This window comes from Mangifera indica, chromosome 10, assembly GCF_011075055.1.
Source record: "Mangifera indica cultivar Alphonso chromosome 10, CATAS_Mindica_2.1, whole genome shotgun sequence".
NCBI lineage: Eukaryota > Viridiplantae > Streptophyta > Magnoliopsida > Sapindales > Anacardiaceae > Mangifera > Mangifera indica.
In genome coordinates, this window is record NC_058146.1 from 8,460,471 (window position 1) to 8,532,559 (window position 72,089).

General features: G+C 31.0%; 2 protein-coding genes across 3 annotated transcripts; one reads left to right on the forward strand and one right to left on the reverse strand.

The window, feature by feature from the left end:
- Positions 1-9,964: 9,964 nt before the first annotated feature.
- LOC123226996 (UBP1-associated protein 2A-like) lies at positions 9,965-13,425 on the forward strand. 2 transcript variants are annotated; one of them, XM_044651598.1, is made up of 7 exons: positions 9,967-10,174; positions 11,151-11,271; positions 11,525-11,668; positions 12,063-12,256; positions 12,375-12,450; positions 12,627-12,989; positions 13,110-13,425. In XM_044651598.1, exons 1-6 carry the CDS (start codon positions 10,029-10,031, stop codon positions 12,966-12,968), a joined length of 1,023 nt encoding a protein of 340 aa, XP_044507533.1. In that variant the 5' UTR covers positions 9,967-10,028; the 3' UTR covers positions 12,969-12,989; positions 13,110-13,425. The 2 variants fall into 2 exon arrangements, with proteins under 2 accessions (XP_044507532.1, XP_044507533.1); XM_044651597.1 differs by having other exon boundaries at positions 9,965-10,174; positions 12,627-13,425.
- Positions 13,426-39,821: 26,396 nt separating this feature from the next.
- Positions 39,822-40,741, reverse strand: LOC123227895. The gene is made up of 2 exons (XM_044653024.1): positions 40,469-40,741; positions 39,822-40,400 (listed from the first exon to the last, which is right to left on the reverse strand). Exons 1-2 carry the CDS (start codon positions 40,739-40,741, stop codon positions 39,822-39,824), a joined length of 852 nt encoding a protein of 283 aa, XP_044508959.1.
- Positions 40,742-72,089: the final 31,348 nt, after the last annotated feature.

Sequence of the window (72,089 nt, forward strand, 5' to 3'; positions counted from 1 at the left end):
TATTTGTTAAATTTCACTTATATAAATAATTAAAAATTATAAATAAAATAATATTTAATTATATAATAACACATTATTATAAACTTATACATAATAATAAAGTATAACTAGATAAAATTTTTATTTAATTATAAAAATAAAATTATTATTTTATTAATAACATTATAAAATTTTATGTTATTTTTTATAATAATTTTATAAAATCGTAATTTCTTTGTGTCCCAATTTAAAAAGTTGCAATTTTCACTAATGGGTTTTTTCCTTTTTTTCATTCCTCCTCTTACTACATTCTCCGGTGCTCTCTCCGAACTTCGGACGAAAATGAATTGATTGACTGATGAAGATCGGTTGACGCACAGTCGGTATAGATAAGCAACAGAAACTGGTAGAAATCACATCATACTGCCCTTTGCAAACCCAGGATGCCGCCCATCAGCGGCAGCCGCCATTTCATTAACCTTCAAAATCAATCACATCACACTGCAACGTAATATCAATGTTGTATAAATGTTTTTATCTCCATCTACATATAAATATTTACCAGTCACTTCAATAAGGCGCAGTGGAGGTGGCTGACAGAGATGACTGAAATTAGAGTAGTGGGGTAGCCGTCGGCTGCTGTTAATCTTTGCTCCGGGTTCTGCTCCAAACATCTGTTTTGCAACTCTCCAAGCATTTTAGGCACATTGCTAAGCCCACAGGAGTGTCCCACGCCCCAGACGTCGACCTTTACTTTCTGAAAGTTTTTAACAGAAGCTGATGTTTGTCGCACATATCTATACTGATTATGCGTCTGTCGATATTGACCGGTTCGTTCTTGCCCGGAAGCTGGGAGAGAGTGCTGGTACGAGGGATTAGTCAGAAAATAGTCACTAGAATACGAAGGAATAAGAAAAAAAGTTAGGAGAAAAAATATAATTTTTTTAAATTAAAAAATAAATTTTTAAAATAAAAATAAAACTTTATTTCTTTAAATTTAATTAATGAAAGGATAGATTTATTTTTATGATTAACAAAAGAAATTTTAATAAAGATTAGATAATAAATAAATATTTAAGCTTTTAAAATTTAATAGGTAAAAATTTGTCAAAAACTTAAACTTCACCGAAGAATAACTATTAGGGGGTGTTTGGTTAGATAACATTAAAGATTATTTTAATAATCTATTTTTTATTATATATATTATTTTGTTTGGTTTTGCTAAACACTCTCGTAATGGCTAATGTGAACCTAAAAGAGGTGAATAAGTTCTTAACGAAAAATTGAATGATACAATATAACAAATTTTAGAGCAAGCTTTACAAACTATACAATCAAAACACCAACAATAAATATAATAGTAATAAACTTTAAAACATAAATAAACAACAGCAACAGCAGAAAAAAATAAGTGTAGTAGCAATAAATAACAATATTAACAACCACAACAATAACAGTAATAATAAATAATATTTAAGGAATTTGAGTTGTAGAAATACTCATTTAGAGTGGTTCAAAGTTTTCTCTTACAAGTCTCATATATCCACTTCTCCAAGTAAACCGCCTTGAAGTTTCATTATCTCTTGAAGAATTTTCTATTCGAGATTTCGTCCACTATACTAGTTGATATAGGATTGTGCCCACAATATTTAATTACAAGATATGAAAGTATTAATGCCTCTATAAGGCTGTAAATACGAGTTTAACTGCACAAAACTCTCAATTAGTAAAAGTTTGAAGTTAAACGAGAGTTACAGAGAAATCAAAGTAACAATATTTTTTTTGGCTTCGTTATATTTTTCTTCTCTTTTTTTTTTTTTAATCTCATTTGCTCTTCAATTTGAAATTAATTTATAGAGCTAGATGATTTCCATTGGGTTGAGTTGTCGTCAACAGTCATCTGAAAAAATTTGGTGAAAAAAAAAAGACCTCAATAAGAGTTGCAATTGATAACTTTAAATGTTTCAACGGATAACTTTCAGCATAGGTAGTAGAATTGTGTCATGGGCGGCTCGCTTTATTTTTTTGTTTAAAAAACAATCCAAAAGCTTGAACGGGTATATGCCGACTTACGCATGGTTGAAGTACCGGTTTGATTTTAAGAAAGGTACAGTTGAAAGGTTTTTAAAAACTGCACGGGAGGGACGAACTTTACATGTGTCACACTTGTACTGGATTTTGTGTCATGATTGAGATAATTTTCAGTATGGATCGATTGAGACAATAAATATTTTGACATATGGCAGTGATGCATTGGACAACTTGGAGATGACATCTGATAACAATCCAGATGAAAGAGTGTCACGACTGAAAAGTTTTTCAAATGTTCCAGCTAAAACAGTAATAATAAATAATATTTAAGGAATTTGAGTTGTAGAAATACTCATTTAGAGTGGTTCAAAGTTTTCTCTTACAAGTCTCCTATATCCACTTCTCCAAGTAAACTGCCTTGAAGTTTCATTATCTCTTGAAGAATTTTCTATTCGAGATTTCGTCCACTATACTAGTTGATATAGGATTGTGCCCACAATATTTAATTACAAGATATGAAAGTATTAATGCCTCTATAAGGCTGTAAATACGAGTTTAACTGCACAAAACTCTCAATGAGTAAAAGTTTGAAGTTAAACGAGAGTTATAGAGAAATCAAAGTAACAATATTTTTTTTGGCTTCGTTAGATTTTTCTTCTCTCTTTTTTTTTTTTTTATCTCATTTGCTCTTCAATTTGAAATTAATTTATAGAGCTAGATGATTTCCATTGGGTTGAGTTGTCGTCAACAGTCATCTGAAAAAATTTGGTGAAAAAAAAAAGACCTCAATAAGAGTTGCAATTGATAACTTTAAATGTTTTAACGGATAACTTTCAGCATAGGTAGTAGAATTGTGTCATGGGCGGCTCGCTTTATTTTTTTGTTTAAAAAACAATCCAAAAGCTTGAACGGGTATATGCCGACTTACGCATGGTTGAAGTACCGGTTTGATTTTAAGAAAGGTACAGTTGAAAGGTTTTTAAAAACTGCACGGGAGGGACGAACTTTACATGTGTCACACTTGTACTGGATTTTGTGTCATGATTGGGATAATTTTCAGTATGGATCGATTGAGACAATAAATATTTTGACATATGGCAGTGGTGCATTGGACAACTTGGAGATGACATATGATAACAACCCAGATGAAAGAGTGTCACGACTGAAAAGTTTTTCAAATGTTCCAGCTAAAACATTTAATGGAATTAGACACATCGCAATAAACAATGGATTTGACACTTCCTTGGACACATGACGACAAGACATTGATTGAAAGTGACACTTGACGACAATTTGAGAGTAGAAATGTCATGGATAGGACAATTTTCTTACTTCAAATTTATCTATAAATTTTATATTTTGCCTATCTTGTAATACATTCCAACATTCTTTAGACATATTAGTAAATTAAACTTAGATTTCATCATCAAAATATTAAGATTCAATAGGGTTTTTTTTAGGTGCCAACCAACGGTTTAGGATAGAGAATGGAGGTCATTGACGTCAAAAATGGTGGCTAGAAAGGAAAATAAAAAAACCCTAAGATTTGAAAGGGAGAAAATATTACTTTTCAAAGTTAGAAAACTTTAGGTATGGGGGACATGTTAGTTTTTAAAACTTAAGAGGGAAAATATAATGAATTTTATATTTTTTTTAATATTATTAATAAAATAATAATTTTACCTTTGCTTCTAACAAAAAATTTTAACCCTAATTGGTCAATAGATGAGACTTTGGGTTTTTTAAATCTTGCTAGTGTGATTTTGAGAATGCAATTAAACTAAGGTGAGAAATAGTCCTTTGGCCTATTCCAAATGACTAATCACTTAATTCAACTGTAAAAATTAGGTGGTGGGAGAGCTAATTATATTTATTTTGCACTCTATTTATAAAAAAAAAAAGATATTAATTAAAATAGACGCAAAAATTTTCAGCTAAACTTTTTTAGAAAAATTTTTAATAAATTTCCCTTTTTAAGTAAATTTAATTTTTATTTCAATAATACCCCTCTCTGCTAATTACATTTTTTCAGTATGGTTTTTTATCGATAACCTTTTCTTCTAAAGCATACTCCTACATCATCACATTAATAGTAGGTTCGATAACTTATGAATCAAACATTCATAAATATATTTGAAAATAGATCAATTTTTGTGTGATTATTAATATATATAGATCATAATGAAAAGATAAACAGAAATACGAAAAGTGTGTGCACGATGCAAAAAGTGCAAGAGAGAAAATAGTGGTGCAAAAAGTGCGAGAGAAGTTACATTACAAAAATTAAATGAAACGGTTGCATAAAAACACTTGTCATTCTTATATAAATATAAAGATAAATATATTTTTATATATTTATATTAGAACAGAAGTGTGTAAACGGCAAATCTCGGGCAAAAAAAGGGCTTCCAACTAGCTGCGGGCCGGCAAAGGGTCCTTCGGTGAAAAGTTCCCTTTCCTTTTCTATTTCTGAAGAAAAGAAAGATTTGTGTTTAAAATCCTTAAACAAAAATACTAAATGAATGACAAAATGAAAATACTTCTTACTACCCATTTCTGCCAATCGGTATCTTGCATTGGACTTTTACGGGTGGTCCTTGGTCTTGGAAGTGTAGAGAGATTAGAAAATATATTTATATTTATATTTATATATAAAAAATATAAATATTTTTATATAAATATATTTATATACTCATATTTTTCACACTTATGTTTTAATATAAATATATAAAAATATATTTACATTTATATAAGTATGACAAATGTTTTCATGTAACAGTTTTATTCAATTTTTTAATGTATAAATTTATACAATTTTCGCAATGCAACTTCTCTCACACTTTTTGTACTATTGTTTTATCTCTTGTACTTTTCACATTGCACATGCACTCGCACTTTTGGCATTAATGTTCATTTTTTCATTTCAATTTGTACATATCAATAGTCACATCGAAAATTGATCTATTTTCAAATAAGTTTATAAATATTCGATTCATAAATTATCAAAATTATCATCAATGTAATGATGTAGGAGTATACTCTGAAAGAAAAGGTTGTCAACGAAAACCTATACTAAAAAAGAGATAATTAACAGAGAAGAGTATTATTTAAATGAAAATTAAATTTGCTTAAAGAGATAAATTCATTTAAAGTTTGTTTAAAAAAGTTTAATTAAAAATATTTATGTCTATTTTAATTAATATCCTTATGAAGAATGTAGAACAAATCTTGATGATTGGTTAATAGAAATTGAAATTAGGAAACTTAATTTTTTTAAAAAGTAATCTTACATAGATTTTCTTGAACCAATAAAGCAAAGTTCATACATAAATTTGAACTTTAAAGACTTACCAGGTAAAAGTTTGTGAAAACATTAAACCTTAAAGAGAAATAACTAACAAGTCTCTTAGCCTTCCTTAACCGATTGGTTGTTGAAAGAGTGTAAATGAAACTTATTTTTATTGTTATTTACAAAAAAAAAAATCATACATAAACAATTTGTAATATTATATTTCACTAATAAAATTATGTTAAATTATGAATATTAATTTAAATACAATAATAATGTGTAACTTATTATATTATATTTCCATTCAATAATGTAAAGCATCACTATCGGTATGGCCAAAAGACTTATATATCCATTAAATTTTCATCTGTTAAATTTTAACAATTTAAATATTTATTTATTAATGATTAAAATTAACAAAATCTCTTAATTTTAAAAATATAATTGTTATTTAATAAATAATATTAAACATTTTAATTTTAAAAATTAATAATTTTCACCCAACTTATTTTTTTAAAGCTTATCTTTTGTCTTATAAGATTTCATTTCTTTTTCCCCTGACTGACCGCAATCTTCGCGTATTTACTCAAGTTTGTTGACGAAAATTCCGTTGCTGAAGTTATCTTCTTGTCTGAGCATTGCCTTCCCCTTTCAGAGAGTTCCATCTCCACTATTGCTAGCAGAAGCCTTACTAGCCCGTGGTATCTTTCTATTGCCACCCAAGTTGCTCCTTAGGTCTCATGATTAGCAAGGAATAGTTTGATATCTGAGCAACCAACAAATTACTGTTGCACACTAATTCGATACCCAAAAATGAAAATGATTGCCAATGCTGTAAAAATAATAAGACTGAGAAATGAGCTCCTCCGAGTTAAAAGCTAGCCTCAATCGTCTAAAATAAACTCAAAGCCAATTCCACAAATCTAAAATGTTTTAGCATTACCATACTGAGTTTGAAAACACCTGCTCTCAAATGAAGATGGGTCTGGAAAGTTAGCAGCTTTCCGGCAGAGCGCTTGTAAGCTAACATTTTGATGGAACGGTAAGGGAAGTCACGGTCAGAGAGGACGGAGAGGAATGTTAGCAAAACATTATTTCACAGCACAATTACATAATCACAAACGCTATTGATTTTGCTCTAATTCATTTAAAAACACAATAGACTATAACATACTTTAGTTTATTTAATTAGGGATTTAGACATACTTATTTGTATCATTCTAATATAAAAAATTAGAGAAGAAAGGATGGATTATTAATCATTGAGCAAGTCTTTTTTTCCTAGTTTCAAAAGCGATAAACATGAGGGGTACTAAAATCAATATCATGCGTATTGGAAAGGAACCTAACCCTTTTTTTTATTTTCATATTAAAAGGTTAATTAAACTCTCTTATCAAAAGTTATATTTATAACCCAAATTAGTAACTACAATATGAAATGTATCAGTCTGCTTCTGAACAATCACATGAAACCTATAACACAAATTCTTTTTAGAGTACATATTTACTCAATTTTATATTAAATGATTTAAAATTTAATTAATGTATGTCCATACTATTCCAACAAATAAATCTTGGCCGACAAAGCTAGTGACACCAACTACGGCCAATGAGGTGGCCGAGTCATTGAGGGCCATGCAGACTTTTGGGTTTGGATAAGGTGGGGAACTTAGAGAGGAAGTGGGTTTGAGCTTAATGAGAGGTGAAAGTTGTGGCGATCATGGAAGGAAGATGCTTCAAAGAGAGATGGTGGAGGCGACCGTGACTGACTAATAATGAAAAGGGGTTTGTTTGTTTTTGGAAAATTGGTAGGAGAATAATAAAACCTTATATGGATGAGGGGGGAAAAAAAAGTAAGTTTTTAAAATTACATTAAAGAAAAATTATAAATTTTCAAGGTTAAGGTGAAAAAAGAAGATAAAATTTTAATTTTTTTTAAAATAATAATAATGGTTAAATGATGTTTTTATCTTTATAATAAACAACAAATTTTAATAAAAATTTAACGATGAATAAATATTTAAAGTATAAAAATAATAATATGTTTTTGGTGAGTATTATGGTGAGGGGTGATTTTTCAGTAACATAGTAAGTCGGTCATAATTCAAATTGTTAAATTAATACTGTTATTGATATGAAATATTATTTACGCATATAATGAGTATAGATGTGAATATACAATTTAATATACTTAATTTTACGATTAATTTAAAATAATTCAATATAATAAATCGTTATTGAATCTAAATTAATATTCATGTTAATATATTATTATATGATTTAATATTATTAAACATTTAATTTAAAATCATCTAATAATTATATTTTATTTTTAATATTTAAATTTGAATTATAATTAATTTCACCTGGTTTTATTGAAAGGGAAATGTAATATTACAAATTGAATGAGGATGTACACTTGTTCTTTACCTGTGACAATTTTGGAATAGCATAGGTTTTTTCAAGCTTATAATTTAAAACCTGACCATGTAACACATAGTAAGATAAAAGGCCAAAGGACTTATTCACACCCAAGGTTTACTCTTTTGACAAATTTTTACTCACTAATATTCACAAACTCAAATACCTATCTGTTAGTTGTTAAAGTTAATAGAATATGTTAGTTTTAAAATTTTATCTCTTATTTCACCCTAAACTCTAAAAGCTAACCATTCTCCCCTCTCAAACCTTATTTTTTTTAGGTTTGAAAACCTATAATTCCCCCGTTCCCCCCACTCCCCTCCCCCCCCTTAGTGTTTATGGTTTCCTATTTATAGTTTTACAATTTAACAGCTGACCCCCTCTTCTTTTTTCTTCTTCTGTTGCCCCTTAGCCTTCTGAAATTTTTAGTTTCCCCCTAATCTAATTCAGTCCCCCCCATCTGATTCAGTTTCCCCCTGATTTGATTCAGTTTCTTGTTCGTTTTCTGAAGACTTTCTTCCTCCATCTCTAATGTCTTTTTTTACTTAAGACTAACCCAATGTTAGTGCCTTTACTTAAGGGGAAATGCGATTTTTCAAAACTTAATTTTTAAAAAAATTGTTAGTCTTTTATATCAATGGGAAAAATGAAATAAAATTTTATTATTTTTAATATATTATTAATTAAATGATAATTTTCTTTTGAAAGCCCCCAAACAAGAGTTTGGGTTTTTTAAATACATATATATAATTATATTTGATAGATTCTTTTATATTTAATTTGTTATTTTTTACATATATATTGTATATATATTTCATATTTATATTATATTTTTGAAATTTATAATTCAATTAATTTTATTAAATAATATATATTTAAAAATAAATAATTTTAATATATTCAAACTATAATCTACTCCACAGCAAAGTATTTTTTTTAATTATTTGGGTTTGATTTAAAATTTTTTTTAAATCATACTAAACAGAGCATGCACAACCCCAAAGAATTATGCATTCCAAAAAAATAGTTATTTACTTATGACATGAAAGTTTTAACTTCCAGGAAGCTTGGTTTAGATAATGTTTTATTATCAAAATTAAAATATTATTTTAAAGATATATTACTTTGAGAATTATTAGATATAAATTATTAATATATTTGATAAAATTATATAATATAAATAATTATTGTGTTTGGTTAAAGGTAACAAAATAATACTAAAATATTATTTTATTTAAATATCTTTGGGTGTAATTTTTTTAAAATATATGTCATATTACTTATTATATTAATTAAAAATAAGAGTATTTTTGTCCTAAAAAATTAACAAATAAAAATAAAATTATAATAAAATTAAAATTACTTTAATAATATTTAAATATTTAAGGTAAAAGATTGACATTATTGAATATTTAATAACTTGAGTATTTTTGCCACAGGTTATTCAATATTTAATAACAAGTTATTTAATATTTAACAATTATTGAATATTTAAGGTAACAAGTTATTGAGTATTTTTGCCACAAAACTCATTATTGAATATTTAAGGTAAATATGATGATCAGATTATCACCTATATTATTATTATAAATATAAGATTGTTGTAATATTTTATTACTTAAAAATTAAATAAAATTATATAAGTAATAAAAAATATAAAACTAAAGTAATATTTATACAAGAGGACCCAATTGATCCCTTTAGAGGGTGTTTAGTTTGAAAAATATTTTATTATTAAAATTAGAAGATTATCTTAAAAATAAATTATCTTGAGGATTATTAGGTGTAAATTATTACTATATTTGATAAAATTTAATAAACTGGATAAGTATAAATAATTATTGCATTTGGTTAGGAGTAGTAAAAAAATATTAATATATTATTTTACTTAAATATACTTAAGTATAATTATTCTAAAATATTTTCTTATATTATTTGTTATATTAATTAAAAATGAGATTATTTTTGCTTTAAAAAAATTAATAAATAATGATATAGTTATAATAAAATAAAAATTATCTTGAGAATCTTTTAATACCTCTTATATTACCTACCATATCACTATTGATAATAAAATTTTACCAGAATGTTTTACTACTTGTTAATTAAATAAATTAATATAAGTAATAAAAAATAAATTATCATAATATTCTTTAATGCAATAACCAAACACACCTTCAACATATTCTCGCCTCGACAAATCTCTAAACCTGTAACCAAACACCTCCGAGGAAAATAACTGTCACTGTACATGATGCCATCTCTACCACAATTGGGTAAAAAAAGGTCGCAAAACTCATTGTAGACGATGGAACACACGAAGAAGAGGAAGATGGAAGAGACGAGAAACGGCCTACAACTTGCCATGTCATCATCTTCTTCTTCACAGGAACTCTTACGTTCTTTACTTGAACCTCTCTCTAAACCTCAGCTCGTCGAACTTCTCTCTAGAGTGTACGTTCTCACTCTCTTATGTTTCTTTTCTTGTTTTCACTTTGTGGATATTTAAAAGTAGGGTATTTTGTATCTGATTTTGTCTGGGATTGGTGAGATTTTGTCCGGTTGGGTTTTAATTTGACAAATTAGGGTTTTTGTTCTGTGCTTGAAAATTAGCCCCAAGTTTTGAACATTTTTTGTGTTTTAATTTAGATAAATTGGGGCTCTTCTGGGTTATCAGAAGCTCAAATTAGTTTTCTTTTAATTGATTCAATTAAAATATATTGCAGTATTTGATTCGGTTAAATTCTTTGGGTGGAGTGTTCTTAAAATTTTAAATTAGTTCTTGGGTAATTTTATTAATTTCCTAGGTTTATTTTAATTTAGAGGAAGTTTTAAATAAATTATTGAACTCTTAAATAGAAATTTATAAAAATTTCTGTTGAATTTAATTTTAAAGTCTCCAAATGCATAGCAAAGAATTCCAGGGTGTAAGTATTAAGTAATAACTTTTACAGTTTACTCGTGCAGAATTGTGAATCATTATGTATTACAGGAGTGAGAGTAAAAAGTTCATGGCTTGAGTTATTTTTCTTTTGTAAATTTTAGGGAGAGTTTTTACTTTCCTATTGATGTTGCCGCAAAATGTATGAAGTTTCACAGTTATTAAAATACTGAATTAAAGCAATGGTATTAAAAAATTAACAATAATTTGATGAGTGTGTTGCTATACTTGTGTATGGGTGTATTTATAAGTGAATATGTACTAGGCTACTGGTGAGTTGTTTACTTGAGGCGTATATTGTGAGGCAAGTTGCAGTGTGGCATGTTTTGTTGTCTTCTTTTGTTCGTTTGTACCTGTCTCTTTGGGTCATTTTGCTTGGGTTTATGTGCTTGTGTTAAGCGAATGGATAGTGTGTGAGTGTTACCCCAATTTGTATGCTGTGTGATTGACATTGCACGTGTGTGTTTGTTTGCATGTTGATGCCCAAAGAGGGTCCCAATATCCTTCAATTGCAGAAGAAATTAAAAGTATTGCCAGTGCACATCCTGCTCATCGAAAGCTTTTTGTTCGTGGCTTGACTTGGAATACTACTTCAGAAACCTTGTGTGCTGTGAGTGATTGCTGATTGTGTTTTGTGTGCTATGGTGGTGATTGTCCCATGTAATATGAGTTCGCAGAGAAAAGAAATTTAGAAAATTAATCATATGGAGAATCTGTCCGTTAAATGCTCGCTCTGTTTGTCATTTTTTTTAAATTGTTGTTGATCATTTAACATCTTGCTTCCATTACCTTTTTTAAGGATTTCACGGGCATCTGAATACTGCAATTTGGACTAAATGTTTTATTGGTGTGTTTTCATTTAGGCATTCCAAGTGCATGGTGAAATAGAAGAAGGGGCTGTGATCTATGATAAAGCAACAGGAAAATCGCGTGGCTATGGTTTCATCACATATAAACAAATGGAGTCAACTAAGAATGCTCTGAAAGCACCAAGCAAATTAATTGATGTAAGCATCTTGTATCTTCTTTATCATTTGCATGCTGGTGTCTCCCTTTATAAGTGAATGGACCCGCTATTGTCTTCTAATTCTGTTCATTTTGATGCACATCATTGGTAGCTATCAGCTTGTTCAGTTGCTAAAGTTTCTTGTCTTCAAACAATAGGTCCATCTTGGGAGATGGCCACCTCCTCATGTGAAGCACATAAGAAAGAGAGGCCTCTTGTTTATCATCTTTTTAGATCAGTTGAATTTCTTTTGCTACCCATTCATAGATTATATCTTGTTTAGAAACCTGTTAAAATATTAGAACTCTAAACTTGCTTGTCTTGTGTTCAACATTTGTGACTTTCTTCAGTAGATCTTTGGAAGGTTCTTATTTTGTTTATATATTTATTATCAGGGTCGGATTACTGTCTGCAATTTAGCCTCTGAGGGATTAACTGGGGCAAGCACTCCTGATCTAGCTCAGAGAAAGCTTTACATTGGGGGCTTGTCACCAGAGGTCACAACAGAGATGCTGCTTAACTTTTTCGGAAGGCATGGAGAGATTGAAGAAGGTTCAGTTGCATATGACAAGGATACAAATGATTCACGGTACATTACCATAATTGCATATGCTTGTGAAATTCCCTTTTAATCATAAATTCTTCAAATGCTTTCGCTGTCACCTTTATGTGGGAAATAAATCATCGGATTTTACTTTTGTAAATAGTGGATTTGGCTTTGTGACATACAAAACAGTTGAGGCCGCTAAGAAAGCAATAGAAGATACACAAAAGCTTCTTGGGGTGAGTGATTATAATGAGTCCTCTATTCATTATATCTTACTTCATGCACGATTGTTTCGGGGATAGTTTGTTAAATAAATCTTTGTACCTTGAAAAATCTTCATCTTGGACATCAAGCACCGACCAAAGATGAAGAGTTATAGAGCCTTGTAATGATGTTTGTTATTTGGGTGCAGGGGAGAAGTGTTACTGTGAAGCTTGCGGATACTCACAAGGATAAAACAGTGCAGATGCAAATATCTCCCGCAATGATTAATTTAGCTGGCATACCTTTAGCAACTGGATACCCACAGCCTGGAAAAGTGCATGCCAACACTCTCCCCATTGGTTACAATTACCCTCAAAATGTAGCATCATACCTTAATTTTTCATATGCAAGCCCTCCTGCAGCAGCTGCACAATATCCAACACAGCCTTCTATGTCTTATCCACCACTCTCTGTAAAGGACCCTATCGGAATTTCACCAAGTACACCTGTGGGAATGGGCAAGTACCCGTTTTACCTCGGTAAACAATAAACCAATTTCCATACTTAAATGGTAAATATCCTAGATCCATCTCTTCTTCCTACTAACACTAGTTAGTTATTTATTTCAACTCAATGAATAACTTATGTTTTCTGCCTTCTGCAATTGAATTATGGCTTTGTGGATGCGAAGAGACGGTTAAATGAAAGAAAGGATAAAATCTGATTAGCAATTTGAGTGATGAAGAAGTAGAAGTTTTGATAATGGCAAGGCTGTTGTTGAAGATGTTTAGCTGTAGTATTTTATTGCAAGGATTCTTTGTAATATTAGCCATTTATAGTATTTTATTGGTGGTAGTTGACACAGTACTTGGAGATATATTGTTTAGCCAATCATGTACTTATTGGTAAGAAGTTGCTCCTTTCCAAATTTGTGTGTTCAAGTTCTAACCTTTTCAATGTGCTATGTCTTGAAATTTTTATCCTGGAATACAAAATTCTTTTCTTTTGGTTGTGGCTTGTATTTTCCTTAGAATAATTAGGATGTATTTGCATCTAAAAATATTATTATCTTAATTTTATGAGGTTTCGAATTATTTGCTAAATATCTTTTCATTTATATTTATCAGTCACAACCTTCAAGGAGAATTTTAATTATTTAAGGTGCATTTGGTTTGGTAATGAAAAATTACTGCAATGATTTATATTTTATTATTTGGTTTAATATTTTATTATTAAGTTGACATGTTAATTAATATAGAGGTTATTAGATTATCTTTTATTTTATGATGGTTCATTTTTTACTATTCTTGATCAACGGATAATGGTTTTTGCTCAAGCCCCTAACTTTTGATTTATTAAACTTTTCCAGTATCATTTCTTCTATAATGTTACAATATTAATTGTATTGTTCTAATTTAGACTCAACTTTAGTAATTACAATTCGCTCTAATATAGACTCAATTTTAGTGATTACAATTGATTCTAATTTAGACTCAAAGTTAGTGATTACAGTTAGCTCTAATTTAGGTTCTAATTTAGTAATTATAATTAGCTCTAATTTAGACTCAAATTTAGAATATTAATTTAATTTCTTATTGTGTATATTTTTTGCAGACTATAAATATTGGTCTAAATACGCAACACAAAACATACAATTTCTTTTTATTTAATTTCTGTTATCAAAGTTTTCATGATATCTAAGCTTGTGTAAAACTACTTTGACCAAAGTTATTTAATTCCCTTTTCTTAGTACCGCACAACGTGAAAAGTACCGTTATTCAACAACTTGCTCTTTTTTCTTCTAACACTCTTTTTCCTTATCTTTGATATTCTTTGGAATTATAAAAATTATGTCACTTGGTCTCAAGCTATGTCTAGTTTTCTAAAACGCTGAAAATTGTGGAGAATTTTTATTGGAGATAGTAGAGCCTCCTACTCAAGGTACTAAAGAAATTGATATTATGTGGTATTCTTCTCTAGATGCATATCTCTACCCATATCTGAAATAGGTACCTGAAAAGATGTATTAAATTGAAACTTCCTCACTTAGATTCCTAGTAGAGATAACAAATATGCATGATAAATAGTTTTCTCCCGCAATCCCAAAATGTAATTAAACATAATAATTATAATACTAATCTTAATGTCTGAAATCCAAAATCATAAAATAGAATGCATGAATACCATGAATAAACTTAATTACATAATTACAATCCATCATGAAAAATGACTAGAATGCCCCTACTTCATGCACTGCCTCGAGCTAACTTGCTAACTCCCTGTTGTTGTCCTACTGCTTCACAATCCTATCTACAAAACTATAAAGAAAGACAGTGAGTAAAACACACTCAATAAGAAGGTGACCTTACAATATCCAATAAATGTATACGTATCACAATTAATTCAATCTCGTATGTGTGGTTTTATTTAATTTCCCTATGGTATCATTAATGTTTCTTTATATCCTAGATGCCCATCCGAATCGTCTTAGCACCTAGCGTCCAATCCTCAATGATAGTGTCATCTCGAATGACTTTGTACCAAACGATGTACGTCGACATCTCAGACATTTGGTGAAAGCATGCAACATCCTAGGTGTATCCTATATACATGCCAACCGGACTTTAGGCTATGGATACCATATCATAAGGGAACAGACCTTGGGCCTTTCCCAAAATTGCATAAATATCCCAGATGTTTAGACATCTAGCATTAGTGTGTGTACGAGCATCTCAGATGCTAAAACTCCTTACGCTAGTGCATAGTCATTCAAAGGTATTAAAGTCACATAAACTAGCCCTGTTGTTTTCATGATCGCACTATACATAACTCGATGACACGATAACAGTGCACATAGCTTGGTGATATGTTACACCACACACAAATCGATGACAAGTCACAATATCACAGTACATCATTTTCAATTTTTAATTTGGAATCACTCTAGTAGAGATCTGTACCATCGTCCACACAGTCTGGCAAACCCAAATTTTCCTTTATGCCATCTTCCACATAGTCATATACACTTATCCAATATTAACCTTATATTGCCTTCATTAGGGCCTTTATCCATATTTTCCTCTCATTTATCCCTTATAGGGGTCAATTAGTCATTTCCATAATCATACCAAAACATTACCCACTTACACTAATTTATTCTCATTTTTCCCAATTATACATAGGGGTGTATCTTCCATACATAGAGGTGTACCATTGAATTTTTCTGACATAAATATCACACATACATGGGCATGCAATTTGGGTAAGATGCATGGTCCTGTGTCCCATACCGCATTGACGTGTATCTACCCACAAATCCATACACCCATAGATTTAATTTAACACAGGGATTGTTTTGCCTAAATATACACAATTTTATGTTGAGAGGCATATGAGCGTGTAGCGTTTTGTTTCAACATTTTGTTTTGTATCTCTTCATCAATCTTCGACCACAAAAAACCAGATACTTGTACTTTTGATGACACACAAACCATCTATGCATTAAAACTAACATATACCAACATGTGTTCATAAACCAATTACATAACATCATGATTTATTAATCTTTAACTTCAAGAACTCAATTAACACGCTTCATGCTTTTAATCTTTAACCGCGATATTTAATTTACATTCCACCCAAACAAAACTATGTTACCACACATTATGCACTGGAAGATCGACTGATGTTCAACACAGATCATTATAGAAGCCTAATCTATAAACAAACATCCTCATTTTCAAATCATTCACAAGAATACAATCCTATTAATATATTTGATAATGGACACACACATACACCCCTCTCCTCTGTACTTCAAAGGCAAGCCTTTTTGTGGCTTTTGGTGATCTTTGGCTATCCTTCATACCTTAAGCTCCAAGGGCACTTAAACTCTCTTATATTTCACTGTATTATCTATAAAAAAGGTGACCAACCCTAGCCAAATGCATTTGAGTCATTTTTATTTTTAACTGAAAGGCACGATACACGGGTGTGCGCTGTTCATATAAGGGCATGCATACCGTTACCTAATAATGATAGTTTCCAAAATCACTACAAAATTACTCCTTATCCAGAATTTAAATGCACTAACCGTATAAGGGCGTGTATGTCATATATACTTATCCAATTTTCATGCATCACATGGGAAAAGATTGTTTCAACCTTGCCATCACATATACGGGTGTGTGGCCTTCCCACATGGCCGTGCATCTCTAATTCCACAGACACATAATTTATTAAGTATGATCAATCATAAGCAAAACCAAAAGATCAAAATAACCTTGGATGAATTTATGGGTATTACATGTTAATTATAAGGAATGTCTTGAAGATTGGGATTGCAAAAACCATCAAATCATTACTTAGTTTTGAAATACATCAATTCTCGTAATTTATTGTGAATTTGCAAAGAAAATTTGGGACATGTTGAAAAAGCGTTATGTAATAAATGATTTGACATTTCGATATCATATTTGAAGTGTTCTACACCACATGACTCAAAAGCCAAATCAATCCATCCAAGATTTTGATGCTCAATTGCATTCTATTTTGGATCAAATTGCTATGTCAGAACTTGTTTGAGACACCACTGAAGATGCATAAAAAATTTAGAAATACAAGAATGAAAACTGATTGATTCAATTTTTAACGACTTTATGAGATGAATTTAAGCATACACAAGACTCTTTGTTGCACATGGTACCCTTACCAACCCTTGATCAAACAATTACTCAAATAGTTTAATAAGAAACTCATCTTGGATCTCTACACTCCTGATGTGATGACTCAATTACGGTATTTTATGATGTTCATTCTAATCTAGTAGTTGTTGCTACTGCATCTGTGCCTAGGATTGGATCTATTAGCTCTAATGAATGTTATTATTGTAAAAAGCCTAGGCATCACATTTTAGATTGTTAAAAGCTAGCTCTAAAACAATTTTCCAATTATACTACTTTTCAAGCTAGATCTCGATAGTTTTGAAGTACTCCACGTTCTACTATTTCTACTACTAATGTTGCTAATTTTGATGCTCCTGTTGTATCTACTACTATTACTGATTCCTCACCATTTTACATGTCAATTTTCTATGCATGACTTTCAAGCCTTTCTAAATCACCATTCTTCCTTTTCTAGTAACCATTTATCTTTTACTATGTTTGTTATAACAGGTAAATCTTCTTGGTTTGTTGATACTGCATGTTGTATTCATATGACATTTGATCCTACCTTGTTTACATATAAAGTCTCTGTATCTCATATTTCTGACATTCATGCTACTGATGGTTCATCCATGTCAATAACCCATGTTGGTCTCCTAAACTATCTATTGCTAACACCTATCTTGTTCTTAAAGTTTGTTTTAACTTGTTATCAGTTGGTCAATTGTGTGACATGGGTCTTGATGTTCACTTTTCTTCTTCTAGTTGTATTGTTTAGGATCTATAAACAAAACAAACTATTTGGACAGGGTGTAAAGTTGGACAATTTTTTGAGCTCTTTTCTCTTCAAGCTAATTCTTTATTAGTAGTTCTTGCTTCATTTACCTCAATTCATTTAAATGCTTGACATTCTCGATTAGGTTATGTTTCTTTTAGACATTTACATTCTTTAGTTTCCAGTAGAAAATTGGGTCTTGTTAAAGATGAACATATGGATTATGAGTCATGTCAACTTACAAAACAAGTGCATTTTCCATTTCCTATTAGTGATTCCATCTCTTTGGAACCATTTGACTTAGTTCATTTTGACATTTGAGAACCAACCCTTATCGCTAATTTTAGTAGTTCTCATTATTTGTTATCTTTGTTGATGATCTTTTTGGATTTACATGGATTTTTCTAATACATAGTCATTCTAAATTACTTGAGTTATACTTTACCTTTGCACACATGGTTCAAACCCAATTCTCATGCACCATTAAAGTACTTAGGATTGATAATTCCATGGAATACAAAAAACACAATCATTTACAGTTTCTTGAAGCATAAAGTACTATTTTACAACAGTCTAGTCTTGGCACCTCATAACAAAATGGTAAGGCTGAACAAAAGCATAGACATATTTTAGAGACTATTCATACCTTACTTATTTTCTTATCTTCTCCTGAACGCTTTTAAAGAGAAGCTTCTCTTATTATAGTCCACAATATAAATCATATTCCTTCTTCTATTATTAATAATCAATCTTTGTATGAATGTCTCTTTAGGTGCTATTCTAATTATAATTTGCTCAGAAATTTTGGTTATGCATGTTTTTGTAACACCCACAGGTATGTCTAAGGTTATTTTTGTCTTTTTTCCTATTAAATTATGTGGATTATATTGTGTTTGTGTGATTTTAGAGAGTGCATGATCATGCGAGAAGGTCACATGCCCGTGTGTGTGTTGGCAAGGGAAAAATAGTTTATTTTGTAAAGAGTGAAAAATGGCTAAGTGTTAAGGAAACACATGCTCGTGTATGATGAGCTACACGTATGCGTGTGGTCAATGAATTTTAATTTTGAATAAGGAACAATTTCATAATAATTTCAAAAAACTGTCATTAATGAGTCACGGATTGCATGCTCGTGTGTATAGGACATATGACCATGCATTGTGTTTTCTAGTTAAAAATAAAAAGAGCGCAAAAAGAGTTGGCTAAGGTTCCTGTTAATGTTTTTCTAGTAAATCAGAGAGGAATTGTAAGGGATTTTGAAGAAGTTTGAAGTAAATGTTTTTCTAGCCACGTGAAGATTTGCTTGTTAACGAAAGAAAGACATAATATCCTCAAGTATCTCTTATGGGTATTAATGTCTTTTTAAAAAAAATTACTTTTGGATCATGCCATGTTTGGGCTTAAAGGTCGACCCATATACATATAAAGATCAATTGATAGAAGTATAATTATTTAATTTCATTAAATATCTAACCCAAATTAGGAGTCCAAGTTAGACTAGGATTAAGGTTTCTTAGGCTACCTATATAAGTCACTTTCCACCTAAGCATTAAGACTTTTCCTCCACCTTGATTAAAGAAGAGAAACAACATAATTTAGGGAGAGAAAACAACTACCAAAAGGAAGAGAAATTCGATAGCCATCTGATAATCAAGAAAAGAGAAAAAACATTATGCTTGGATTTTCAGTCCGTGTCCGTGGGAGATTTTTTTGTTTTTTCCTCATTCTGACTTTTAGACTGCTAGTAAAAGACTCATTGTTCTTTATTCTGATTAGTGAAAATCGTGTTTTGTTTCTCAAGTAACCTGTTATTTGTGTTGATTTGACCTTGATACCTATTTGATTATTATACATTGATGTAAGACACCTTAGCATATAGGATACTTATGCATGCACTGATGCTGGGTGTTTTAGCATCTGAGATGCTTGTGCGATATTGGAAAGGCCTAGGTTCTTACTTCTCTTCTGATAGAGTGCGCTTAGCCTAAAGTCCGACTAACAAGTGTATTAGGTGCAATTTATATTTGACATTTAAGATTTTTCATGCTTTCAGCACTTTTCATGAGGCTTCCTCTAATCTTATTTGGCAACAAACTTTGATAGAATAATTGCATACATTGGAGAAAACTTGAACTTAGGATTAGTTGACCTTTTCCCCATGCAAGTCTTTGGTCAGATGTCAATGGATTACAAAATTAAAACTCACTCAGATGTGACCGTTGAATGATATAAAGCCCATCGTGTGGCTAAAGGCTATACCAAAGAATATGGAATTGATTATGAGGAGACCTTTGCTCCAGTTGTTTAACTAACATCAATTCGTAATCTTATTGTCATTGTTGCTACTAGAAAATGGAATATTTTTCAAATGAATATCAAGAATGCTTTTCTTAATAGTGATCTTTCTTAAAAAGTCTATATGCAATCACCACTTAGCTAGAACCATCCACCTAATAAAGTTTGTTGTCTTCGATGCGCATTTTATGGTTTTAAGCAAGCTCCCCATGCTTGGTTTTTAAAATTCATAGAACTATTTTCTAATTTGGCTTTTGTCCAAGCTCATATGATTTGGTGCTTTCAATTCGTAAAACTAACAATGGTATTATTCCTTTGCTGTTTTATGCTAATTATATGATTATTACTAGAGATGATAATATAAGTATTGCAAATCTCAATAAATATCTTAATCAGTTATTTGAAGTGAAAGATTTGGGGATCTCATAATTATTTTTTGGGACTAGAGGTCACATCTTCATTTGATGGTTATTATATTTCTCAAGCTAAGTTTATTATTGTTTTAGATTATTTTTCTGAATTTTTATTATTGTTTTTTTATTATAATTTGCGTTTAATTCAAATCCCCCATTTTCTCCTTGTTTTGATTAAATTGTGATGATGTACTAATTAAAACTCTTCAAGGGAACGATCCCTACTTTCCTTTACTACATTTTTATTATAGGAATTTAGGATTTTAATTTAGATGTCGATGACAACACTTACCAAATTTTGGCGTCGTTGCTAGGGAGTTTTTAATTTGTATGTTTGTTACACAATCTTTGAAACAAGCTGATTTATAGTTTGATCCAGAGATCGAAAAGACTATAAAAGGGCTGAGAAAAGAAGCAAAAAAGAAACTGCAAACACACAGATCTGCTCGTGAAACAGGGGAAAACATGGCTGAAAATCAGACTTTAAGAGAGTTTGCTGCTCCAGATTTGAATCAACAATCACACTGCATTACTTTTTCTAATTTAGATGTTAATACTACATTTGACTTAAAATTTGAACTGATCCATCTTTTACCTATTTTTCGTGGCTCTGCAGGTGAAGATCCTCATAAACATTTAAAGGAATTTCATATGGTGTGCATAGGTATGAAACTGAATGGGGTAACCGAAGAACAAATCAAGATAAGAGTTTTTCTATTTTCTTTAAAAGATGATGCACAAGATTGGCTTTATTATCTCCCTGCTAGAAGTACCACCACTTGGCATGAGATGAAAAGGCTATTTCTAGAGAAATTTTTTCCAATATTAAGAGCTGCTAACATAAGGAAAGAAATTTGTGGCATTAGGCGGCATAGTAGAGAGTCTTTATACGAATATTGGAAGTATTTTAAAAAACTCTGTGCAAGCTGTCCACATCACCAAATTAGTGACCAACTCCTTATTTAATATTTCTATGAAGGACTTTTATCAAATGATAAAAATATGATTGATACAACGAGTAGTGGAACATTGGTTGATAAAACACCTGAAGCAGCTCAAAATTTAATTACAAACATGACATCGAATTCATAATAATTCGGGAATAGATTGGACCATTCATCTCGGTGTGTCAATGAGGTAAATGTTTCTTCTCTTGAAAGAAGACTTGATGATCTAACTACTTTTGTACGTCAAATGGTTGTAGGAAAAATGGAGGCAGCAAAAGTTTACAAAATCTATTCAATGGGGGGGACATCAAACTGATATGTGCCCAATACTTCAAGAGGACTGCTTTGAACAAGCTAATGCAGTAGGTGCATTTCTAAGACAACAACAGCGAAATTATAATTATAATCCTTATTCGAATACTTATAACGCAGGTTAGAGAGATCATCCTAATCTTTGTTATGGAAATGCACATGCAAATCGGCCTTCGAATAACTTTCAGTCATACCAGTAGCCTTACATTCTTAGACAATCGCAACCAAATCAAAATTCTGATTCAGGTACATCTCTTGAAGATATTGTTAAAACTTTGGCTACTAACATTGTGAAATTTCAGTAGGAAACCAGAACTAGCATTCAAAATCTGGAAAATCAAATTAGTCAGGTGGCTACTGTAATCAGTAGGCTGGAAACATAGAATTCAAGCAAACTGCTATCACAAACTATGGTGAACCCGAAGAAGAATGCTAGTGTAATAGTGTTGAGAAGTGGAAAAGAGCTAGAGATGCCGATTAAAGCACCACCTACACCAACACAGCAAGCAGAAAACAGAGAAGAAGTGGCAGCAGAAAATAATTCTTTCGAAAATGTAGTGATAGGTAAAAAACCTTCTTTCAGCAAATATAAACCTATTCCTCATTTTCCTGAAGCTTTAAATCTGAAGTACAAACGCAATGAGAATTTATATGAGACCTTTTGAAAGTGTGAAGTCAATATCCCACTTTTTGATGAAATCAAACAAATGCCTCGCTATGCTAAATTTCTGAAAGAGCTGTGTACATTGAAAAGGAAGCAAAGACTCAAAAGATGTGAAAAAATAAGGGTAGGAGAAAATGTTTCAACCATAATTCGAAAAAATCTTCTTGAAAAATGCAAAAACCCAGGTATGTTTTACATCCCTTACACAAGAGGTGGCACTAAAATTGAAAAGGCCATGTTAGATTTAGGAGCATCTATTAATATAATACCATATTCCATTTATTCTACTTTTAATCTTGGACCTTTAGAAAAAAACTAGTGTAGTTATTTAGTTGGTTGATAGATCGAATACATATCCTAAGAGGTTGATTGAAGATGTTCTTGTTTAGGTTAATGACAAGTTATTTTTTCCAGCTGATTTTTATGTTCTTGACATGAAAAATAATGACCAATCTGTATCTATTTTGTTAGGAAGACCCTTTCTGAAAATAACTAAAATAAAAATTACTGTTTATAAAGGCATACTGACAATGGAGTTTGATGGTAAAACTGTCCAATTTAATATTTATGATGTTATGAAATATCCTGATATAGATTTTCCTGTTTATTCAGTTGATTTAATTGATTCTCTAACTTAAGATATTTTTGAACTTGATGGTGAAGATGAGTTGGAAGTGGCTAACCATGAAAATATTTTAAAAGAAAGTGATGAATTTAAATTAAATTGAGATGTGCAGAATACAGTGGCAGAAATGAATGAGTTTATAGAGTTGAAAAATACAGGTAATGTATCTTATATTGAGCTGTCAGTGCTTAATGAAAAACTGGTACCTTGTATTTTGCAAGCACCAGAGTTAAAGATGAAACCTCTTCTAGATCACCTCAAATATATGTACCTTGGAGATGGGGAGACCTTACTAGTGATCATTTCTAACAAATTAAATAAGCAGCAAGAAGAAAAACTAGTGTAGATTTTGAAGAAGCACAAAACAACCATAGGATAGGCTATTGCTGATATTAAAGGAATCAGTACTTCTACATGCATGCATCGAATTTTGCTTGAAGAGGGAGCTAAACCAATTCGGTAGCCATAAAGGAGCTTGAACTCGTTGATGATGGAAGTAGTAAAGAAGGAGATTTTAAAGTTACTTCAAGCCAAAGTAATTTATCTAATTTCAGATAGCGAATGGGTCATCCCTGTTCAAGTTGTACCGAAGAAGACCGACATCACAGTGGTAAAAAATCAAAATAATGAATTGGTACCCATTTGAGTTCAAAATGGGTGGCGGGTTTGTATAGATTATAGGAAATTAAATGTTGTAACCCATAAAGATCAATTTCTGTTGCCGTTTATTGATCAAATGTTGGAAAGGCTAGCTGGCCGAGCTTACTATTGTTTCCTAGATGGCTTTTCAGGTTATTTTTAGATCGTAATTGCTCTAGTAGATCAGGAGAAGACAACTTTCATATGCCCATTTGGAACTTTTGCATATCGACAAATGCCATTCGAAGCTTGTAATACACCGACCACTTTTCAAAGGTGTATGGTCAATATATTTTCAGATTATATTAAACACATTATAGAAATTTTTATGGATGATTTTACTGTTCGTGGGAATTCATTTGATAATTGTTTGCATAATCTCGCACTTGTTTTACAAAGATGCATTGAAACTAACCTTGTTTTAAATTTTGAAAAATGTCATTTTATGGTTGAACAAGGTATAGTTTTGGGGCATGTAGTTTCAGCTAGAGGTATAGAGGTAGATAAGGCTAAAATTGATATTATTCAATCTTTACCTTACCTCGCTAGTCTGCGGGAAGTTCGTTCTTTCCTTGGCCATGTAGGTTTTTACCGATGCTTTATTAAAGATTTTTTGTGTATTACATTGCCATTGCATAAGTTGCTAGAAAAAGATGTGGCTTTCGAGTTTGATGAAGGTTGTAAAAATACATTTGACAAGTTGAAGTAGCTGTTGACTTCTGCACCAATAATCCAGCCACCTGATTGGAGTCTTCCATTTGAAATAATATGTGATGCAAGTGATTATGTTGTAGGAGCTGTTTTGGGCCAGTGAGTTGGAAGGGTGTCACATGCTATATTATGCCTCGATGACCTTAAATGATGCACATAAAAATTATTCAACAACTGAAAAAGAACTTTTAGCTGTTGTTTTTGCATTAGAAAATTTTCGTTCTTATTTATTGGGTACTAAAGTTGTTATTTATTTTGATCATGCAACTCTTAGGTATTTGATAACAAAGAAGAAGGCAAAACTAAGGCTTATAAGGTGGATTCTTTTCATTCAAGACTTCGATTATTTCCAGGTAAATTACATTCTCGTGGGATTGGACCTTTTGTTGTTACTAACGTTTTTCCTCATGGTGTAGTAGAGATTCAGAGCGTAGCGACGTCGAAAGTGTTTAAAGTTAATGGCCACAAACTCAAACCTTTTTACGAAGGAGTGCAAATTACAAATGTCAAAGAAGTAGAGCTGAATGCTCCCATCTACATTGATATATAAATGAAGGCAATTACATCGAGTCGACGATTATAAACAAAGACGCTACTTGGGAGGCAACCCAAGCTTTCAATCTTATTTTAATTAATACTTCAATTTTAATTTTTTCGGACATTTGTTTTTAATTTTGGTTTATGTGTTTCAATTTTAGTTTTAAATTTCAGTTTTAGGATTTTTGGATGTTTAATTAGCAATTATTTTATGATTTTCAATTAGGTTCATTTTAATTTATTTTTGTTACTGTTCAATCATCTTCTTCCTTTTGCCAGGTTCCAGTTAGCCTTCTGTAAATGTTCATAAGGGAGAAATCTGTATTTTGGTATTCTGGAATTAGGTCATGCATTTCGATCAAAGTCTAGTTCTTGCTTTATTATTTTCTGAAATACGAAGGGCCCATATGATTAAGTGTAATTATAAGGCTGGGGTTATATGTTTCCAGAAATCATATTTGTCAAACCCACGCACCACACTTTCTCTCCCATTGAAAACCTAGCAGCCTCTTTACCCATTTTGCATTGCCATGGTTAGAACCAACTCATAGCATCAAAGACCAGCAAAATCCATCTACCGAAGACCTCCACACCAAAGCTGTCATCAGAACCTGATAAATCACCCATCAATAGAACTCAACAGTCTTCACCCTCTCCTGCACATTTAACACCTCAATCATCATCTTCCTCACCATCACCCTAGCCATGACAAACTGCCATTGCTTCAGTCCATTCTAGTCCATGTTCGTGCACTCGAAAAGGGAAGAAAGTGGAACTCTCTAGTAGCCTAAAGCTCAAACTAGGCAGCTTCAATACCTTCATTGATGAACAAGACCAATAACGATATGAGTCTATGTGTGAGCGAAAAATCTACCCTTGTAAGTATGTTCATACTCAAACTCTTGATCAATTGGGCATTCATAATGAAATTGATGAACTTGTGAATAGGCTAGATTGGAATAATTATGTATATGTGAACTGCCCTGCCTTTATTGAGCTAACCCGTGAATTTTATACAATATTTCAATTTAATGATGATGAGGAGTTTGATTTGTTTATGAAGGGAATAGTTGAGTTTAGGACAATAGGGAGAGACTGTTCATTTTCAATTTCTGAATTTAACATTGCTTTGGGGTTTCTGAAAAAAAAAAGGATACAAAGAGTGAGCGATATGTGCGTTCCCAATGTTATTACAATCTTGATTTTAATAATACTAATTTGTGGCATGAATGTTCGGTTGATTCTGCTCTGCACAACCCTAGTGCTTCCAAGAGCTCTTATTTAAAAAGTCCTGCATTTAAATATTTACAGTGATTCTTCGCTTTTAATTTTTCTAGAAGGAGGGATAGTGCAGATACTATTTCTAAGGTTGAGTTTTATTTTTTATGGTGTATAAAGCATAATATTCAAGTTAGTTTAGGTTTTTGATTACTCACTCAATTTCAATCAGTGGTCCAAAAGAAAAATAAACTCTTAATCCTTGGTTTTTATATCACTCAATTAGCCATTAATTTAGGTTTATTAGATATTTCTAATCATAACATGCACATTGCTTGTGAGGTGGAACCATTGGATATTACTTGTTTAGACAGGATAAGAATTGTGACAAATTAAGCAGATGACAGTTTCAGTTTCGTGCAACCTGGACTAGCAGCAATGCCTTATTCTAGGCCAAATAGGCAACAGAGAACAACAGTAAAAGCAAAACCCAGCTACAACCAACCACGAGCAGACATTCCATCATCTTCCTATGCTTATACATTCGACAACATAGGGGCATGACTGCATAGATGTGAACAAAAATTAGACTGTATGGAGCTCAATTTGATGGCATTCTTCAATTCTCAAGGATTCACACCACCTTATCCTCCATCTCCATAATTCAAACTGTTGCTCCCTTGCCATAAAACCAGAGAAGTTTCCTTTTCCTTTTCTTTTGAATTTCAGTGTTCATCATTATGTGTTTTGTTTAAACATTGAGAACAATGTTTGGTTTAAGTGTGAGGGAGGGTTTACTTGTGTTTTATTTTCTGTTTCTTTTTACCTGTTTTCTATGTTTCTGATCTATTCTTATGATTTGTCCTTTTGTCCTGTCTTTATTATGCTCTGTTCTTTTTTATTCTGTTTTTTTCTCTGTTCTGTTTTGTGTTTTTTTTTTTCTTCTTCTGGCTAGGCCTTATTTTTCGCTTTGTTATGCCTTTGTTACTGTTCGTTGCTTGTTAAAGTTGGTTTTTGTTTTTATTTTTCATTGATGTGGCAGCTAGTGTATTCTCCTCTATTTGTTTTTAGTCAACCAAATAGTTCCATTAATTTCATTTTGAATGAATTAATTTGTATGCATGCTTTGGGATTTAGTTGATTAAGTAGGAGAGCAATGTACATTGATTTGTTAGATTAACTAGAGGTATGCACTTAAACAAATTTTGATAATTGAGTGCTAAAACTTTGTTTGAAGTTGAGGTGAATTGATTTAACTCGTGAGTTTTGAGCCAAAAAAGATTGAAACATACATATCAATCTATGTCTTCTTTGATAAGTGATGTTCTCTTATGTGAACATATCTTTAGAACTTGCTTTGAACCGTTTTGAGACCGCATTGATACATCCATGCATGAAAATGATAATTCTTGTTTAAACCCTTTAGCTTAAAAAGCCAACCTATTTTAATTTCCCTAGTTAGCCTCTTGAGCCTTACAAAGCCTTTGATTCTTTGAGCTAAAACCATATTACAAACCCAAGCCTTCAAGCAAATATCTTCACCCAACCATGAATGTTAACAAGGCAATTAAACTAAATTTTGTTGCTTGGTGAATTTGCTATTTTGAAAAATTTAAAATGTGGGGGAAAAGGGGATTTAAATACATAAGATGAGATTATGAAAATGAGTTGGCATGAAGAATTGTTATTGTTACTCCCTTATGTTATTATTTTTACTATCAAATTCTCTTAGTTATTCAAGAAAAAAAAAGAAAAAAAAAAGAAGAAAACAAAAAAACAAAAAAAAAGACAGAAAAGAAAAAAAAAAAAGTTGAATGAAAAAAAAGGGGCAGTAGAAAGAAATTACAAAAGAGAAATGTGGTGAATGTGGTGTTTTCGGTTTTATATTTTGTTCCCTTTATGTGTTTAAATGCTTTGTTAATGCTTATGGTTTTAACCTTTCGTATCCATTAATCCTCACCTTTGCCCAATGCCCCATTACAACCTAAAATAAAGTCTTTTTGATTTATGCATGCATATAATCTAAGTGGTGGAGATTTGCTGCATAAGCAAGCTTATGGTAGAATGTTTGCATTGGAAGACTTTAAGCGAAACACTAGACCATTAAACACATGAGTGGTATGAGTGATAACCATGAAGAGATTCACCAAAACTTCATGCATGCTTTAGAATGCGATTGTCTTGATTTGTCTTTGTACATATTTCCTTGTGAAGTTTGATGATGATGTGTGTTGATGCTTGAGTCTTGGTTGGTTTGAATCCTAAGGTATGCACACTTTTTGATATCATAAGAAAAGAGATTGATGAAACCTTTTTGTTTTTGTTTTTGTTTTTGTTTTACTCTAGGATGAGCAAAAGATAAGTGTGGGGGAATTTGATAACGTCATTAATTGTTATTATTTTGAGTTCTAATTCCCTTATGTTGTGTGGAAATTTAATTCAATCTAATGGAATTATTTATCTTTTGCACTTAAGAAGCTTTGAATATTTTTTGGAGTAAGTTGGGCCAAGAAGTCTAAAACTGAAGCAGATTTACGAATCAACAAAAATCCGCGATACTGACTATGCGTGGACATGTGAAATAATGAAAGCAGAATTCGAAAATTAAATTTGGATGTCCAAATCGGTTGAAAAAGTTCACAAAATGTCAAGATTTGCTTCCTAGAAAAGGGATAATTATTAGCTGGAAAAGAGGATTAATTGAGATAGATAAGGAAACATATTTTTGGAGGAAGGATATACATTAAAAAATATATCTTTTCCTTTCTTTTTGGGAAAATATGTATCACCTTTGCTTGGCTGGATTAGGAGATTAGTATTACCTTTTATTTTCAGATTTTAGTAGGGAGAATATATATATGCTTTTATTTTTATTTTGCTAGGATTATTCATCATTGTAATTGAAGGATTAGAGAACTAAATATGGTTTACAGTGGCTGAATATTTTCTCTTGGTTGAAGGGATCTGAAACCATAGAACTACAATAATTGTGAGATTAAGTTTTGTTTTTTAATGCATCTTTTAATTATTCAAGTATTGATTATCTTTTTGAATTATTTTTCATGATTGTGTTGGTTGATTGCTAAGGCGCGCGATTTGTTTATCAATTAATATAATTTACTGCTAGTTTAGGTGCTGAATCCGTCGTACGCTTGTGTTGTCTTACTTCGTTGGTCTTTCTAATTCTTAATGTTGTTGTTTAATTAAATTTGAGATCGTATCTGAATTATTAATCAATAAGGGTTAATTAGAATACATGTTTTTGGTTAACTAATTATAAAGATAGGTAATTAATACTGTAACGAATATTTGAATAATTAATTTGATGTTTTTGGTTGTCGATGATCAATCGTAGTTCCAATGGTAGATGTGACTATAGACCTAGGTTTGTCTAATTGATTATTTGTTTTAGATTATTTTTCTGAATTTTTATTATTGTTTTTTTTTATTATAATTTACGTTCAATTCAAATCCCCCTTTATCTCCTTGTTTTGATTAAATTGTGACAATGTATTAGTTAAAACTCTTTGAGGGAACGATCCCTACTTTCCTTTACTACATTTTTATTGCAGAAATTTAGAATTTTAATTTGGGTGTCGACGACAACACTTACCAAAAACATGGTTATTGGATTAACTATGATTGGAACCACACCAAGTTTAGTTACGAACTTATGTATCCATATTGCATTTTTTGATACTTTTGAAATGACAATGTATTCCACCTCTATAGTGGAATCAACAATGGTACTCTATTTGGAACTTTTTCAACTTACTGCTCATCTATTACATATGAAAATAAACTTGGATATAGACTTTCGGTCGTTTATATCTTATTAGAAATCATAGTTTGAGTATCCCTAGATGTTTAACTTCGAACATTCATAATTCAACATTAAATCCTTAATCCTTCTCAAGTATTTAAAATGGTCTTTACAACTAACTAGTGCTTTTCCTCTAAATTGGATGGATAATTGCTTGAAAAACTTATAACAAGCTATATTAGGCATTGTACATAGCATACCACACATTAAACTTCCCATAACTGAAGCATAAGGCACACTATGCATCCGTTGAATCTCTTCATCAATTTCCATATACATGTCTTTAGAAAGATGTAGTCCATGTTTATAGGGTAAGAAATCTTTCTTAAAATTATCCATTTTGAACTGCTTCAGCATCTTCTATATGTACATTCATTAGGAAAGACCTATTATTCCTTTTGCTTTATCTCTGTAAATGCAAATTACTTGGATCTAAGTCACTTCTCCAAAATCTTTCATGGATGAGGATATGGATAACCAAACCTTGACCTTTGTCATCATCCCTATGCCATTTCCTATTAACATTAGTTATCTACATATAATATGAGAAATACAATGACATGATCTCTTTGCCATTTATGAACATATGACTCATTTGGATTCTTTATGAAACCAAACATTTTGATTTTTTCATTGAATCAAATAATCTAGCTTCTAGAGGCTTATTATAATTCATATATGGATTGATGCAACTTACACACTTTATTTGGTTCGGTGTTGGACATAAATCCTATAGGTTGTTGCCTATAGATATTTTTCCTCAATAAACCCACTAAAGAAGGCAGTTTTGACGTTCATTTGTCAAATCTCACAGTTTTAATGTGTGACTATAGTTAACATGATCCTGATAGATTTAATCATAGTGACTTGTGAGAAGGTCTCCTCATAAATCCAACGTCTGTTTTTTACTAAATCCTTTTACCACTAATTTGGCTTTGTAGGTCTCTACATGTCCATCTTTGTTGATATTTCTCTTAAATACCCATTTACATCCAATAGAAACTATTTCTTTTGAAGGGTTGACAAGTTTCCATATCTGATTAGCATTAATTAAATATATAGTTTGTTTAATTCTACAAAATTTTGTGATTTTATAATTTAGATAGATTTTATTAAAATTTATAGAAGTTTGAACTATCAAATCGGGAAATAGTTGGCAATGTTTATGATTTACAAAAGAAATTGATTTTAGAGATATTTTTAAATCCGTTTAAGCTAAATATTTTTTATTAGTACACCATTATTTTGTCTCCTTTGACTTTGCTAGGTTTCCTAATATTTTTGTATAAAAGTTTATAAAATTCATTGAATAGAGGTTGCATAACGTAAACATGTGTTAGGTTGAAGGTCTTTCCCTTGGGTAGCTTTAGGATTTATGAAAACATTTTTGGATTGATATTTTTCAATAGGATTTAAGAATATTTCTAAGAGTTTCTTGATACAAAATAAGTTTATTGGTTATGGCTAGGATTTAGGTAGTTTCTTGCATGGTAGCTTGAACGAGTAAAAGTTTGTTTTGGTCTTTGTTCTTAAACGAGGTGAGTAAAAACTATTTATTTTGTCTTCATATAAATTTTTGGGTGGGACACACATAAGAAAATCCCATATTGGAAAAATAAGGAAAAGATGTTAGGCATGTATGCGTATCCCACATCGCTTAAGAATGTTAAGATGTGATTGGTTAAATAACTTGTAAGCTTTTTAAAATTTCAAGACATGTTTTAGGTTGTAAAGCCCAAAAACAAAACCATAATGGACTGTGTATTTAAAGTGGACAATATTTTAATAGTGGGTCAAACTATTTAATTGACAATGCTACAACATACAATGTGACACCATTAGGTAAATCCCATATCAACAAAACATGAGAGAGATACTGGATTTGTGTGTGCATTCCACTTCGTTTAGGGATACCTAGATACGATTAGTGAAATAGTGTCTTTTAAATAGACAAGATGCGTTTTAGTTTGCGAAGCTCAAAAGCAAAACTATGATAGATAATATGTCAAAAGTGGATAATATCTTGATAGTGGATTAGGTTATTTGACTAGAAATGTTACTATTAGGATTTCGGATCGTTGGATACTGATAGGGCAACGAAATATAGTACAAAAAATTTAAACAAAACAGAGAGGGAAACTTGAATACCTCACCGGGATCATGTTACAATAAATAGTTTTATGAACATGCATGAAAGCCATAGGGTGCTTTATGAAACAATACCTGTGTTTGAAGGCTCTTGAGATTGCTATTTAATCTACAAACGAAACAATGCCTTGAAATCTATACAAAACATAGACTTGGAAAGATTTACTATACAAAAGAGGCAATTAAGGCTCTATGGATAATGTATGTGTGTATTGGGAGTTGAGTCTAATGGTTAGGGTTTCTAACGAACGTTTCTAAATTCTAAAATTGTATTCATATAAATAGAGAACACCATGAACCATCATGCAGTAATCGCATGCGTGATCATTCCTTTTTACTTAACAAGAATGGTCATTCATGTTAGATGACTAGTTATTACTAGTTCAGTAAAAGTCAAACTAAATTGTATCAATCCTTTCGAACAAGCCCAATTCATTCCATAATTCATATTACCCTAAATACAATAGGATTATCACCAAATGACCTAATGCCTCAGAGTTTGAATCAACTCTTATATGTATGTGACCTATAAAGACTTTATCGAATCAACAATGTTTAGATTCAGATCAAATCTAAACAAAAATCAAGATTAGCCTCCAATTGGGCATGATGACCACTCAACTAACAAAGTGTCATTGAACTACTTTCGACTTTGTTAATTATATGACTGTACATAATTTAATCCCTTCGTTAATCGATATCTTTTGAGGCTGAGATACGAATGTGTACCTATCTCAGTGACTCCTCAATATAAACTAATACATATTAATAATCGATCATCTTGGATTGGGTTATGAATTAATCCTATTGTGGCCATATATTCTAATGGTTGTGATGTCTTTTAATCTTCTCATGTGAGATATCACCTTCCATGCTTAGTGAGTGATGAATCTTTTGTTGATTCATCATAGCCTCTATATAGATCTTGATATGACCTGTCACTATCTTTATGACATCCATTTTATTGTGGCACTTTACATAGTGTCAAACCATAACGATCTTTGTATGAGATAGTCTGGCAACCTCAAGTCTAAGGACCATATATACTCGTGAGTTAGAAGATTTATTCTTATAGACACAAAAGAAACTATTCGTATAGAAATCCTCTTATTAGGTCTATATGATAAACATGTCTACAATGTGCATCCATATGTTGTATCAAGCTGTCAACTAACAACTTTGATAAGAAAGAACTATCACTATCTCTTGGTAGGGTTGCTCAGTATTATGATAATCTTATCATTATTACTCATACCCTTTAGTTATAGTAATAAAGGGATTATGGACACTTTTAGAATAACCATCTAATATGTCATAGGGTTCTCACTATCAGTCATCTAATCCCCTTATTATAATTTTATCATTTTAAGGACATATTATTCTTACAAACATGTTATGTTTAATATCAACATGCATGAATAATAAAGAACCTTTTATTAATGAATGAATAAATTTTATTGTCACAAATATCTAAAATGATTGGCTTTAAAGTATTACCTTTAGAGTTACAAATGGTATCAAAACCACTTTTTTTGAGTGATGGTGGAGTAAACCTTAATAAGGACTTTGAGTCTCATAAGACAGTGAATGTGACACTCTTAGATAAATCTCATATTAGTAAAGCATGGAAAAGATGTTAGACATGTGTACGTATCCCATACTGCTTGGGGATGCTAAGGTATGATTGGTTAAATAGCCTATGAACTCCTTAGGTTGTTAAGATATGTTTTAAGTTACAACGCCCAAAAGCTAAACCTATTAGACTATATGTCCAAAGTGCATAATATCTTGATAATGGACTGGATTATTAGACTAGGGATGTTACAACTACATTAATAGTCAGTTATTTAAGCTTGTTTCTTACTTGTGTAACTTTGTCTTGATTGTCTTTCTCTTATTTAGGTTTATTCTTGGTTATGTGAACTAAGATATGTAATCATCCACTATTTGTCCCTTGATTATTATTTATGGTTTGAAGTTCAAATTGAATTAGTTTGATTCTTTTACTCACTTAAGTGATTTTCACAAGGCTTTTGGATTTTGACAAAACAGGTAGCTCATAAGCATATCAATAAAGTTTGCTTGGAAGTATGACACAACTTATTAGATATGGTTATCAAGTTAGTGCTAACGACTCTATCTCTAGATTCCTTGTTTTTGTGTTAATTGATTAATTTAATACAAAAAGCATTGGACTTTTTCTTCCACCCATACTAAAGCTACACTGATCGCATGTTGAGCATTGATATGTATAAGAGGAGAGTTTCTTCTGTTATTGGTTTTGACAACATGAACTATTGTCCAAGGTGTTCAAGTTCTTTAAATACCTTTTTTTTTTCTTATATCAACTTGCATTCAAACTTCTTTGCCCTCTTAAAGGAATCAAAGAATGAGAGACATCTCTTTGTTGCCTTTGATACAAAGTGGCTAAGTGTTGTTGTAGAGAAATTTTATGTATATGATGTACATGCATAATGGAGATAGCAACAAAAGGTCCCCATAATTATTGAAAAAAAGGTCCCAAAAGAATCCAAATAAAAAATAGCTAGGATCAAGAGTAAAAGATTGAATGCGTATAATATCATTAAACAAAATAAGTAAGGTGTGATACATGCATTTGAAGGATCCCTCATTTTGAATAAAATTCTTGGTTACTTCCATAGCTCTAATTAGGTATAGACTGGCTTCCAATCATCCATATGAAAGTGCCAAGATAATTCTTTGATGAAGGAGAAGTCAAGAAGGACTAAGAATAATGACTAGGTTGCTCAAATATGGAAAAAATTGTGAGAGTAAGAGAATTGGTCAAATGTTAATGTTAAAGTGAATGAAATGTTATGCAACTAGGGTGAAAACATTTTGTTTATATAACAATAGGGAATTGTCATTCCAAGGAATGGAATAGTTGTCCTTGTATCTAGTCTCACTTTAGGTCAAACCTTAGTTGACTACCATAATTTCATTATAGTTTTTCTCAGATTATGTTATTACAATTCAGTCCTCAAGTAAGTATAAACATCACAAAGGTCTGATACTCTCATAAAGATCAAAATCACCATCCTAAAACCAAATATTATCTACTTTACACACATCCAAAGCTTCTAATTCTTGGCAATCAACCTCCTATTAAGTGTGACCTATAAATTCTTTATCATGTTAGCAATGAATGAAATTGTAAACAATCTATGATTAATCAACGATCTATACAAAGACCAAAGTTAGCCTTTAGTAAGATATTATGACTATTCAAATGATAAAAAGTTAGCAAACGATATAAACATATAAACAGTATGATTGTTATGCAATCAAATCTTTCATTAATTAATATCTAGTTAAGATAGAGGTACAAAAGTAATATCTGCATTACATAATCTTTTGAACAATGACTAGAGTGTGTTGGAATGAACAACAACCCAATCTCACTATGGCCACAAAATTAAGTGTTTATTGCCATCTATCAAATAGCTTTATGATATCTTCTCTCATATTCTAGAGTGATAAATCCTATGTTGATTCACCATAGCTTTAGTGCACCTCTCAATGCATCCAAGAACTACTATTCTAATAGCCTAGATTAAAGATTACTTAAAGTAGCACCAAACTGCTCTGATTAGTACATCACATGCTCTAGTGATCTTGAAACTATAGATCACATGCACCACCATTCGTTAGATGTTTTGTCCTATAAAATTTGGGGATACTATCTATAAGGAATCCTCTAGTCAATTCACTGAATGTTCACATAATAAGTATTTATGTGTTGTACCAAGTTATTAATAAACAACCTTGACATATGATATTTTTCACTACGTTTCAATAGGTTCATGCAACATGATGATAGTCTAACCATATTATTTGTTGCCTTAGTCATAATGATACTAAAACTACCAAATTTTTTAGAAGGACCACTTAATATTCTCATGAGGTCTTTACAATGAAGCCATGTTTGATTCCCTCGTTACAATTCTACCATTCTAAGGATAGTTATCTTAACATTTATTTAAACATGTTAAACATTCTTGTAATAACTAATATGAACCTTAAAGGGGGGGTGAATAGGTTCTTAAAAATAAATTAAATGATACACTGTAACAAATTCTAGAGCAAACTTTACAAATCACACAACTGAAATACCAACAATAAATTCAACAGTAATAAACTTTAAAGTAGGAATAATCAATAATAGCAATGAAGACAAATAATATGCTAAAATAACTAATAACGGTGACAATAAATGTCAATATTAACTACAACAATAAATAACAATAAATATCAATAATAACAACAATAAATAACAATAATTATCAATAATAACAGATAATATTTAAGGAGACAGAGTTGTACAAATGCTTATTTAGAGTGGTTCGAAGCTTTCTCTTGTAGGCCTCCTACGTCCACTTCTCCAAGCAATCGTCTTGGAGTTTCACTATCTCTTGAAGAATTTTCTACAATTACTATATTTGAGATTTTGCCCACTACATTAGTTGATATGAGATTACGCCCACTACATTAGTTGATATGGGATTGTGCCTACAATATTTGATTAAAAGATATGAACAAGTTTAAGTGAATAGAACTCTCAAAGAATAAAAGTTTTAAGCTCACATAAAGTTACAAAGAAATCAAAGTAATAATGTTTTTTTTTTTTAAGTTTTTCCTTTTTGCTTCTTTTGATTTTTCTTCTCCATTTTTCTTTTCATCTTGCCCTTCAATTTGAAACCAAATTTATAGAGATATTTGATTCCTGTTGGGTTGAGTTTTCGTCGATAGTCTTATAAAAAAATTCGACAAAGAAAAAGGACCTCGATTAGAGTTCAACGGATAGGTTTAAATGCTTTAACGGATAACTTTCAGCACCGGTAGCAAAATCATGTCAAGGGTGGCTTGCTTTATTCTGTGTTTAAAAAAACAATCCAGAAGTTTGAACAGGTATATGTCGGGTTGCAAATAATTGAAGTATAGGTTTAATTTTAAAAATGTCACGACTGGAAAGCTTTGAAAAAACTGCACAGGAACGACAAACTTTACACGCGTTGCACTTATACTGGATTCTACATCACGGTTGGGATAATTTTCAGAATGGGTTGCCTGGGAGAATAAATATTTTGACACATGACAGTGGCGCATTGGACAAATCTGATAGCAATTTAACTATTGGGAAGGTTTTCAAATGTCCCAATTGGGACATTTAATGAAATTAGACACATGACAATAAACAATGAATTTTGAAGCTTTCTTGGACACATGGCGGCAAGCAATTGGTTAGAGATGACACTTGGCAAGAATATGTGAAGAGAGATGTCGTGGGTGGTACAATTTTCAAATGTCCCCCCGGGACATTTAATGCTTATGGTTAAAAGAAATAAATTTAGTTGATTTGGGTCAACTAAATTTTAAAAGCATGGTTGGACTATATCATTTTATTTCCAAAAGGCTGAACGATTGAAGCACAGTTTGGTCACGGGGTCGGTATGACTAATTTTCACCAATATTTTCTTGATCCAGATTTATTTGTAAATTTCACATTTTGTCCATCTTGTAATGCATTTCAACATTCTTTGGACATATTAGTAAATTAAACTTAGATTTTTATCATCATCAAAATATTAAGATTCAACAAAGCATATATGCAGAAGACAACAAATTCTATTTTGTTGATAGATAAACATTAATATGTAATTATCCATCTCTTTTATTCATAAACTATGAGCAGCCTCTAACAAGACATTATGAGCACCCAATATATTGAGAATCAATGTTAACTAATGTAACATTTCAATAGTATGATTACCATGCAATCCAATCCTTTGATCATGTTGATATAACATTAAAGCTAAGATACAAAAGTAGTGTATACCTTAGTCATTTTAACTTCTTAACTTTTTTAGTCATTTGACCTTCTTAACTTTTGAGACAACGAACAAGTTTAACTAGATTTGGGTAATCTATAGAGTTATGAATTTCGAACTGTTATGCATGCAATTTTCTAATGAAAGTTTTTTATCTGTCTCGTACTAACATTTTATAGGGTTGATACTTGAGAATATCTTAATGCAACTTGTACTTATGGGGCTATCATTTGATTGAGAATGAATTGTTGTAGGATCTTACTTTTGTCAAATTGAACTTATCAAGGATAAAACTTTTATCTTGTTTATTGCCTTTGTTAAAGGTTTGTGCATCAATTTGCTAAAGGGGGTGGTTGTGAATTCTTAATTGGGAAACCATGAACTTATCAATGTTTTATAAATATTTGAGTGACACTTGGCAAAAATCAATTTGTTCTACACCTATAATACTTTGTACTTTTTATATATTTGGTACAAGTGTATAGGTGGATTATGATCTTATTTAACAAGTGGATGAAATCTATGGTAACTTGCATATTGTTTATCCCATTTTTAAGCTCATAACATTTAGTATTTTTACTTTCAGCCCACCACTATAGTTTCATCTTAAAACTCTTTTGAAAGGATTTGTTCTTTAGATTGACAAGTTGGATGCAAACTTGAGGTTGAAGAGATTTCAACTTCACTCAACTAAAAAGAGTTTAGTTGATTGCTCAAAGAGATCTTGAGTATCTTCACTTAAACTGGAGGCCTAGTAAAAAAAGTGGGATGTTTGTGTTTATATTCAAATCTATAGAACTCTCTATTAATAGAGATTAATTTTAATCTCTATTAAAAATTTTGATTATATCGATTAATTTTGTTATAGTGGATTTGAGAATTATGGGCTTTGTCCCATGCATTTAGGCTATGGTTATAGTTGAACCATGTAAAAATTTTTTTGTCCCCTTTAGGTTTATAACTCTTTTATATTTCACTGGATGAGTTCTTGAATATGTAATTGATTTTACTACATATGTAAATTGTGTTTACAAATTGTGAGCATAATTGACTTGTGTCATTTACAAAGTGTTCTTGCATAAATATGAGATAATTAGGCTATTTGAGATAGAAATAGAAAGCTAAGGAGATCATTGAAATAGCTAAAACTCCCAAAACCCTCTCTTTTTAGTATTACTTTTGGATAGAAGGACTTCTATTTGTATTATGGGTTGACTTATGTGTAAATGACAAATCTAATCGTGGTATGCTACGCGCACATACACACACACACATAATTACTAGATAATTTTCCCTTAGCGTTTGCAATTTGTAAGGAATTTGCTTTGGTGCTCTAGACTTTTGTCATAGTCCCATACCCTTTTTTAAATACACACATAACTACTAGATAATTTTCCCTTACTTAACATATGCAATTTGTACAGGAATTTACACACACACACACACATGTACATAATTACTAGATAATTTTCTCTTAAAATTTGCAATTTGTACAGGAATTTAGACACAGACACACACACAATTACTAGATAATTTTCCCTTAGCATTTGCGATTTGTACAGGTATTACAGGAATTAATTTGCTTTGGTGCTGCGGACTTTTGTCAGAGTCCCATACCCTTTTTTACACACACACATTTGCAATTTGTACAGGAATTTGCTTTGGTGCTCCGGACTTTTGTTACCAGTCCCATGCCTTTTTTACACATTATTTATAGAGCTGATGTAAACATTACGAAGTTAAACGTCTAGCAAAATGAACTTCCAAAATCTCACCAAAGGGATTAATTTGCTATTGTATTGCCTCTTTTAGAAAATCTATAATTCGGGAGGCCCCAATAATCATGTAACAGCAATTCTTGGATGTCCATAGGAGGATTATTCCACCATTGAAGACGAGGATATTTTAAACCAAGATTAGCCAACTCATCTGCAACTCGATTTCCCTCGCGATAAATGTGCGAACAATATATTTTCATAGATTCCATCTTTCGGAGACAATCATTCCAGAGCATTTTGAGCTGAGTGGGAGGATCAAGGTTTTTACTTTGAATGGCTCGAACCACATTCAAACAGTCACTCTCTAACCAAAGTTGCCCCCAACCATTACAATGGGCAACATGAATAGCAAGAAAAACTGCCATTATCTCAGCATAATAGGCAGATTGGGTGCCTAAACTAACCGCGAAACCTCCAAGAAAATCACATGAAGCTGATCTGAACACCCCACCACAAGCAGATAAACCAGGATTCCCTTTTGATAATCCATCCGTGTTGACCTTAACCCACAATGGAAACGGAGGTTGCCACACAACAAGACGAATTTCGGGCGATTTGCCAAAGTCAGGAGTGTAATCAAACAACTGAAAAAAAAAGTGACATTATACATTTAACATTGTTCGGATTAATATTACGTAATTAATTAAGTTACCTTTTCAGCTCCAACCTTGTCCATATAAAATGCCCCCGTGCTTTCACAAAGAGCTTGAACCCAGACAGGAATAGTTGTAGTCTTGAGAGATCCTAGAGATCGATCATAATAACTTGGAGTTCCGATTTCAGGGAAAATCTGAATATTTTTTAACTCATCAAGAAATGAACAACGGATTACTTTGAGTGTTTTCTGAACACCAAGTTCGATTCGATTGCTGCAAAGGCTCGACCATGGGTGGTAGATTATCATCGGCTTCACTTCTTCAGCCATTAATGAAAGCCTTGACCTCCTGAGAGAAGATGACCTTGACGATGATATAAAGGTAATTAAAGCAAGTTCAAAAAATGCAAAGAAATTAAGCACCTCAAATAAAAAATTTTAACCTGCCTGTTTGATATTTCTTCAGGAAAAATCATTGATGTTCTGATCATCATATATTGATCCCGTGACAATCTTCAGTTTTTTATGTTTCAGCCATAACGCGAAGTCTTGCAACCTTTCTTGGTAAGATACATAGAGTTCCAAACTTATCCATATATTTTTTTAATAAGAGATTAGTATTTTACTTTTGACTAACTTGATTAGAAATTATACTAAATAGGGCACATTTGTAAGATAATTTTGCATTAACTTGAATAAAATCAATTAATGATAAACCACCGGATCTATGCATAGATTATAAGATACTAAATTAAAAACTTTAAGGTTTAGAAATACTTGAATCTCTATATAATTTGAATATATAAAACGTTTGAAATTACCTGTTGAGATTACCTTTCTACATGACTTGGTCTTCTACTCCATAAATCTCTTTAAATGACAACTTTGTATGGGTAAGTTATACTACATTAGATTTTAGAGTAGAGACTTACCAATATATAATAAGTTGATTGACCATCAATATCTAATAAGACCTACATTTATGCTATCTATTCAGATCATAATCTTTAAGTGTATTAGATTTACTTTATTAATCACTTAAACTCATATGAAAACTGGCATTGGACTATTTAATTACCCGGTTTTATTAAACCAAAGCTATAATTAATGTTAGCTCATAACAAAAAATTTCTAACATTCTTCCACTTAGACAATATTAATTATTTTTATTTTATTTTAAGAAAATAAAACAATTTTTGACTTTCGAATAATTAATATTTTTAACTTTAAATGACCACTATTTTAGAAAACAAAATAGTTCAAAAATAAATTATACTTTAATAAATAATCTAGTTAATATGACCATTAATAATGAATCAAGACATTATTTATGTTCTCTATCAACATAAGATCATCTTCGATCACAATTACTAATAATCAAATCAACATAAATTAAATATGGGAGTGTGACAGAAAAAACATCCAACAAAGTGATTACAAACATGTGCTATGTCTTTGTCAGTTCTCTTTATGATTTCTTTTTAACCTTATGTTTTAAAAGAAATATGAGAAATCTCTTTACTTCTAACGAAACCTGTATGTTTCAACTTTGCTTGAGACTCGTGAAACATACACATGCAACTGTTATACTCAAGAGAAACCTTATTTTGAGATACATGTTGTACCTTAACCATTTGTATGTGCATATATCTATATACATACAAGTATGTCAATATGATTATGATCAATAAATAAATATATCAGAAAAAACAATAATAATGAAAAATCCCACTAATCCTAGATATCAAAAGACCTTAAACACTTTCATGTTTTCAAGATGACTTATGAGTTACAGGTCTTATTCTTTTTATTAGAGGCTTAAACTTTATATCAACCATATATTTATTTACTTTACTTTAATGTCTCATTTCTTCATGAGGTTCCTAATTATAAGATATTTTATTTTTGTATGTCTTAATCTACCAGTGGTCTTTATGTAATTGCACAGCTATCATGGTAGATAAAATCAACACTAAATAGTCTAAAAAGTATAATCCATCAACCATAAAATCTAAGAAGTTACCCTATGGCAACCTACAAATTCAATGTCTATGGTTTAGGGTGCTACTAATAACTACTTAATACTTTTTCAGATATAGCCCATTTAACGAGTATAATAATAATATATTCAAAAATAAACTTCAACTTATCTTTACAACCGCCAAGATTTTGATCTTTAACAAGTACTTCAGTACTTGTTAAAACACAGCTCAATAAACAAAACTTTGATTTGAGAGATAAGGAATAAAAAATTTAAGTGCAAAATTTACTTGCACATTCATCAAGTTTCAAGTAGAACTATCATAAGGGACATTTCACATGGATTACTTTTCAACCCAATTCTTTACTCAATGTTTCATGTCGAGTTTATCTCATTTCACAACAAGCACATTGCTTGCCCTACAAGTCTTCATGTTGAGCATTTTTAGCACAGACTTCAAGTATGCATTTGATATAAGTCACTAAGTCCATGAGTCTTTCCACGGTGGATCTCAATACCATGAACAAATGATGTATCCTTAAGATCCTTCACATCATAAGTCTTGGAAAAACTGACTTGATGTTAATATTACTATTACCAATATATTGAACCATACCATAAGGGCAAATTCACTCCCACTAATTTTCATATTTCTATATTAGTCTAACTTATTCTCTTTGAGGTCATGAGAGGTACATTTTATTGAAATTAAGACACCATTATCAAAAAGTCTATTTTAGTCATAGATAAACTTCTTAAGACCACATACCAAAAGTTTCATCTCTTATGTTTTTGATAAAACTAATTGTATCATATAGACTCCCTTACTAAGACTTTCATTCAGAAAGACAATTTTAACATTCACCTTTTATAACTCTAATCCAAATGAGCTTCCAATGCCATAGGGTTTTATACTTTATTCTCAATCACAAACTTTATCTTTTCTCATGACTTTAAAACTATTTTTCAAATTGATAATTCTTAAAGGCTTCTAAATAATAGTTTGACTAATAACAAAATCTCTCTTGTTGAGATACACATAAAAAATTCTTAATGATAGCAAATCATCCTTTTATAATAGATTTTCGTATCAAAATTTTCATACTTTTGTCAATGGTATTTGACTTTTCTATTATAAGATTAGCAATCAATTTTTTAGGGGAACATCCTTTAAGGTGATCTTAGATTCTATTAGGCTTTGTAAACTTTATTGACTCCCACTATTGATTTACCAATGACATTATCCTATCTTATGATCACTTCATGAATTGGATATTAATAATTTTAGTACCTTAATTGGGGTAATAACTTTGGTATAAATATTTATAGAAATTCATTAAGAAAATACTATGTTATTTTGACTACATTACCCCATGGATACTTAGTCATGTTTATTTCTCATCATAACTCTAAGCTTAAGACTAAGTTTTATAGCAACGCCATTTTGGAGTCCCAAAATCTTGGCAAAATATTTATTATGCCCATATTGATAACTTTAATGTTTATATAGTTTTTAATCCTAAATATGCCTTTATCTGTGACCAACTTCACATCCAAAACTCTTAACCTTATTTGGATAACAAGGCTAGTACTTCTTATTGTTGTTATTCCTTTATATGGGTCTTAATTAAACAACTAAATCCATTAGAAGAGACTCATTATTGATTGACTCCTTTAGGACTAGCATACTTTATCCAAGTCACATCACTCATAAAACTAGTAATTATAATATTTTCAGATGTTTAGCTAGTCTTAGTGAAAACCTTTTTAACATTTTAAATCTAATGTAAACCTCTAATGAGATAATTGTCAATGGACTCTTTATGACAAGTAAACTTAAACTAATGGATTTCTCCCATTCAACATATAAATCATTTTATTTAATTAAGCTTTCATCTTAGGCTTGGGTGGTTCATCAACTTGTTGGGCCAATTCTATATCCTTAATTAGTAGGATAAATTCAAATCTTATTTCTAACTCTTTAAAGTTTAAGCCAGTTAGAATCTCTATTGTGGCATTATTGTTATTGTTTACAATAATGGATTATATTAAAAATAGGATGCAATAAGCAATATCATCATCAATAAATAGTTTAAAACCGTATAAGTTATTATCCACGAGGTTTCTAGACGCATCATCATGTAATCACCTTTGGGCAGAGACTATGACATACAATTAGGGCCCTCGAGCATGAGGTTACAAATAAGAAGAACAAATAACTTTTGAAAATTTTATCACCTTTGGGTAGATAAACCCTCAAGGTTACTACTCTTTTTCACACCATATGGAAAAACATATGTCAATTGAAAAATCACAACCACTTTTAGGTGAATTGAAATTTTCACAACTAATGTTGTCGCACAATCACCTCATGCAACCATCAATTTTTACACACATAATAACTACCTATCGGTAAGAAATTATATGTATCAAATTGAAGAACGTCTCTTTCACTGAATGTAGAAATTTTGCAAACTTCAATGAATGTATCACTTTGGTGATTGAACATTCTGATAACTTATAATAATTTCTATTGAGAGTAAATAATATTGTCAAAATTAAAATTTCATGAGTTATGACACCAAATTATCTTTGACAATTTTAATTAAGTATTACAACAAAATTGTATTAGGCAATAATCAATCTAGCTTTGAAACCGTGTAAGCCACACCTTATAAGGATTCTTGGTGCATCATTATTAAATCACCTTTGGGCAGAAAAATGATATGCTGTTAGGATTCTAAACACAAGGTTACATAACCATATGAGGACAATTAGAACATATGATTTTCGAAAGAAATATCACCTTTGGATAGATAAAACTTTTTAGACCATTGTTCCTCCTCTACTTATTAGGAAAACAGATGTCAATTGAATAAACACAACCATCTTTAGGTGTATTAAGTTATCCATGACCAGTGCATTTCCAAAATTAACCTTATGTATGAAAAACTGAAAAAAAGTATCATTACCTAAATGAAAATTTTGTAAGTCTCAACAATGTACCATTTTGGTGATTAACATCACAAAAACTCAAAATATTCCAATGATACTAAATTTTATTACCTTTAATAAGATTTCATGAGCCATGTTATCTTGTTGTCTCCGACAAACTTTCCTTAAAACTGTTGCATTTAACCTAGTAAACAGTAATATTAACTTAATGTGATAACCTAACCATACATAACATAGTTGCTACTTAAATTTTTCTATCCTAATAATAGAAGAATACTTTATACCACAATATTTAATCTAAAATTCAATTCACTTTCAAATGGAGACCTATAAGTATATGTCTATTTGTGCCACCACAAGCCATTCACATGCTATTATAAGTCTTTAATGCTAGTCAAGGGTTGTTGTTTGCCTTTCATATGTTATAATGTGCATCCTTAAACCTCTAATGTGCTCTTACCTATAATGATCATATGTTCTCATTTTGTTTCACATGCTACCTTAAACCATTATAAATGGCTAATACACTTATTTGCACTTCCTAAATGTCTTTACACACTAATGTGTGCTCAAACTAACCTTTATGCCCTATCAATTGCTACCATAAGCCCTTAATACGCTTTATGGGTTGCCATTTACATGCATCCAACAAAACCTTTAACATGCATTTGTGTGCCTTAGAAACTTTAAAACCTTATTAAAAGCTCTTATAAGACATTCACACATACTAATATATCCAAATGATCCTTTATGTGCACACACACTTGCTAGAAACCAATTACACACTATTTACTAGCTTTAACATAATTTTGGAAGACTTTACATATTACTTACACTTATCTTAAGCGTACAGGTATCTTTAAGGACTGTAAAATTGTCAAACAAACAAGTATACACGTGACATGTATTGCTAGAAGGCCTTCAAGTGCTAGAATATGCCTCAAAACACTTAGACGTGTTGACATGCACTTTCTAGTGATCTACTGATGCCTTTGTTCTTTTACACATGTCTTCACGTGCTTCAAGATAGGCCCACATGCCTTCATGTAGTTCAAAGATCCATTCATTCATTTCCACTTGCCATCTTTATCCTTTACGTGTGTTCACATGGCTGATTTTGTATGCATGTGCATTACTTCACTCACACAGTTCTGCCATGGTGCATGTATTACACATGCATATGAATGAGTTAAGCTAATAGACTCAAGTGTTCTCTACTGCATCCAACCTGATTTGACATTGTGTGATAACCTTAGGCGAATCCCATATCGATAAAGCACGAGAGAGATATTGGGTTTGTCTATGTATCCCACATTGGTTAGTGGTGGGAGAATTTGATTGGTTAAATAGCCTGTGAGCTCCTTAACTGTTAAGACGCGTTTTGGGTTGCAAAGCCTAGAAGGAAACCCATGATGGACTGTGTGTCCAAAGTGGACAATATCTTGACAGTGGGCTAGGTTATTAGACCAGGGATGTTACAAATGGTATCAAAGCAACTCCGCGTGTCCTCTTGAACGATGGTGGGGTAAACCTCAGCGAGGACGCTGAGTCTTGTAAGGGGAGGTGTATGTGATACCCTTAGGCGAATCCCATATCGACAAAGCACGAGAGAGATATTGGGTCTGTCTATATATCCCATATTGGTTAGTGGTAAGAGAATTTGATTGGTTAAATAGCCTGTGAGCTCCTTAACTGTTAAGACGTGTTTTGGGTTGCAAAGGCCAGAAGCAAACCCATGATGGACTGTGTGTCCAAAGTGGACAATATCTTGACAGTGGGTCAAGTTATTGGACCAGGGATGTTACACATTGACCTGATCAACATAGTTTAGTTGACTTTATGGGTTGGTCTTTTAGGTTTTCCTAACTTGTCTCTAACCCACGATTCAAAGAACAAACCCTAGCCCTAATTTTCATCGTTGACATCCATGGTTCACTGGTTCTAATCAAATTATTAGTTCCAAACAAAGGGAGAATGTAATATCGGCTTGAAACAATGGGCTTTTCTGGCGTCTCTTGCTCTAAATATCACTGAAAAGTTTTGAAAGAGCATATAAACTCCCATGGCTCTAACCATCATAAGTATGGTTGTTCCCTACAATTCGATTTCCAATTGTTTTGTTCCTATCAAAGGAGGAAGGATAAAAGGGGTAATCATGCTAGAAGTGGCTCAATAGCCTTCAGTTTTACCATAAATTATAGTAGTAGTGTGTCATACATGGTGGTTTTCCAAGTTTGATTTCAACTGAAATATGATACTGAAATACAAAATTAAACTTACCAAATTGAGTATATCAGTGATTTCATGGTCTATTTTCAGAGTCTGATTCATCAATTTTAAACCCTAATTTCAACATAAAACCCTAATTAAAAATATCCTTATCTAAATTTCAAAACCCCAATTTCAAAATTTTAATCACAATTTTGAAATTTCAGACCATAATACGGAATCAACAAATTCTGATTTCAATTGCAAAAGGCCAAATTTTATAACTTAATACATATTGCTCTAATAGCACATGTAAGACAATTTTGCATAAATTTGAATAAAATCAATTAATCATGAACCATAGGATCTATACATAAGTTATAAAATACTAAATTAAAAATTTCAGTGTTTTAGAAGTACTTGAATCTCTAGAAAGTTTGAATCCATAATCTAAAATTACCTGCCGAGATCATCTCTCGACATGACTTAGTCTTCTACTTCATAAACCTCCTTAAATGATAACTTTGTATAGGTAGTTATACGACAATCATACTATATTAGGTTTTGGAGTAAAGACCTAGCCAATATATGTAAGTTTATTGACCCCTTTATCAAGGTTCAATAAACCTCAAGACCCATATTTATGCTGTCAACCCAAATCATAACCTTTAAGTGTATTATATGTATCTTTATTAATCACTTTAGCCCATTTGAAAACTAGCATTGGACTATTCAATTACCCAATTTTATTAAATCAAAAACATAATTAATGTTGGCCTACAACAGGAAATTTCTAACAACATTTTCTGCCTACACCTTTTTAACTATTTTTCTATTACACTTTTTTGGTCAAACAGTATAAACTTTTTTAATTTTACCCTTGTGTATAAAAAGAGGGGATAGGCACCCATTTTCTCCCATCACACATCCACCCCTCCTATTCTCACAAACTTTTATTGGTTTTCGAATGATTTCACACCCAAATCTTATAAATAGCTTCCTATGTTAGTATTATCTCTTTTGATAATAGATTTTTTGATTTTTTTTGCTTTATTTTTTGTTTTGATTATGATTTCAAAACTTCATTTTGACTTAGTTGGTTTTAAGTTATAAAATTGTTACTGTTTTATGTATAAATGTTTATTCCATAGTATATTCTAAGTGTTGAAAATGAAATTGTTGCTAGATTTACAATTTTCCATCGACATAGGGTTTTCATTTATCAATTAATCAAATTATTTATTTTTGTTAAATTAGGTGTTAGACGCTGGAAGTCGATTTATCAATACTATTTTGATTTATTTGTGGCTTAAAACATTGATTTTCATCGAAATTTGGACAAAAAATTGTTGACATCAACATCAAATACGGGGTATGTAACACCTTCCCCCAGAAATATTGCGCTTCAAAGGAAAACATTACTTATTTTGATTAATAGAACATGCAATAATTTAAAATTTAACAATAATATCTCAATAAATTGGAAAATGACTAAAATACCCTTTATTACAAATCGATAATGAAACTATTCAAAGAATGTCCAATCTAAATACAAAATATTGATATATCCATAATTATAAAATAACTAAAATTGTAGTGCAGTAAAAATCCAAATACATGAAAATAACAACAAATGACATGAATGCCCCTTTTTAGCTCATGCCAACTAACCTCATGCACAACATCCATCACTTTCTCTAATTTCTACAAAACAGACAAAGTAAGAATGTGAGTGATAACTACTTAGTAAGTAGGAATATAGTTTAAACTTTGAATAATTTGTAACACCCACAAGTAAGCCCAAAGATGTTTTCGTCTTTTCTTTATATTCATAATTATGTTTGGAGTGTCATTTAAATGGATTTATAGTGGGAACGATCATGCATTGTAAAAGTGACGTTCATTTATACCTGGAATAGGGAAAGAAAGTCATTTCATGTCGTGTTTGGGTAGGTTTTTATTTGAATGCAAAGTTTGATCGTTTTGCAAAAAGTTTTACCCTAGCAGCTACCCAACCAAGGGAGAAAAAGAGAAAAGAGAGAGAGAAAGACCCTAGCCACTAGAGAAGAGCCCACGATCACTGGAATCCCTATAACAATGCCAAAAACTTGCAAACTTTGGATGAATGGTAAGTATGGTGACCCTTTGGCATGTTTTTGAAAGATTTATGGATATTAGGGTTAGGTTACTGATTTGTTGAATAGAGATGATAAAAAAAAGGGTTAAAAATCATGCTTTCAATTTGTATGTTTAGGGAATTGTTATGATGCCTTTAGAAAAGGAATTCATGGGTGAAAAAGTATTAGTCTTTGCATGTAGTGTTGTACATTCTTCTTAGAAATTTCTTCAGTGTATTAAACACATGAAATTATTGTTATTATGATGTTGACATGTTATTAAATTCATCTAATGCCATAACTAGTTGCTTATCTAAATAATGGGCATAAAGATAGTGTTAATGATGTTATACGAGTTATCATAATCATATCTTGTTTGTTTGGTGCCTTAAAAATGTGTTTTAAGGGGTTTAAAGACTGGTATGCTAGCCTTAAAATGTGTTGTTGCCATGAAATTGTAATATGAGTTTGTAGAAACCCTAGGAAGTGATTTCTAAATCATGACACATGACCATGTATGGTTTCATACATGCATCCATGTGTTATTCAAAGATAAGAATCATTGTGCTTACTGTGCTGGTTTTGAGGGGAGACATGCACAGTTGTGTGGTATGGGATGCATGCCCTCGTATGGCTTTCCAAAGGTAGACGACGTGTATTGAAAGACACATGGCATAATGCAGATGAAAAGTTATGCATAGGAGTGTGTCAAGAACACCTCCTCATATGTGCTTGCTCTATACACGACTATCTACTGAGTGCCACACATCTGTGTATAATTCCAAGAGGCACACGGGTGTAGGTGGAAAACACATGATCGTGTACTATTTTATAAAGGTAAAAAGACAATAATACCCTTAGGCTATGTGTATGGAATAAAGAAAACTAAGAAAAGAGAATAAAGAGTAACCAGAGAATAAAGTAAATCAAAAGAGACATAGAACAAGTGATTGACTACATGACGACAATAAAAACTCGGATCGAGTCAAATCCAAAGTTAGAAAATCTACAGATAGTGATACACAACTAGATAGTCATCAGTTATATGCATAAATGATGATAATTTGTGATAGCATTAGGGTCGGATACCTATGAGATGCATTATCCACTTGGCACTGAGGTGTATAACCACCTAGTTCAGTGTAGGTGTGCATGGTAAGGATGTGACTTTTAGTTATTCCTTACATGATCAACGAGATGCACTACATATGAAACCAAGGTAGAGGCCATCTTTGGATAGTTAATCAACAGTTTTGATTAGCTTATATGGTAAGGGAAGGAGTTGCCACCTAAGATTTTCCTGTATGATCAGGGTGTCTTAGTCAGCTAGCTTAATAGGCTATAGACATATGTGTAAGGCACAATAGTTAGTGACATGCAAGGTGTCTTACTCTTTCACTAAGCTATCAGATATGTTGAGTTCAACTTAGGGCCTAAATATCCTTATGGTAGCCTATATTAGGGCACCAAAATGTCAAGTTGTGACCACACCTAAATTCATAAGTGGAATGTCAGGTTCATCAGATTAATACGTTATTTAAGCACCTTAGTTAGTTAGCTCGAGAGGCCGTATGACATATGCAAAAGACATGATAGGTAATGACACACAAGGTGTCTTATGCTTTCACTAGGGCATAAAATATATCAATTTCAGCTTAGACCTAATCAACCTTTATAGATGGCTTATGTTAAGGCACAAAGGTGTTGAGATATGACTATAACGAGATTCACGAATGAAATGCCAATTTTGTCAACTTTATGTGTTATGTAGGGTATCACAGTTGGTTAACCCAATGAACTATATGGCACATGCGTAAGGCACGATGTTGGGTAGATATGCAATGTGTTATTTATTTTCATTAGTGCATCAGAGGTGTCGAGATCAGTTTAGGCCTTAATAGTCTATATGAGATTACTTATATATACAAGACACAAGGATACCGAGAATAGATGGATGGACAAGATAGTGAGCCAAAAACATCCGCTTTAGCCACAAGGATAGTTAACGATAAAATGCTAAGATTTTAGTTTTATGCTTTGTGTAGAGTACCGAGTTGTCACTGGCTTTCTAAGTGTTTTCACTCAAACTTCTCTTTTTGTGGTTTTGTAGATAGAGATGAGTAGCAAGACATATGAGAGAGCTAGTGGTCTAGTTAAGTTATTACATGAGGGTGAGAGACAAGACTGTCATTTCAAAATTTTAATGTTATTCATTCATTGATTTATAAATTATGCAGTATAGAGACTTTCAGTTATTTTCAAACATTTGGGTTATAATAATGGAGAGTTTTACTGCATTTAAAGTATTTATTCAGTTTACATCTTTTTACACGCATTATAGATTTAAATTATTATTATCATGTTGTTTTCTACTATTTTGAATGAAGAAGTCAAGTCAAACACGTCTTTTTAGGTCATATTTCATGTACGGGTATGTTTCTATAGAGAGGTATTACATAATTCTTATTTTACCTTGACTTGGTTATCTCTAATTTATTCATTAAGAGTATTCTAATTAAAGCAAATTCAAAAGTGCAAAGAAATTAAACATCTCAAATAAAAAATTTTAAACCTAATTTTTTGATATTTTTTCAAGAAAAATCATTGATGTTTTGATCATCATATGTTGATCTTGTGATAATCTTCAGTTTTTTCAATTTCAACCATTAAGTGAAGTCTTGCAAGCTTTCTTAGTGAGATATAGAAAGTTCTAATTTTTTTTATATGTTTTTTAATAATAAAAGATTAATATTTTACTTTTGACTAAATGGAAGAAATATAGCCTTTTTTTTTTAGGTTATAGCATGTTAAATTCTTATGTGATCAAAAATTCCTCTTTGATTTAATTCATTGATAATTGATATGACTCTTAGTAATGGCCAACGATTAGTGAATAAACATTACTCCAACCTACAACCGCTACAACAAGCCTCAGGTAAGATATATTTTCTTTTAAAAACCATAAAAGTGGAAATAAAGATCAAATCAACCATGGCTATGCCAATTTGCTATTAAGAAATATGACGTGCATGAAAAAGCATACAATGCAATGGAATATGGATTCGAAAATTTTATAAAACAAAGAAGATAACCATATTTCCAAAACCTAGAATCATTTATAGATATCATATCACAACATAACATAAGCAAACAAGTGATCTTGCGATTGAGAAAAGGTACCATGCTAGCGTTTGAAGGCTTCTTCGTATTTCACATGTTGTTGGGATGTGCCAAATCATGCTTTCAATCCAAACTTAAGATCACGACTCACTTATTGAAACACCTCAAGATTATTACAATTTGGTCCTTAGTTGCAATAAATTATACTTTGAGCCCAATGATATCTTTAGACTTGAAATCATCTATCCAAATATTTGATTAGATTCATCTCAAATATTCCTCCTAAGTTCGATCAAATCTTATTGTGTCTAACCTATAGGCTATTCATCAGGTCAGTAGTAGACAAATTCATATCAAACTTACAAACTAAGATTGGTTTCTAAAAAGACATCATGACCACTCGACTAATGAAACATTAGTAACTGACTTTTAACTTGTTAACAATATGGTTACTCGTATAGTTTAATCATTTCATCATATAATATCTCTTCGAGGTTGTGACATAAAATAAGTGTCTACCTTAGGAAACCCTCAATATACATGAATTAACGTCTTTGTCAAAATCAAACTATATTGGGTTGATCACTAACTATTCCTATTATGGCCACAAATTTGAATGGTTATTATCATCCATTGGTAGACCTATCAGAGATATCATTTTCTATGCTTAAGAATGACAAATCCTTTACTACTTTACCATAGTTTTCATGTGTATCATGTATGGTCAATTACCACCTTTTTGGTAACCATCTAGAAGGATTACATTGGGCTAGCATCAAGCCATACTAATCCTTACACAAGATAGTCTAGTGAACTTAAGTCTAAGGATCACATGTACCACTCTTTACTAAGAGGATTATTCCATAAACACAAGAGCAACCATCTATATGAAATTCTTTTGATGAGTTTGTTCGGTAGGCATATTTACAATGTGCACCTATGTGTTGCACCAAGTTGTGAACAAATAACTTTGACACATGAGAACTGTCACTATCTTTTGATGGGATCGTTCAACACTGTGATAGTTTTCACTATATTACTTGTGCCCTTTGTCAACGAAATATCAATATTATGGATGTTTTAAGAACGACTACCTAATATGAACACATGGTCTTCACAATTAGTTGAAACGCATTGAACCCCTCGTCACGGTTAAACCATTATAAGGGCATTTATATATAATGTACACACAATGTTAGAGAAAGGTTTTTCTTTTTATAAATTCAAATTATGATTATAACAAAATGTACATTGATGATGATTGGCTCTAATACACGACTCTAATAGTCTCCCACTTGCATTATATCTAATCTTAATTTTACTGTTGGTGGGCTCAATAAGCTCTTAAGCTCACAACTTAGCTTTAGTAAAATATTAATGAACCTATATTAACTTTAAATCTAACACTTAATCTTACATTTTGACTTTGAATATGGAGGTAGTTGATAAATATTTAAATTCGGAGGTTTAAATATAATTTTTTTAAAAGTAAAAGAATTTAAATGTAATTTTTTTAGTCACATTTGAGTTAGTCATTCCTGTGCTGGAACACTCACAGGTATGAAGTAAGGTTATTTTCTTTTTTTGAGAATTTTTAAAGGCTATTTTTATTATTTTGTTTGATAAAAAATTGGTTAAGTGTTAAATTTGGGATTTTAAGTTGTCAAACGAGTCTACATGAATAACGTTTCATGTAGGATATTCTAAATACTGTGTCATATAGATTACATGGATAACATTTCATGTAGGATATTCTAAATAAGTGAACGACAGTTCACTTCAGTGAATACCCATTTGAAAAACATGGCACAACCCACATCAATCTAGCATTAAAAAAACATGTCATGCCAAAATCGTGGACTTCCAAGACCATGCCTTGAGCCTTGGGATAAGGCTTGGGAGTTGGCCCAACACAACTTGCTTCTATTAGGCATAATTTTTTAATTTTATTATGTATAATGTATTAATTTTTTGAACATTTTTTACTTAATTGAAAAAAAGGAAAGTTTGTAACACCCATGGTACTTATAAGGGTATTTTAGTCTATTTCTTTGAACTTATGTGAATTGAATTGAGTTTATGTTAATTGTACGTACGAATGATCATGCACCACAAAGGTGGATGCCTTTTTATGCCTTAAGAAGGGCATAATAGTTATTTCATATTAAGCATGTAAAAATGTCTAAGTGTTAAGGATGAATTGTCGTGCATGATTAGAAAGACACTTGTTCATCCATTTATCTAATTTGAAATTGGATAAGGACCAATTTTCTAATGACTTTGACACATGCATTAATTGGATAACTAAAGGGACAACCATTTATAAGGAAGGAGCAACCATTTGTGGCTTGTGTTTGGTAAAAATAAAAAAGGTGCAAGGCCTTACTTATTTCATTTTTTTGCATACTACAGACTTAAACAAAAAGAATTAAAAGTATTAGAGAGCAACCAAGAAATGCTAGAAGAGAGAGCCTTTATCACTAGAAACCTTGCCATGTGAATACTAGCTTAACCATTAGAAGACACATAAGTATGGTGTCCTTTTTAGTTAATGAGTTCATATGTTTGTCAAATATGGCCTATTCATGCATGATTTTGACATTTTAGATATATAACATGTTGACCATGATGAATGGGTATGTATTTTTTATATGTAAAATGAACATGAAATTAAGTTACATATTTAAAGATATTTACATTGCAATGATCTGATTCTCTAAAAACTATTTCATTTTGATTACTGGAAATATGCTTATAATGTTTAAGAATTATTATTACATAACTTAGAATTATTGGATTGTTATGGTTTGGTTGGAATTTGTAGAATTAGATAGGTCATAAATTTCTAAGTGTCAACCTATTCATCCCTTAGGTAGAAAAAGGTTCCTCATAAGTCAAATACAAATTTATTCTAAGTTTTAAGCATGAATGGTCATTCAGTATCGAATGGATACCCTTTCATGGTGTTTTAGGATGCACGATGAGTTGGAGAGAAGAACAATTGTTATTTGAGGTTAAAGAGACCTAACAATGTTAGTATATTATTGGTCAAGAAAGTAAGTGAACGTTTGTTCATAGTAAGGGCAAACACCTGTGCATAGGCTTAGTGGAATGCATGGAGAGCAAGAGCTAGACATACTCATTCACATAGTGTAAAACGACTATTTTACTCTTGTATCATATGCTAGAAAAAGAATGAGGATAAAAAGGCCCTAATGAATGCAAATTAAAATAGTTAGCTATATTAAGTGTGTTTTATTGTGTGGAAGACAGAATAGACCCTGACTAAAGAAGATTTGGGTCAAAAATAAAGAAAGTTGAGAAAAACAATGTACATCGAGATAACCACCAACTATATGCAAAAGTGGTGCTATATGTGAAAGTAAAAGGCTATATAAGAGTTAGATATCGATGAGGTGCATCATGCATTTAACGTCATGTGTATTATCCATTTATTTCGATTTAGTACAGGTATGCATGGTAAGGGATATTGGCATTAGTTAGTTTCCCTCATTTGATCAACAAGATACATCACATACACGTCAGTGATAAGGGCTATCTTAGGATGGTAATTGAGATAACAATTTTATAGCTATGCATATGTGGTAAGGGAGGGACTAAGATCAGTTTCCTTATGTGACTATGGTATCATGCATGAAGTTTGAAGTTTGGTCAGTTTTATGCATTAGGCACTATCCCTATGTTTTTAGGGCACAAGGGTGTCGAAATGAGATGGATAGGCATGAGAGGATGTCATAAAACATCAAAAAATAATCACATTGTGAGATGGTAATGGAACATTAGTTTATAAGATGTTGTGTGCAAGTGCAAACAAGGGAGCCAATGGTCCAGCTCTAGTTGTTGCATAAGGCTAAGAGGTATCTTTGTTATTTTGAAATTTATGGATTAGTTATGTGTTTCAATTATGTATGATATTTATGTTTATGCATATTTACATTGAGATGAGACTTCAAACATTATATTTGGGATTGTATGACTTGTAATAGAATTATTGAGATTAGAGGTGTCAAAGAGATCGAGCCAGCTTAAGGCACGACTTGAGCAAGCACAACCTAGGCAGGCATGGCCTATTATTTTAACGGGTAGTGCTAGGCTTGTGGGTTGGCTTGGCTTGCTCATGCCGCAGGGCAATTCAGCCCGACACAATATTATGCCCAATATTTTAAAAAATAAATTAAATAATAATTAAAACATAAGATGTTATAATTTTTTTATAAAAAATGAAAATTTTAGACTTAAATAAATAAGTTAAGTTCTTTGGATCTATCTCACATATGCGAGACAACCAAAATTTAAATTTGGTTTGAACATAAAATTAAACTTTTATTTATAGTGGGTAAAGAAAGTGAATAATTATATTCTTTTAGAAGTGGAAAACTTTTGCAAGAGCGCAAACTACAAAATTGTAAGTGGAAAAGTGTCTTATATCTAAAAGAATACAATCACCTACTTCCTTCACCTACTATAAATAAAGGCTAAGTAAAATATAATTTTTAACCAAACTCAAGTTTTGGATTCCATATTGATGAGATTGATCATGAGAGCTTAACTCATCCATTATAAAATTAATAGTTCAGCCTAGTAAAGGTCTAACACGATGATATGTGTCGAGCACAACCAAAAATTAAATTTCTCTACCTACAATTAGTAGTAACGACAAGTAAAGGTCAATCCACAGAGACTAATTAATCAAATTCACAAATAACTAACGAAAAGAGAAGAGGGGGTTTACTTCTGTAAGTTGATAGAAAAGAAAAAACATTCTAAAAACCGAATTAAGTAATAAAAATTCAATCAAAGACAATCTTGATTCAAAGAAAATTACCACTGTTGCAAACTGATCACTGACCTCTAATATATAAATTTTATTCTCTATTCAAATATTTAACCTTAGATTACCAAAAGGCAGACAATTTGTACCTTCCCTAACTTCATTAATCTAAATCCAACACACAAATTAATTCTTATCAATAAACCAGTTGGTATTAAATAATCTTTATGAATTTACTGATAGCATTATGAACCAGGAAGGAGTTGAAGATGAATAAAAATCTAACAAGTGTCAAATTATTTACTTCATTCTATGACTCTTTAAACAAGCACAAAAAACTTGGACCATAATTGTTTTTGCTTAATTGCTGCTCCAATTGAATATACAATAATTACAGATTATGGATTTAGTTTAGCTATAGACCATACAATTCAATCGATTAATAGACATCTTAATTAAGTAAATCATGTAATTATTAACATGTAGAATAAAGAAATATAAATATTTGAATATAAAAGCAAATAAGATTAGAAACAGAGCCTCATAGTTTTGACAACTAGAATGAAGTTCCCTTGAATGGAACTAAAGAACTTAGCCAGACATTATGGAATAAAGAGCACGAAAGAAAAAGAATTATGTTCTCTCATTTTTTTTTCTTTTTTGTTTAACCTAGCAACCTAATAGTTATATTTATAACCTAATTCTAACTAAGGCACACGAATTTACAGCCTTCCAAACCTATATTCGACTCCCTTTTAAAGTTGGGCCAAGTCTTTATGTGAGCCATACAAAAATAATCTAATTTAGCTAAGGATTAGGACTCTTAGATTCTAGCAATAACTTCTAGTCCAGTTTTGGATAGGAAAACAAGTTTTCTAGGCTTTACCCCTTTATAAGAATTGTAGCTTAGGATGTTTAGATGAATTGGGGCTTTTGAATCACTTTAATTGGACATCGGAAGCCTAAGATACAGTATTTTAAAGATTTAGTATTCAGACAAAAGTCCTACTCTGATTAGGATTTTTAAATCTACCTTTAAAGCAATATTTGGTAATCCAAATGAACTCAGATTTCAGTTGCTTTGGATGTCCTCTACAAAAAGTCTAAAGGCATCTTCCTTGTTCTGAAACTTTAAGTTAGTTAAACACCTATAAGTAGACCTGGCCACGGGCCGGTTTGGCCAGTGAACCAGACTGAAACCGGCCCGGATAAAACCAAAACCGGAACCGACAGACCTGGAACTGGAATCGAAATTGAAATCGTGGTTCTACAGTTCGGTTCTGGTTCACATAAATTGGAACCGTGAAACCGCCGGTTCACACCGGTTTATGAACCGACGGTTTACTGTGCTGAACCGAAAAAAATTTGAATTTTTTTAAATTTTTTTTTAATTTTATTTAAAAAGCCAACGGTACCCTGCGCAGGGAACCGTTGGTTTTGAAGGAAAAAATGCAGGGGACAGTTGGTCTATCCCCTGCAATTTCTCTAATTTCAATTCACCCTCCCTACTTTTAATTTTTTTCAAAAAAGTTTTTTTCTATATATATCCTCTCAAATTCTATTCTCTCAAATCTCAATCTCTCTACTCTCTCACTCAATCCTTCAAACTCTCATTCTCATTCTTTAAACTCTTAATATTCTCTCAATCTTTCAATTCAATCAAATTTTCTTAAATTTAATTAAATTCTTTCTTAATTTTTTATTAATTTCAATTTCAATTTTTTTTATACAATTCATAATTAATTATAGAATTTATTTCTATAATTAATTTTATTTATTATTTATTTATTATCTTTTATAATTAATCATATAATTTATTTATATAATTAATTTTATTTATTATCAAAAAATGGCAAGTAGTGGAAATTCTTCCGGTAATAGGAGGTTTGGTCAATATTCACATATATCAAATGTGAATGAAAATCAATTTATAGATGATTTTCATTCACAAGAAAGTGAAAACCAATATGAAGAGATGGAGCAACAACAACAACATCAACAACAGATGGAGATGGAACAACAATCTCAAAAAATTCCTACATTTGATATTTTCAAAATTCATTTCAAGAAATCCTACGTATCTTCTTAGGGTATTAAGTCCAAGTCTTTCTTTTAATTTTCAATTATTATAATTAATAATTTAAAAATTAAATTAAGATCATGTATTAGAATTGACGGTTCAATATCGGTTTCGGACCAAAACCGTCGGTTCCGAATCGGGGCCATGAACCGAAACCGACGGTTCTGAACGTGGATGAACCGTCCTGTTATGGTTTCGATTCAGGGTCCTTATATTTTCGAACCGTGAACCGACGGTTCCAAACCGAAACCGACGGTTCATGAACTGTGGCCAGGTCTACCTATAAGAAGCACAGAAGGTTGAAATCACTAAAATGTGGGAATTTTCTAATGAAAGGCTCAATTCATTCTAACTTACCCAATCGTGTCTTAACCATAAAAATAAACATAAAGTAACACAATAAGGCATAAAATACTCTCAAAAGATCAAATTTAAGGTAAATACATATATGAAAATACTCAATTATCACACGACATGACCCTTATACATATAGGGTTATGTTATGGGCCTATCTTTTAATGCTGGTTGACCCTACACGAGAAGCTTGTAACTATACGAGCCTTGGCCAAGCATAACCTGACATGACCCATTGATCCTTCTAATTTAGATTTGAGATATTCTATTTTTGTTTTTACAAATTTAATGTATGAGTTTTATATCATGCTTATTATATGTTGTACTTAATAGAAATTTCAAGTTTGGCACATCTCTTAAGGTTGATATTCCATTTAAGAGTATGTATTTAGAGAGGGGTATTACACAGTTCCTTTAAACTTTTATTGATATTGTCTCACTTATGGCAAAGGAAAATAATGGTTGTAATATAGAAAAAGTAGAATACAAGGGAACATACAAGATAAAATAAACCCAATAAAAAAATTCTACCTCAACTTATTTATTCATTTTCAATATCTAAATTCTTAAAGTTGTCAAATATATCCTCGGTCACGTGATTCAGCAACTTGAATTATGTTGTCACTTAATCCTTTATGCACATGATAGTCTCGACCATTTTTAGGTGTAAATTTGAGCATCTATCATTCAAGACACATCCATATGCACTAAAAGTTGATTCCAATGCTACAATGACACTAAAAGGATTAGTAGATCATGTGTCTGTAGGATCGAATGGCCTAAGAGGGGGGGTGAATTAGGCAATTTTAAAACTATCTTAACCAAATTTGAGAATTAAAGCAATTTATTCAAATCAAATAATGTTGCCTATTTTTAATCCAATGTATGAAAATAACTAAAATATCTCAAACAATCAATACAATCAAAATAACATAACATAAAATATAAGTTTAAGGGAAGAGAAAATCAAACATGCGATGTATAGTGGTTCGGCTCAACCCGGCCTACGTCCACTCCTCCAAGCTTTCTCCCTTGGAGTATTCCACTAATCCTTGGTTGACTAAACCTCAACCAAGCTTTTTTTCACAATCAAAATAGCTTCCAAGGTGCTATTAACCTTTACAAATGTTGAAACACAATTTCTCTCACAAGAAATTTTCTAATCTCTCCAAGAGTGAACCTCACTCTTTTATAACACGAATTTTAGTATGAATATTGAAATATAATCTCTCTCAAAAGTGTATATGAAAGTTAAAGCTTAGTACAACCCAAAGCAAATGAAATTACAAAGTGTAAAAGCAAGGGTTTTGATTAGAGAGAATAATTTGCAAGTCAATAGCTCAAAACTAATTTGCTCTCAAATATATGAAAGTTTTTGGTGGCAAAAGTACTTTTCGAACGAAATTGATTGGGTTTATATAGGGGAAAATAAGGAAAGTTACCATTGTGCACAAAGATAGCCGTTTTAATTTTCCAGAAAACGCACAATTCGATCGACCGGATGGAATTCGATTAACCGGATGTGATGTGGCACTTCCGTGGAGCTTACGTGGCACTAGCCGTTGGAAAAATTCAAACCAAAATTCGGTCGACCGAATTTAATTCGGTTGACCGAATTTCTGAAGCCAAAATACATGGCTTCTGGATAATTTGGAAGCTGATTCAGTCGGTGAAATTCGGTCGACCGAATATTATTACATTTTACCCCCTGGATTTTCAAAAACTATAATTTGACCCCTAAAACTTTGAAAAGTGACAATTTAACCCAATTTTGAAAATTCTTTCAAAACCAACTTTAAGATATGAAAATGTAGTTCACAAAAATTCATCATTTTAAAAGAATTAATAAACTTTGGTGAAAGAATTGGCTTAAACCAATACGTTTGAAAAACGACATTTTAACCCAAAATGTGAAAGATATGAAAATGAGTTTTCAAGTGAGCTATCCCATGCAAATAAATATTCTAATCAAAACGAATGCTCTAAATTACAAATATATCTACCTAACACTTGAGTTTTTCTTCAAATCTTCAATAATTCTTCAATTGACTATTCTATTTCATTTCCATCTTGAAACTCCTTCAAGTGCATTAGATAAATCCTTGCAATCTAAGGTCACACTCAAGTAAAATCATTAGTCAATATGTTTAGGGACATATTAGTTTGTTATCATCAAAATAAGAACATAATGACTCCTCAAGTCAACAGTGTCATGACAGAAAGTACAAGATAAACGCTTTGATATGCTTTCCACCATGCCAAAATATCAAAAATTTCACTTTGATTTATTATCTCAAGAAAATGATCAATATTAATATAATTATAAAATTCACTATAACTGGAAGTTTGATCTATTAGTTGCTTACCTTTCTATAGTATAAACCATAATCATGACTTATCTTTGGATGAACCACTTGAACTTGCTCGTGGTTTTGAAATGTTTGATGTATTACCATTTTTTTTTTCATATGCATTATAAATTTCTAATGAAAACTCCTAAATATCATCTAACTTAAAAGTTAATGGTTTTTAGTTATAACTTCTAACAAATCTTGAACTCCTAGTAAGTTTACCATAGACTCTAAAACATTTATTGCAGTAAATAGTAAAGGTGTACTTTTCCAATATTTTTTGAATTTCTCTTTCATTTGGTACAAAATAAATCTAAAAATAGTATAGAACCTAAACTTTTTAAAAATAATACCCATTTCCATCATGCATTATAAAATTAAACAAGTAATGGGATAATAACTCCGAAACAATGATCATTTATCATTTTAAAGGGTTCTAACATGTCCATTAGAGCACCGACTATTTCCCAATCATTTTCATTTAAAAAACTAAATTTTTAGGATCTTTGGGCTGCTATTGAAAAATTAGGTTGTCGCATTTTCATAACCCTCACATGATTTCAACATTAGATATGTTAAATTCCACCTAGTTTTAACATTAGTTTTTAATTTTTTTCTTCTTAAGCTCATTTGTTTGAACATTTGATAATAAACTTGTAAACATGATAGGCATGATGAAATTTAAGTAACGACATGCCTAATCACTCTTATATAATAATAAGCTTGTTAAAATACATGCCTTAACACCAATCGCATTTGACATTTGTAACTGCAATTTTATATTATTTATTAATAAAAAGATTTATTATTATTCTATTCATATGTGTCTCAAATAATATGATTGAACGAATAATATACCTTTAGGATGGTAGAACTATGATGAAAAAATCAAACGATTGATTATAGGAACCTTATATACATATTAGTTAGCCATTTTAGAAAATTTTGTAATCCCAACGTTATTATGACCAAAGGTACTAGTAATGGTAATGGGATTATCATAGTGTTGAATGACTCTATTAAAAGGTGACAACAATTCTCATGTATCAAAGTTGTTTGTTGACAACTTAGTGTAATACATTGATGCACAGTTGTAGATGTGTTCCTAAACTAACCTGACCAGAGGATTTTCATATGAATGGTTGTTCCAACGTCTATGGAACCAATCCTCTAACACCATGAGTGCATATGATCCTTTGACTTAAGGTTGTTAGACTGTCTCATACAAAGACCGATATTGTTTGATGTTATCCAACGTGTCATCGTAATAAGGTAACCATAAAAGTAATGATTAGCCATATCATGAGATATATGAAGGCTATAGTGGATCGATAAAGGATTTGCAACTCTTAAGCATGAGAAAGATATCTTACATGAGATTACTAAAAGACATCTACGACCACTTGAATTTGTGGACATAATAAGATTAGGTCATAGCCTAATTTGTGTTAGTCATTGATGTGCATCAGTTCATATTGATGAGTTACTGAGATAAACATAGTTCTATGTCTTAGCCTTGAGAGACATTAGTTTACAAAATAATTAAATTGCACGTAATTGTGATGTTGTAAAGGGTTAAGAGATATATGCTGACATTATGTAAATCGGGTGGCCATGATACTTTACTTGAGGCTAATCTTGGTTTGGGCCCAAATTTGACTTGAATATGGGTACAACCAAGCTTATTAGTTATACGAACATAGGAGTTGATTCAAATTTAGACGCAAGGGGTTATTTGATGATAATCCTAGTATAAAGGGAAAGGTGAGACCACGAATAGACTAGGCTTGTCTAATAAGATGGAATCAACCTAGTTTGACTTTTTCCTTGATCATGAATGATCGTTCAAGATGGGTAATGCCGGTTTATCACTATAAAGAAAGGATCGACCATTCCTAATTTAAATGTCGATCATTCACGGAGTCAAAGTTACAAACCTTAGCTATATACTTTCTCTCTCCCCCAAACACCTCCTCATTTGATCATAGAACCCTAACAAACTGTTGTGAATGAAAAAGCCTCCAATCGAGTTTGTGTTTCATACGGATATCAAGGCACTGCATTTTATATGTTTGATAGTGTCTTCTCTAAGCCACATAAAGAATGAAGGAGCCATCCAATGCAAGAATCAATTATATTAATGCCCTATGTATATTAATTGTCATATTCATGAATTGTATATTTAAAACGAGATTCTTGGCCTGGATTTTTAGGATTGTTTGTTTTAGAAGTTTTAAATTTTGTTGTGTTACCAATTATTGGTACTCCAAAGATTGAACAATGGTAGTAAAACCACTATTTGACATATTTTTCATGAAAATATACCTGTTCTTTGTTTTGATTACCTTTATATGTTGTTACATGTAATTGATTTAATCAAAACTGGTTTTAAAATTTTATTAATTATGATTTGCAATCGTGTCGTTATACGATTATCAAGTTTCATATGCAATGCAAACTATGTCAATTTTATTGAGTTTTTGGTTTTTTGGGTTTTTGTTTGGTTTTTTTGAATATACAAGTTTGTGAATATTCAGTTGATTGGCCATCAATTTTATCTTGTTGCATGAAATTGCCTTTCAATTGTGATTTTACATTATTCAAGGGTTGTTGTTGGTGTAAAGATGGCTTACATGCCATATTACCTTATCTCGGTAAAAGGCTTGTTGAATTTGGGGAATTTTTCTAATGAACTGCTTTGCGATAGAACCTAGAAAACATGCCATGAACAACCATGCATGCGATAATGCATGATCATTTGTCAACATATTTGTTTGCTTGAATAAGTGACATCTTGCCTCGATACTAAGGTTTTCACGGGGTGTCGGTCATTCGTTTAAGATGAATGGTCATTTCCTTACAACATTTTAATAATTTAATTGCTTAATACCTACTCATTCGTGTGCCTGTTTATTCTTCTAAAATTTTGATGATTTCCAAAACCAAGGCATGAACTCTTGGTACCAATGCTTATATGTCTAATCTAGTTGAAAATTTCAGTTTAAACTAGTTTTAAGGGCCATTAACATGTTCATTAAAGCACCAGCTACTTCCCAATCATCTTTATTTAAAAAATGAATTTTTAGGATCTTTGGTTTGTTATTGAGAAATTGGGATATGACATTTTCATAACCCTCACATTATTTCAACATTAGATATGCTAAATTCAACCCAGTTTTAACATTAATTTTTAAACTTCTTTTTCTTCTTAAGCTCATTTGTTTACACATTCAATGATAAACTTGTAAATGTGATGGGGATGATAAAATTTAAGTAACGATGTACCTAATTGCTCCTATATGATTTTTAGATAAATTCACATCATCTTTGTCAAGATAAATACTTTAGAGCCAATTGCATTTGACATTTGTAAATGTAATTTTATATTATTTATTTATAAAAGGATTTATCATCATTCAATTATATGATCAAACGAATAATATGCCCTTAAGATGATAGGACTATGACAAAAGAATCAAATAATTAATTATGGGAATCTTATATACACATTAGTTGGCTATTTTAGAAGCAGTCATAATCTTGACATTATTATGACTAAAAGAATTTCTAATGGTGTTGGGATTATCATAATGTTAAGCAACTTTACCAAAAGGTGACAAAAGTTCTCAAGAATTAAAGTTGTTCATTGGCAGCTAATGTAACATACTAATGCATGATTGTAAATGTGTTCCTAGACTGATCTGACTAGAGGATTTTCATATGAATTATTGTTATAGTGTTTGTGAAACAAATCCTCTAATATCATGGGTGCATATGATCATTTGACTTAAAGTCATTAGATTATGACCTGCAAGGATCGGTATGGTTTGATTTTATTCAACATGTTGTTGTAATTAGGATAACTGTAAAGATAATGATTAGCCATATCGTGAGATACATGAGGACTATAATGGATTGATAAGAGATTTGTCACTTCTGAGCATGGGAAAGATATCTCATATGAGATTATTGAAAGATATCTATGACCACTTTAATTTGTTGCCATAGTAGGATTAGGTCGTAGCCTAGTTCATGTTTGTCATTGATATGCATTAGTTCATTTTAAGAAGCTATTGAGATAGACACAGTTCTATGTCTCAGTTTTGAGAGATATCAGTTTACAAAAGGATTAAATTGTATGAAACTTTGATATTGTAAAGGCTTAAGAGATATTTGCATACTTTTTTAATCAAGTGGTAATGAATGACCCCATTAAAATTGAAGTTATATTAGAGTGGTAGAGGCCTAAGATAGCAAAAGAGGTGTTTACAAGAAAGAGAGAAAGAAGGAGTGTGCAGCTAGGGGTTTTCACTGTCCATCAAACTTGCAAAAATATGTCTTATTTATATATACAGGTAGAGTAAGTCCAAGCACGTACAACTCTCATCCAAGACACATGTATAATTGGCATAGTAGCATCACAATTGATGGCTCCTTCAAACTTCACTTGGCTTGAGATAGTATTTTATCCTACCTTCAAGAGACGGTGCTTTAGTATCCATATAGAGCAAGAACATGAAAGAGGCAAATCAAAGCAAAAAGGTTATTAGAGTTCTAGACCAAATGTTTTTGTGTTTACATGAAGGATAGAAAGAAGGAGTGCGCAGCTAGGGTTTTTCACTATCCATTGAACTTGCAAAAATATGTCTTATTTATATATACAAGTGGAGTCTAAGTAAGGTTGGAAGTTCAAGCATGTACAACTCTCATCCAAGACACATGCACGATTGGCTTATTAGCATCACAGTTAGCATGTTTTTAAAAATCATGTGCTAGTCGGCACATTGTCTTTTGCATGGTATTGGTTGATACCATGCATGTGCATGGCTGACATCTATTTCACCAAGTTGCACGATTGGCTTGCATGATATATGACCATGTATTTGGTCAAGACATGGTCAAATCGGGCCCTCTTAGCCCTATTAGGCAAATCCAGTCCATTCGTAGTCTTTATCTCTTCCTTAAACAACAGGATTATCAATAAACAATCCTCACCTTTTGGTTTGATTTAACTCCCTTATGCGTGTGACCCATAATTAGTCAAGAGCCCTAACAACCTTTTCGCCTAGATTTGCCTCTTTTATATTTTTGCTCTATGTGGATATTGAAGCATTGCCTCTCGAGTGTTAGATAACATACTATTTCAAGCCAAGTGAAGTTTGAAGGAGCCATCAATGCAAGTATAAATCTAAAACACCTTATAAGTTTTTTGCATGATAATGAATTATATTTCTAAAACAGGTATCTCGGATGAGGTTTTTAGGATTGGTTATTTTTAAAAACTTTTAATTTCACTACACTGTTAGTTAAAGACACCCTAAAAACCTTACAAACATGAGAATTGTTTAAGTATTATAGCAAAGTTTATAGAGGTTTAAGGGTACAAAACTGGCATTCAATACCTTTTATCATCTTTAGACTAATAGGTAAACTGAGAAGGTGAATCAAGTGATTAAGGACATGTTGTATAGATTGAGGAGCAAGTTGGATCAATGTGTTACCATTGATGGAATTTACTTATAATAATAGTTATCAAATGACTATCCGGATGGCTCCTTATAAAGCCTTTTATGGGAGAAAGTGCAAATCACCTATTCAATTGGATGTGGTGAGACTGATTAAGAAGAGAATGAAATAGGCCAAGATCGTCAAAAAAGTTATGCAGATTAGAGGAGGCGAGACTTGGAGTTGGTCTTATATTCTAACTATGACGGGAGATGGTTCTATCATGTGATTTAATTTTTATGCATCTTTGTTTAATGAAACTCTTATTCAATTTTTCAGTTGATTGGTTTTTCTCATTTTTATGTGCACATTTTTGTTGAAAATAATAATCATTTTGCACTTAGAATAAACATAAGGTTTATTCATTAAGTTATAAAGAAATTGAATACATGGTGATATATGGAAGATAATACTTATTATTAGAGGACTTATCGTTATGATTCGTGTGTTGTGATAAATGGAAAATAATACTCATTATTAGAGGACTTATCGCTATGATTCGTGTACAATAATTAGATTCATGAGTTACGAACCAAGTGAGAGAAAAATGGTTTTCCTTCTCTATATAACTACTATAAGTAATTAATACAAAATTTGTTATAGAAGGTAAGGTGGTCCCTAACTCCCTATATTTTTACTTTACTTCAGCTTTTTTATCCTTAATGGTAGGTTGATTATTTAAGTTTCATGTAAAGGTCCCCATAAGCTGAATGAATTTTGTCATATATACACCATTGCACTAGAACTTTAGATAACTTGCAAGAGTATTTCATTCAAACAGGTTTCTAGTGGTTTTTATATCAAATTCATCTTGCAATGGTTGGAGGTTGGTTTTAAATTTTGCTTTTTATTATATTTTATGCAATTTTGTTTCTGTAAATAGGTATCGAGACTTAAATTTTGTTTAACAAAATAATATTGTTTGCACTTATAATGAGTATCAATTTGAGTTCTAATAATGATGTATTATCATGTAATTAGGTGTTTTTTTAATTTAAAATCACCTAATCACATATTGATACATTATCATTGTTACCCAAATTGACATTCAATATAAGTGCACGTAATATCATTCTATCATGCATATATATACACACATATAGTGGAAAAACCGAAATTTTTGTTGAGGGAGGGTCTCTATGGCTCTATTGTGAATATAAATCAACACAATATTTAATCAAATACTAAATTTTATATCACAAATGATGATTTTTTAATTACAATTAAAGTTGGATTTGAGTCAAGCTTGTTGAGCTAAAAAATTAGCTCGTCTCAAATAAGTCCTACATGAGCTTGAGCTTGAGACATTTTTGGTTTGCCAAGCTTGCAAGTTTGAAAAACTTTTAATACAAATCGACTAAAACGACATCATTTTAATTAATACGTATAAACAACGACACTATTTTAGTCATTTTTTGCTTAACTACAATATGGAGCCAAGTTCGAATAACTTTGAGGGGAGCTTGTCGAGTTTGAATTCAAGTTCAACTAGACTTGAATCAAACCTTAATTACGATACAATACACCACTAAACAAATATGGTAAATCTATAATGTATACGTATAGATCTACAATTCCCTATTTTATTTCAAAATTTAAATTATAAAAGCCAAAGTATTGAAATACCTCTTAAGACATACTTTATTTACAAAATTAATCATAAATTTTTTGAGTTTATAGTATTACCTTTTAATAATTAATTTTGTTATTAATTTTATAGTATTACAGATTACATGGAAGCTGATAATTTATAGTATATGAACTTTCAAAAAGGTAGTAATTGGAAGAATTGTATAATACTTGAAAATTGGTATAAAATATTAATTTTTTTGAAAATAAATTAACCTTAAGTACTACCTTTTTGGTGGTTGTGAAATGTAATTTAAATCGTTTCAATCATTTTTTTTTTGAACTATAATCATTGATTTCTTAGTGCCAAAAAAATATTAAACTTAAATAATGAAAATTTTATATCTAACATAAAAAAAAAGTCATGATCCCGCAATAGATTTAATATTGAAATTAAATAGTAATAAATTTTGTTTCTTGTTTGAGTCATTCTAATATAATCTATTAGAATGAAGAAATAGGTTACACATAGACATTTTATTAAACATATTATTGGCATTTGATAGACATACACATATACATTAATTCGTGAAGGTTTCATTGTTGTTAATTTCTGTCTACTTAAATTGCAAACTGAATAGATAAAGAAATTAAATTAATTTATATACGTTAACCCAAAAGTAAGATAAACAAATTTCAGCCATATGCACTAAACCCAAAAGTTAAAATGAGATGTTGGTTTGTCTTTAACAATTATTCAAGTCTATGACAAGGATGGGCTTAACAAGCTTCAAAATTGCTAAAGCCCAAATAAAAAATGAACTTTATAGGAAAAACTATAGCTAGAATGGGTTTGGCGCAGAAACTTTGAAAAATTTTGCAGATTTGAGGGGAGGCCCAGGCCTACCCTTAAGGGGTCTGGTTCCACCCCTGCACACATAGTCCATTGCTAAGTAAGCTAGGACATGTAGGTTATTCCCATGATTCGATTGCAAAGAGGCAACTCTTAGATAAAATTTCTTGCGAATTCTTTAATATTGACATGGATGGTATGTATGTATATATCTACAATTTTGGATTTCATATCAATTAAAGGGTCTGTTTTTGCATTAGTATTGCATGCTTATGTGATCACAATTGCAAGTCAAGTGATATGGGGTTAAAGTAAAGAGTGTCCCATTCGTAGTATTGACAATGTTTGATGTGTCTTGTTTATATTAATGTAAATAGGAGCAATCTTGTCCCATAATTAAAGTGATAACAACACTTGTAAGTATGAAACTATCATTTTTTTCATTGAATTAATCAAACCTTGATTTTTTTTTTTAATTAAAATAACTAAACTCTTCGATTTTTCTATTGAATAGATGAAATTTTTAAATTTTCTAATATAAAGAGACCAAACTTGACATATTGCCAATTGAGGGTATCAAATAAACAAAATTAAGGTTGTTTGTTTTATTTTGTATTGGTGATTAATTTGGCATTTTCAATAGAAAATCATTAAAATTTAGTTATTTTAATAAAAAAATTAAAAAGTTTAGTCTATTCAATAAAAAAATATAAAAAATCAATCTCTTTAATATAAAAAAACAAAATTTAATCTTTTTAATATAAAAAAATAATAGTTCAATACTTATAAGTATTGTTATCTATTCTTTAAATAAGTACATTTATAATAAATATAAACACGTATATAAATGACGTTATTATTCGATTAAATAATTTTGAATTAAAATAAAATAATAAATGATCACATAATAATATTTATTTTTTTTTTTAAAGAAAAATTTTAATAGTTCAATGCTTTTTATTTATGTCTAGTAGTATAAGAATAGTTTAAAATATATTCTACATGCAGAATGTTTAATGAAATTATTGTTCAAAAAAGTAAAGTGTTACACATGGTGGCACGGGGGTGGGGTGGGATATCAAGTCAATGAAAATGGCTATCTCTTTATTGCTTTCACATTACTTTTGGCCAAAGTCTAATTCATGTGGCGGAAAAATCCACCATGTGTAACACCTACAATTTCATCACATAAAAGCTACTTATTTTTCCAAGTTTAACTTAGTCCCTTAACGTCTTGACTACGGAGTGAAGTCAATTAGTGTCACTATAATTAAATATTATATTTTTCAATAAGTTTATTGTTTATGAAAAACTTTATATTAATATGATTTTTTATAATGTAGTTAAGACGTTACAAGAACAGATAATGAAAATCATATCAAGTAAAAGTTTTTTATGGGGAAAAAAATTTCATTATAATTTTTTATGTAGAAATTTTACAGTTTAGTGATCAGTCTCAAATGATCGGATCTGTCTTATTTAAAATTTTAAAAATTATTTAAGGTCTAATGATTGAAGAATGAAAATAAGAAATTAATCCTATTTTTCTAAGGACCAGCATTGTACGCACAAATAATATATAAGACTTTATATATAAATAAATAATACTCATTTATAAAATGATATGTTATTATTTATGTATAAAATTGTATATATATTTTTTGTATATAGTTTTATTATTCTTAAAATATATAACGTGTATACTGATTCTGAATTACTTATATAAGAAAAAACTGTAAAGATGAACAATTTTCTTGGTCAATTTCTTTATACTCAATTCATCCTCTGCAATC

Bases quoted from the DNA above. Each gene is read 5' to 3' on its own strand.
- LOC123226996 (XM_044651597.1), top strand. From the start codon at position 10,029: ATGGAACACACGAAGAAGAGGAAGATGGAAGAGACGAGAAACGGCCTA. The intron at 10,175-11,150 runs GTACGTTCTCAC...TGATGCCCAAAG, and splicing joins GTCGAACTTCTCTCTAGAGT to AGGGTCCCAATATCCTTCAA. The intron at 12,257-12,374 runs GTACATTACCAT...TTTTGTAAATAG, and splicing joins AAGGATACAAATGATTCACG to TGGATTTGGCTTTGTGACAT.
- LOC123227895 (XM_044653024.1), bottom strand. From the start codon at position 40,741: ATGGCTGAAGAAGTGAAGCCGATGATAATCTACCACCCATGGTCGAGC. The intron at 40,401-40,468 runs GTAACTTAATTA...TTTTTTTTTCAG, and splicing joins ACAAGGTTGGAGCTGAAAAG to TTGTTTGATTACACTCCTGA.